This window comes from Manduca sexta, chromosome 5, assembly GCF_014839805.1.
Source record: "Manduca sexta isolate Smith_Timp_Sample1 chromosome 5, JHU_Msex_v1.0, whole genome shotgun sequence".
NCBI lineage: Eukaryota > Metazoa > Arthropoda > Insecta > Lepidoptera > Sphingidae > Manduca > Manduca sexta.
The window spans coordinates 4,590,413-4,662,501 of NC_051119.1; the positions used below are offsets into that span (position 1 = coordinate 4,590,413).

General features: G+C 37.4%; 1 protein-coding gene across 1 annotated transcript; it reads left to right on the forward strand.

Annotated features, from left to right (window-relative positions):
- Nucleotides 1–15,229: 15,229 nt before the first annotated feature.
- LOC115451200 (Down syndrome cell adhesion molecule-like protein Dscam2) lies at nt 15,230–48,349 on the forward strand. Its single transcript, XM_037443346.1, has 32 exons — nt 15,230–15,265; nt 17,709–17,761; nt 18,544–18,638; nt 19,137–19,228; nt 19,754–19,908; nt 20,490–20,580; nt 22,285–22,527; nt 22,907–23,075; nt 23,418–23,553; nt 24,133–24,252; nt 25,010–25,186; nt 25,422–25,566; nt 26,557–26,705; nt 27,317–27,482; nt 28,232–28,371; nt 29,035–29,187; nt 29,558–29,648; nt 29,882–29,964; nt 30,450–30,578; nt 31,120–31,272; nt 31,666–31,795; nt 37,025–37,194; nt 37,604–37,783; nt 38,071–38,262; nt 38,757–38,954; nt 39,453–39,613; nt 41,409–41,583; nt 44,928–45,045; nt 45,530–45,684; nt 46,317–46,442; nt 46,951–47,031; nt 47,371–48,349. Exons 3-32 carry the CDS (start codon nt 18,576–18,578, stop codon nt 47,397–47,399), a joined length of 4,170 nt encoding a protein of 1,389 aa, XP_037299243.1. The 5' UTR covers nt 15,230–15,265; nt 17,709–17,761; nt 18,544–18,575; the 3' UTR covers nt 47,400–48,349.
- Nucleotides 48,350–72,089: the final 23,740 nt, after the last annotated feature.

Below are 72,089 nucleotides of genomic sequence, written 5' to 3' on the forward strand. Positions count from 1 at the left end.
TCGGGCGCCCTTTTGAACATTTGCTCGATAAATACCTTTCTTGACCGTCTTAATCGATCCTCTCCAAGTGCCACAACCTCAGCATTCTTAGAATTTTAGTCACCATATTAACATACAATGGTTTCCGATCATAATATTTCTCCAATAAAATAATTAGGGTTACAAGTTTCAAGTGAATTTATTTGACGGTTATATTAAACAGCTAATGTATTGTAGATAGTACTCATTTATGACAATTTATTTGGGTGCAAGGATTAGAGTGATTTTTTTATTTGGTCGGCTTATACATTTGAATGAATCCCTCCTAGCCGAATTTCGACCACGGAGGCCAATCTCAACGAAGATCAGGTACGCAGGATATATTATAGTGCACAAGTGTGTGTACAATACACGGGTACACTCTGTTCCTACACTCTCATAGTCCGGTCAGATGGCGATCCGACATGACCGAAGAGAGATCAGGCGCAGGAACAACGGCTTTACGTGCTTTCTGAGGCATGGGGGTATCACACCGCCAACTTACTGACTTTGAGTTGCGGCTGAGTAATTTTTAAGATGGAAAAATCCAGTCACAATTGTTTTGGCCCGACCCGGAATTCAAACCCATGGCTTCAGCGCGGTAATCGTACAGGAGGCAGACTTGACGTGACGTGTTGTTATACCTACATTTATGTGATGAGTAGCACTTACTTAATTGTGAAACAGGCCCTAAGTCTCACAATGACTAGTAATTGATTAAATTACGTAATCCTAGGCATAGATTTAGCTATCTACCAGTCTTAGACAGATCCTAAATTATGTCAAGGTTCAACTACATTGAAGATTAAGCTCGAGGCAATTTACAACTCACGTCCAAACTTTATAGCATACTAAATTTATCTGACAAAGAAATTGTATTTGGAGTGTAATTAAAAATACATTAGCAAATACGTTGGTGAATTGTGGAACTGAGGAGTTAGTTTTGAGAAGTGCACTATGTATTAATTTTTGAGGGTAAGCAGAGACGTAACTGCAACTTTTATACGGCAGTTAATCCACTGCATGATGGTAAGTGGAATGACGTCCAAAAGGAGTGTTGACTGATGAGAGATGACTACACCTCGCCAGTCGACAGAATTATGCCGGCCCGTTAGAACGATATATACACAGGCTAATCTCGGAAACACGACACATTTACGTGAGACACTATGGCAGGTTTTACATCTTGTGTACGGAGGTTGCTATCCGGGTGGATACAATTCTACCACCAGCATACATCAACTAGCACCAATTGATCTTCTTTGAGCTTATTCATGCTATAATAAGGGTGAAATTATGGCCACATCACACATATTCGAATCCTTAGTAATTCGGTTTTAGAAATCTTTTACGCAATAGCACCTAACCTTGGAAGAATCGAAACATCCTACAAATTGCCCAATCAGGAAATTGATTTGAGAACATTTTTCAGAGCCCGAATACGCAGTTACTTATGTGGCTATTAAATTGTAAGCTCTAGGTGTATTGCGTCGTGGCGTTATTGGAAATACAATGGTAAAAGCGTTAGTGTTCGCAGAAATTCAGAATCCTACCGAATTGCCTCCTTTCACATTCAATTATATGCTTGCGGAATCCATTTCCAGGAAGCTAGGAACTAGAGAAGTGATGGCTTTGTCTGAACTACTATTTTTTACGATGTACTTATTCTTGAGTTCTGTTTTCTATTTTGTATCTAAAGCAATAGAGTTCTGTATGTAGTAGTGGCCATTCTGCTGTTAGATATATTGCTAAGAACCAAAGAGAAAGAGAGAGAGAGAAAGAGATTAAACAGTACAGTTAGTTATAGACCGAACATGAGAACCAAATTTATTCCCTAATAGTTATTACCAATTAGTAATATGTCGTCTTATTTGAAATGTCCGTGTGACAAGATGTCACAGCGTCATTAGATGTCAATATTAAAATGACATATTTGCTCATTAAAAAGTTGCAAATCACGATATGGATAAAATATAAAGTATTTCACACTAGTGTTTTGCTACTCCATGGTAGATTTAGTAACTATCGCATGAGCGTAAAATTATACCATAAAAATCTTCCCAACGTCTGCTATACATGTAGGGATGAGAGGCAAATAAAAGAGAGAATCCTACTCAAAATCTTTACTTTTGACCTATTAATTCTAATTACAAAGTTGCGCGCACGCCCGAGCTTCTGCCGTAGCCACCATTGCTCGCGAAAGAGAGAGAAAGCACTATCATCTTTCTCTCATGCACCGAAAATCAGATATGCGTACAAAAACATTTTATTATAATTCTCTTAAAATACGATCAGATATTATTCCCCACATACATATTATATTCTTAGTACCCTTAGTTAAGGGTACTAAGAATATATGTATTTTTTTTTTATCACCACACACCACTCTGTAGTGACACCACACATACACACTTTCAAGGAGTAAAAGCAGTTTCTTGGCATAAAAAATACGTAAGCAGGAAGCAAATTCGTAGCAAAATATGCCAAAAACAATTTCAATATCAGATCAGTTAAAACGAATTCAAAGCTTACACACCTGGCAAGCCGTCGGTACCCCAACAGATCTAAAGATGGTAATCGGCTTAATAACGCTCGGACAGTTAAATAAAAAAGCGCTTATCAGCTGTTCCTGCGATGGCTCCGTTTTATTAGCTTTTAAAGTTTTACGTCGCGAGTGTACCTGTTAAGTTGAGGATGCTATGAGATAAGGAAAACTGTAAAACCTTTTTATGTGGGTGTGAAAAGGTTTGGTTATAAAAGGCTTAAGATTTAAGTCTTGGATTTTGTTTGGTAGATAATATATAAGAAAGTCAAGTTATATCTGTTGTGTCACATCAGATCGGTCACTTTATCGTGGTAATAAAAATTAAAAAGATTTTCTGGTAGGTCTTATAACAAAAAAAAAATAATACCACCACATATCACGATCACCTTTATCTCCAAAGGTGTAGGCAAAGATACAATCAGGTTACAGCCTTTTGCCTGTATGCTCCTTCCCATGACATGGTAGGGGGCTAGCCTAAAGCCACAATAGGCCTCCACATATCACTATCACCTTTATCGCTGAAGTTATAAGCAGAGGCATAATCAGGCCAAAGCCTTTCGCCTGAGTGTTCCTTCATATGATATTATAGGGGGCAAGTCTAGCACCATATAGGGCACAAACCCCAGTTTCTGAGTTGTTCTTGACCAAAAAAACCCAATATCAATCAGCCAGACCCGGGAATCGAACCCGACACCATAAAGCGAAAACCGTACTGGCACAATACATATACCCACCGGTAACGATAGTTGAAATTTTTCAAAAGGTAACCCGAGGCAAAAAAAATTGCTTTAGTTAACATATCGTGAACACTCTAATAATAAAAAAAAAAGTAAGACAAATGTAAATAAATCAAAAAGAGAAGCCGACAGCCTAAGGCATTATTATACTTACTTGATCAAAAAATAATTTTATTTATTTATCTTTTAATGTATTTTCGCAGCCCATTGTGCCCTAGACCTAGCAAGTTTACGAGAGCCTCCTACAAAGTATCAACACAGTAAACCGTTGAAATGGAAGCGCATTAAAGCGCTGTAAAGTGCTGCGTTCGTTTACACGTCACCAATAACCCAGATGGGGACTTAGATTTAGCTTACATTGTGATTGCTTGGGAATTTGGGTTTGGATGTGAAGGTTAAGATCTAAATGCCCTTAGTTCCCCCCCTAGGCGGTTCTTGTGCGCTCGGTCTTCAACAGCGAATGCACGCTCATGCACGGGGAAACATTTGTCGCGGCTTTAGTCACACAGTTAAGTGTGTATACCTCGTGTTGATATAACACATTCAGGCATATAAGAACACACGAACATTTCCCCTCCTTTTCCTTTTTTAAACATCCCTCCAGATCTTAATAGTTTTTATACAGGATATTCTAAGATTTCTGAATTAATCTACATAATTTATTTTTTATTTATTAAAGAAAGTTACCGCAGTGGTCCCATCAAAAATCTATAATTTGGATTCATTATTTTAATTATTACATTACCGAAAGTAATTATTTAATGACGCATCTAATGAATCTCACTATTTATTTCTTTATAAAGATACACTAAACTGATTACATGATAGACAATCTAAATTACATTATAGTGGATCTAATGGCTAGTCAGAATCCAAATAGAAGTGTACACAACATATTCAAATTAGGTGTCACGTACATGTTATTTAGTTACAAAATAATTATAATAAATTTAATAGTTTAGCCTTGGCACATGAGGTTACCCACATGTGGCATGGGGACTCTAAAATTATTGTCCCGATTGTCTTTTCTGCGCATGGGTTGATACCAAAGAGCGTCGACCAACATCTTCGGACGCTTTCAATTGGCCGTTGGGTCGGAGGCCAGATGCAGAAGGCAGTATTGCTGGACACGGCGCGCATTGTGAGGAGATTCCTCACTTTAAATCCCTAACCGCCGGTGGCCTGGGTCTTGCGCTTCGCCATCGGAGGGTCATTATTTTTTTAATATTTTTATATGTATGTATTTCTTAATATATACGTAAAATGTAAAAAAGAAAACTTTAAAATAAAGAGAATTGACCATAAATATAAAATATATTGCCTAGGTTAAGGCAGACGATGCGGGAGTTGTATCTCACTTGGTTGCTGTGGATAATATGTATTTTACTATAGGATTTTTGTTTTAGTATAATTATTTAAATTTACATACAAAACATTACTATTTAGTTTGACTGATCTAATGAATCCGTATCTGTTTACAGGAGCAGGACGTTATCCCGCGGGACGGCTGTGCGGGACACCGGCGGTGAGTTATGTCCTATCCCGGGGGAACATGCTGGTGTAGTCCGAATTGCTACATTAGGCTGGAATTGGGTTTAGATTTACGTTGTATTTAAATTGACAATAGTCCTATACTTGTAACAGTCTGTTTGATTGAACAATAGATTTATTCTAAATGTATTTTGTTAGGTTTAAACTACATTGTATATATATATATATATATATATATATATATATATATATATATATATATATACATATCAGCCCTGTATACCAATACAGAATACCAAATACCAATGCCGAGCCAGCAACCCGTACGGAGCTGCTACCTTTAACGTCGAACTTACTATATTGGGTAAATATTTTATAATATAAAATCATATCAGCCCTGTATTACATACTGTCCCACTGTTGGGTACGGGCCTACTCTACTTCTGAGAAGGATTAGGCCATAGTCCACCACGCTGGCCTAGTGTGGATTGACAGCTTCACACACCCTCAAAATTTCTATTGAGTACTTCTTAGGTATGGAGATTTCCTCACGATGTTATCCTTCGCTGTTAAAGCAAGCAATAATTCATAAAGAATTACACACATCATTTTAGACAAGTCAGAGTAAAAAGATATATAAAGTGGTTTAATAATACAATGTGTAATTTAATTTTATTTTCAATACATCAAATAATTTTAAAAAAATGAACAAAATATTTAAAATGTTCATACGATATTTAAGTAAGGTCATTGAAGTTATTAATGGTTTGTAAAACAGCTAATAAATCGAATAAAAAAGTCCAAGTTTCATATAATGTTGTAGACGTTTTAAGTCTCAGAATTGTATTCTTGGACCAACAACCTATTTCTATCCCAATTACAATTTACGGCAAATGACAATGTCCATCAACGAGATATTCCTTCCACCATTGCCAGGATGATAATTTATTGCTTTGAATGACGAGACGAGCTTGCCGTTCACCTGATGGTAAGCAATACGACCGCCCTTAAACAGTAAAAACACACCAACACCTTGAATTACAAAGTATTGTTTGGTATTCCACAGCACTCGCCATCCTGAGACATGATATGTTAAGTATTATTATTTCCATTAGTTACACTTACTATAATGTCCTTCAAACCGGAACACAATAGTGAATACACACAGCTGATTGGTGGCAGAAATATACTTGCGGTGTTATCTACCCAGGCGGACCTCTCATATATGAAAGTCCTCCCAGTAAATCAACATTTCTTGTTATATACTTAAGTTGAACTTGGACTGCGATGAGCAAGAAGCGATACGTCGGACAACGCTCGGTTGCCATCCATTCTAATACAAAATATATTGGATACAACCCCAGTAACCAAACGTTTCGTTTGTGAGATATCTCCTACAATACTATGAAGCTACATATTCTAAATACATAATGTTTTTATTTATGTATTAAATATATCTGGATATTTCACGCTGGAGATACTGACCTCAATTCCAGTTAAAAAAGAAATCTACTTTTTACTGAATGTAGCGCAATAAGAATAAAATGGAAAGCGTGTTAAAATTGTAAATAAGTCCACTTGGACGCTTCGCTGGAGTTTTGTTAGTCCGTTTGTTTTGTGGCGAGAAACATTAGGATGTTACAGTATAGTACAAAAAGTGGGGAATTGTATTTATTTTGTACGAACGAGCACCTGGGTTATCTGATAATAGCACTACAGAACTGTCAGTTAAAAGTAGTGTAACTTTTTTTATAGAGTCTATTCCGCCTTCCAGTGCAATTTTTATAAGTTAGGATCGGCAACACGAATTATGAAATTGAGCTTCATGTCGGCGAGTCTCAGAGAGCACTAATCAGTCTTAACTCACCACGAAATCAATCAAAGCATAGGCAGGCGTTGGAAACATATTTTTCCTCTTCCCTCCACAGCATAATCTAGTGTTTGAAAACAAGCTGGCATGTTTGTAAGAGCCAATATCGTCTAACTAAAAAAATCGAACTTTACACTTCGTCGAATAGGAAATAAGACGCAGGCTGAATTTTACAGTGTTATAAGATCTTAAGGTCATTATCAGATTGCCAAATACATTTTTATTGCTTTGAATGACGCGACAAGCTTGCCATTCGCCTGATAGTAAGCGATACGACCGCCCATAATAAGAAGAAACACCATTCATTACCTTGAATTACAAAGTATTGTTTTGAATTCCACTGCACTCGCCATCCTGAGACATGTTAAGTCTTATTATATGCAGTAGTTAGTACACATGGCCAATTTGCTAGTTACTCCAAATATTAATCTTTATTTGGGGGTTTATTTGTACTCGTAATGATAGAGTTGAAGGGAACGATCCTAAATAAACATAGTTTTTGATGGAACGAGAATCTGGGGCCGGGTTTGGAGAATAAACATATTATATTACATGTAATATGTTTATTCTCCATTTTGATAATGGAATATAGAAAAACCGGCAGCATACGTAAAAATGCCAAATGGAAATGCTAATTAAATAAAAATCATACTTCAAAAATAAAAATAAAACTGCGCATAATATATTTGAATATTAACAGGTTCCACGAACTGAGATTATATTAATTACAGAAATTTCTTGGAACCGGCAATGCTATTTAGCTTACTATGACGCAAGTAAATAATGATTATAAGGTTCGCAAATCCTATCGAAATAAACCTATTTCGAATGCTTTCGATACATAGGTTAAATCATTAGAATTGCCAACAAATTTATTAATAAGGTGAGAAATAAATATTTTAAAGAAATCCTAGGGTCGCTCTTTTTCCAGCTTTGAATTTGGTTTCAAATTAGAATTTATTGTCACAGGTAAGACTGAAATAAAAAAAAACCGATACATACTTAGGTCTTTTATTCCCAAAGGGGAAAATAGGGACGCATTTAGTACACCCAAGTTTAGGCCATGTTTGATTCCTTCCATATGGCTCTAGCCTATTGCCAAAACAGGCACAAATTTAGACTTCCAGCTGCTGCTGCTGTTGAGATTGGAACCCGAGACCTCCGAGCAGTACTCATACCACACGCAACAAAACTACGCCACCGTCAATTTCATACACAAGAAAAACAACAAAGACAACTGAATTCTCAAAATTTTTTACTTTTGTTGGTCGGAATTATATTTCGCGTACAATAATGAACAGCGGGTAACTGCCGGGATAAAACCAAATATAAATATCCCCAAAAATTTGGCCACCGGTGTACAAAACTTTTTCGTCTCGGATTCCGTCGCATAATACCGAGTAGATTGTCCGGAAATTCATCCGGAAAAAGGCGGTTCGAAACGATTCCATAGCGATTATTTTTTACCGAACTAATTGGTCCAATTCAATCTAAACATTATGTATTACTAGCTGACCCGACAGATGTTGTCCTGTCTTAACTATGTATGCACGCGCGCATTCTGTCGATCGCTGACAGTTATTTCAAGCAATTGACAGTTATATAATATGAATATTGTCGTAAAGTTTTCTTAAATTTTCTAATTTTCCGCGTAATTTTTTGAATTTTACTTTCATAAGAATCTTCTCCTGACAATAACATACACACCAAAAAAAAATAGTGAAATCAGTCAGCCGTTCACACGTGATGGCGTGACCAAGGGAAATAGGGATTCATTTTGTATATATTATGTAGATGATTGATAACGGTTTCTTTGGATTAATTCTAATTACTGATTGAAATTGCTTATAAGTTGTAGATAGAACCATGTAGCAGACAGTTAGCATGAATTGGTGCTGCTGTCTCAAAGTCGATGTAAAATAACAGTGTCTTTAGAATGAAGCAATCAACTACCAAGCAGCAGTGTGTAGTTACTGTTGTGTTCCGGTTTGAAGGACATTGTAGCCAGTGTAACTACTGGATATAATGAGACTTAACATCTCAACTCTGGAAAATCAAACAATACTTTGTAATTAAATGTGTTGGATGGTTTTTCTACTGTTAATAGTCGGTCGTATCGCTTACCATCAGGCGAACGGAAAGCTCGCCTCGAAAGAATAAAAAAAAACTTTCTAATAAAAAACTGATTCAAATCTCTTTATTCATTTTGAAGCTGCAACACCACACACATACAGATACATTAATTAACAAAATAAAATTTTGAAACGCCTTTTTTCCGTCGAAGATTAAAAACACAACACAAGAGTCCGCATCACTCGGTAAAATGTTGTACCTTATTAAGATTTAGACTTTTATATTTATACTAACATATAAAGCTAAAGCGTTTGTTAGAATGCGCTAATCTCAAGAAGTAATAAACCGATTTTGAATTAGGAAGCTAAATTACTTCTGAGTGCTACAGCCTAATTTTTATTCCGAGAAAATATTATTTACCTTGGAGTTTTTTTTTTGCGGGTGGAGTCGCAGAAAAGCTAGTATTACACATCTAGTATATTAGGTTTCAAACAGGCTGGCATAATTGTGTCGACTGGCGAGGCAATAGGAATAATCAAGCTTCGATAGTCGACAGCCTACCGAAGTACCATTGCCGTTCTCAAAAAAAATCCGGAAAAAGGATCAAGGAACTCTAAGGTTGATGTTTAATAAAAATAGAGGAAACAGCGAAAGTCAATAGACTACCTAAATTATTAGCTTAAAACATAAACTATCAGCCACCATATTGTCTCTTGTGGTACGAGGCAGGAAGATAAGCGCATAATCTCTTATCTATCGTAATGGCTCGATCGCTTAATCCACGGCTTAACAATCGGACGTAATACAGTTGTGTTATGAATTTAGACTTGGTTTAGTTGAAGTGAATTTCTATTCTCTTGGTTAATATAACTATGTAGGAGAACTACAAAAATGCAAGGGCCTCGTTGAAAATAAATTAATTAAATAATATAATAACATCAGCCTTGTAATATATACTGTCCCACTGCTGGGCACGAGTCTCCTCTACTACTCAGAGGGATTAAGCATTACTCCACCACGCTGGCCTGGTGCGTATTGTTAGACTTCACACAACCTCGAAATTCCTATAGAGAACTTCTCAGCTATTCGGGTTCCTTTACGATGTTTTTCTTCACTGTTAAAGCAAGCGATAATTCACAAACCCATGAATTGGGGTTTACTTATCGCCATATTGGGTCCAAATTTTAGAGTCTGGGCTGATACTGAACAGAAATTCCAATATCACTGCCCGATCTGGGATTTGAACTCGGGACCTCTAATCGCGTCTAATCGCGGGCATTAGAAATATGCTAACGAGACAGTCAATATAATTTATCAAGCAGGTATATTGATTTAATGTTATATTAGAAGAGTTTATAAATCTCCCTTGCGTACCAAAAAAAAAAACTATGTATTAAGTATTGTATTGTAGGTGTAAATTGTGATATAGGTCCTTGGTTATCTGAAGTAAATAAATTAATAAATAAAATAAAAATTATAGTTTGGAATCTTTGTCATAAAATGGTTTAAAATACCCACGTTAATACTTCATTAGATTGTAATTATACTTGAAAATCCAGAAATAAGTAGAGTTCGCAAAATAAAAGATCTTTATAAATGATGCTTAAGAACCATCATGATCACACCAGCTAAAAAAAGTATCAAAATTGGCCAATTCGTTCCAAAAAACGTGCATTGTAGCTCTCAAACTATAATAGACATACATCTAGAAAAACATATACACATCTCAAACTTATAACAACCTTATGTTACTCCCGGGTTTTAAATATACCGATAAATTCAAATACTATATTTTTTTACGGTCAAGCGAACGTGCCAGTAATAACTTTTTAATCAGCAAAGAATTAAAAAAAATATATGCCTCTAAGCTGAATTTCAATAAAGAATATCAATTTGTATCTTTAAAATGAGCACACAAGAAAAAACCGCATCTCGGAAAAGAAAAAAGTTTTTTGCTGGCCATCAGCAAAAAGAACTTAGAAACAGGATTTCGAAACTGGAAAAAATAAAAATACCACCGCTATTAAAGAAGCGAACCATTCAGGCGTTATAAACTTTTTCAAATCTAGTTTGGGTACACGGAAAATCGAACTCTACATCCACCGCTAAGAGTCGAATATCGCTTAACCTCTACGGTGCATAAAGTTGAATGGACTCTGTGTTCTGTAGCATAAAGTTGAAATTGGCGGTGTGCGTTTAATAAAGTTCGATATGGATTAGTGGTTTGAAAACTTTGCGCGCGTACCCCGCAGTTGGAAAGTTTCTAGTGCAATGCCTAGAGTTAGTTTGTTGGAGAACACTCTTAAACTAAAACCAGTGGAAATTGCTCGATCTCGGTTTAAATAGTTGCTTAAGTGTTTTTTCTGCGAATATTTATTTCGTTTGCGATTGTTTGTAAGTTTGGTATGCTGAGTTCGAATGCAAAGAAAACATTATGATTTTTTATTCTCGTTCTTTTAGAACGATTTTTTTTTATTTTCTCAATGGTTAATGGTGTTGGTCTCTTTATTGTGAAATACTTTTCTTATATTTTATATTTTAATATAATATATCTTAAAAATATAAATGTATATAAAAATATTTTAAAAACACCCTCAAATGACGAGACTAAAGGCAAAATTGGTTACGTTATTATCTAGTTACTTATACTATTGCTAACAGTCAGCCTTACATAACTATTTGTTTCCCAAATAAAATAGAATTTATACTAATATATAAAGCTGAAGAGTTTGTCCGGACACGGTAATCTCAGGAACTACTAAACTGATTTTAATTTTTTTTTCATGAATAGGAAGCTACATTACTCCTCAGTGCTATAGGCTACTTTTTATCCCGTGAAAATACTTATCCCGGAACATCTTTTCCACACGTGCGAATAATAAAATATGAAATTTATGATTCTGCTCACGAGAAAAAGCCGTTGTTATTTGGAAAAAAAATAACTTATTAGCTGGACTGACATCCACAAAATCAGAAACTAGGATCTCTTTAAACTATTAGGTCGATTAACCAGTCGATGTTTAGTCATTGACATATAGTCCTACAAGGAACCTATTATTACAAAACGTTTCTCCTTCTCGCGTCGATTCTCCAATGCTGAACGTAGTAAAACATCAGGGATATAACATTTCGCGCAATGTACCATCTACACTGGCTTCGGCTATATAAATAGCTGCAGCGATATTTATGTTGTGTGTGTATTTTTTAGGCAGACATGGTAAAGTGGACCCCACTGCACCTGATGGTAAGTGGAGTACCAATAGAATATCGATTAATGAAAGATAACCCCTGGGTAATCCACACAATTATGCCGGCTTGTTGGAACTGGATACACACAGACTTACGTGTTTCTCTCTCTATTTATATTTCAAGATTATTGGAAGATTTTATTGAAAAGAGATAGGATCATGAGATATAAAATTAAATTTCAACAATTAGCGCTATTTAATAAATTAATATTACATTAAAAAACAAATATAAAAATAATTTTTGTTACAAATTCTATTGAATTAAATTATACTAAAACTAAAACCTATACCTCTTTTTTGCAACACCTTGTATAGTGGAACTATTCAATACTTTTGTCTAACATTGTGCGACTTTATCGTACAACGGATATTACCTTCTGACGGCACCACTAGCCAATGGAGTTACGGTAACTCCCGGAACTTATTAAAAGTTTGAAAGCTTTTGCGGCACATGACATTGGTAAGCACACATGTACTTATAGTTATTATTTACGCATCGGTGATTCCTTTGGTGTTATGAATGTGTGGATACTTACTTTCAGGTAAAACATTTTGCTCACTTACCTACGAAACTATAAAAAAAATTACAAATTATATGGTCTCGTTTCCAAATGGCAACCATTGGGCTAGTGTCATAGATGTGTGCGTTATAGTGACTACTACAATCAGGAGAACTTGTTAGTCTGCCTTCCAAATTAAAAAAAAAAAATGACAAAATGAATATAGCGACTTGTTACCAAATTTCCCATTACTGGGTCGACAAGTGTGCTGGTGTTATATATGTGCGGGCTATGGTGACTAAATACCATCTGGTGAACCTCCTGCTCATTTGCCTTCAAAACTATAAAAAAAAATGACAAAATAAATATAGCGACTTGTTACCAAATTTCCCATTTCTGTATCAATCTTTGTGCTGGTGTTATAGATATGTGGGTAATGGTGACTCCTTATCACCAAGTGAACCTGTTCTTTTGCCTTTGAAACTATTAAAAAAGGTCAAGGCGTCTCGTTTCCAAGTGTTACGTTTCTGAGTCAACCAGTGTGCTGGTGTTATAGATGTGTGGTCGATGGTAACTACTCACCATCAGGTGAACCTGTTCGTTTGCCTTCAAAACTATAAAAAAAAAATGACAAAATAAATATAGCGACTTGTTACCAAATTTCCCATTTCTGAGTCAATCTTTGTGCTGGTGTTATAGTTGTGTAGGCGATGGTGACTACTCACCATCAGGTGAACCTGTTCGTTTGCCTTCGAAAGTATTTAAAATATTACAAAAAAAAAATATGACGTCTCGTTTCCAAGTGTTACATTTCTGGGTCAAGCAGCTTCCAATTAAATAATGTAGACCGACATATGGAACGATGAGATATACAAGTTTAATGTTACTCTTTATATTTTGTCTATTTTCGTGTATCGTGTGCAATAAAATGCTTATTATTGTTAATATATTTATCTTGAAAATACATTTCTTTATACTCTGATACATAATATCTTAAAAATGACAATGGATACATTAACGTATATTCTATAGACACGAACATCCATATAAACTGCTTGTTCAAAATCTGAACTAAAATGGCAACCAAAACGTCACTGTTATAACCTATTTATCTACTTGAACAACAAATAATTTTACTTATTTGACTAATATTTTTTTATCACATCCAGGTTTTCTCTTAGTTTTAAGTTCTTATATCGTGAGCGCCACTCCGTACACAACCACAAGCTGACAATATTGACCATACTAAAGCCAGTTTCAATGGATTGCAGTTCAGTTCAGTTGAACACTGTGAATTTTCGGAACGCCAAATTTAGTACGTAGTACATATTATAATATATCGATGTTAATTGGTAATTCATATCTCTCATTAGGTAATTTAAATCTAGTCGACAGAAAAGCAATAATATTCAACTCTATCAACATACGGAGACGGAGCGCGTCTGTATGCGACACCGCAAATTGTATTCTATTCAGTAGTAAATTAGAGCGTCGGCTGACAGACGTTATCGGGTCGACTTTATTTATTCAAACTAGTCAATGTTTTGGTAATAGCTGCATCACTTCGTACATAATCACACGCTGTCAATGTTGAAATCATACTAAAGTTAGATGTACGGATTGCAGTACAGTTTAGTCGAACACAATGAGTGTATGACAAAAAAAAATAATCACTCCCCCATGGCGAAAATCAAGACCTAGGGATATAGTGAGGAATCTCCTCTCAATTTATTATTATTATTATTGCTACGTAATTTTAGCGCCTATTTCATTCGCAGATAATAATGACTCATCCATAAATGCCGCATTTCTAGTTGAAGCCGTGTGTTACCAATAATGTAGGCCAAATTAACTTTAGCGATCAGGGTGTGTCAAAGTCTTTCGTTAAGCGAAATTGGACTCTATAATTTGGTAATTATATGCCATTTTGGTTAACCAGCGTGCTACTACATCTGTTATTGGACTCTTACTCTTGGATTTCCAAACTACACATGAATTGAACCTGCAATCTATGTGCGCGCTGTACCCGCGACAATAAAGTTTACATATAAATAACAAACAGCTTTATAAAAGCTTTGAATTGCACCAAACAATTTCTAAATTGCTTCATTTTTGCAAAAAGCATTCAAACTATGGGACTAAAGCACTGAATGCGTAAATATATTAAAAACTGAAAATAAAACTAAATGAAAATCACACGGAACGAAATATGAAAATAGTAGGGGCGGGACACGTGTTTTCGGTCATTACGTGAGCCGAACATGATGCCGAAAATTGGTTGCATGAATAATTTTAGAAATAGGTTTTAATAATAACTTAAACCGTTTATTTCGCTACACATTTCGTATAAAAATAACATATTTACAAAAAAAATTGACAATATTATAGTTCTATTAAATCATTTGAAAATTATTTTCAGTAGAAACGAGATAAAATTTTAGGGAGAAATAAAATTATAAGCTTGTTTTATTTATGCTCATCTATTTACTACATAGGATACAGTCTAGTACTGTATCTAGTACTATGTACGAAGTATTTAAAAATAAACAATTAAGCCTAGCTAACATCACACGGGAAGTTTTATTTCCATCCACGTTTCGGTATTCGGCCAAACAGCCGAAAGCCGAACCCGACCCGCATACCTACAAATACGGCATTTCAAAAACGTTCTGTCGACGCTTTGAAATGTTGAATTCGCTGAACATATTTTACACGATTTTATATTTGATTCTTTTCATTTCAGATGCTGCACGGCTCGGCGGAAAAAGCAAAAGCGCATTCGGGTGAGAACTTTATAATCAACCGCAGTACACTAAGTAGTCGAAACCGGGTCATTTGTAAGTGTCGTATTGGGTTTGAATTTTGGTGTGTGTGGGTGGCATGTATGTTTTCCTGGCACTATAGTTAATGGTGTTTACCATGAATTTCTATGCGCTGGTCTTGGCACGTGATTTGGTTCATCAATATGGTTTGCTACGCGCTCGCGTAGTCGCGCTACGCTAAACGTAGCGCTACGTGCTATCCGCTACGAACGTTACTCAATTTGTGATGAATTTATATTGTTGAAACTTTAATACTTTTTTTATAGTGACGTATTTTTTTTACAGCACTTTAATACTTTTTCTATAGTCACATATCAATGAGCCTTATACGAAAATTAAACATATCAAAAATTTCAGTAAATAAAAAAAAAAAATTTTGGTTATTAATTTTCAATATATACTTGTATTGTATGGTGTTTTATATGTATTACATAGGCTCATAATATATCCCCATACCTATATATAAAGGATAGAAATACACCGAATATACTAATAATTTATATCAAAATTCTTTCATAACAAAATGAACATCGCAAACGCTCTACCAATTATCATCCACTATCATTTTATAAAAAATACAACTAAAACCTCCACGTGAAAGCTTAACATTTTTTACCGAACAACTAATAACTTCGTAAAGTTTCCTTTGTAAGCTCGCTGCGACGCGTTGACGGCTTTCATTTAACAGTATTTCATAACGAGTATGGAAGTTGCTCGATAAAAACTAACGGACAGTTTTATACATTTGCAGTGTAATCGCTTGCTTTCACGAGTGAGTTATTCTCATGTTGAGTAGTTTCGTGATTCAGTTATGGAAGTTTTAGAGCCATCACAATATGTAAGTGATATTGGGCTTTTCTGCACAGGCTTTTCTATCAGCCCAGTCTGAAATCTGCCTGATGTGGTGATAGGCTCGCCTCCTATCATATGGGACGGAATATACACGCGCGGAAAGTTGGTGCATCAATTGCCTCTCTGACTTTCTCTTCAGGGAAAAAAACGTGTCCGTGTGTGTGTACTTGTCAGTCTCTCTCAGGGTGTGAATGTGAGTTTCTCTTTCTCTCTCTCTCCCTCTCGCTGTCTCTCTATGTATGTAATAGCTAGGTAGCTTAGGTATACATATCATCACACTTTTTACTTCTTGATGGGTAGACTGAGATGTTATCATACCCATATTTCGCTTATATGTTAGGTCCCAAGTCTTAACAGTATGTTTACTGTCATTTAAAGGACACAGACTCAGCACTAATGCTGAAACCCATTATATGCTTTTCGATTTACTACCCAACACGCACGTCAAACATGGAACCTCAGTACAACTGCTGCGTACACTATGAACCGTAGCAATAGATGCAAACCAGATTCGCTCTGAAGTATGAAATTAGCTGAGTAGCTATCAAATTATGGTCAGCATCTCAAGATAGCCGGTATTTAATAAACCCATATTAACATCCCCTTGATGTATTAAGTCGCAAAATATGACAAATTTGACAGCTGAATTTCATTTATTTAACAGCGCCGACTTACAGCAGTTTTTAATAAAGATTCCCAATCTCAATCTTCAATCCGACTCCGAGAATGAACCAATCAAAATAACTTATTTGTAAACATGGCAAGAAAAACTGTGTTCTGATTGATCAATTATTAAAATAGATGGGAAAAAGCGATTTGGATTGTTTATTGAAAATGGCGGTTAGGCGAGAAGCGCTGAATTACATCTTAAGCTTGGATTAAATAGTCCAACATTGACTACTTGAGATTCTACTCAAAACTGAGATTAAGTATAAATACGGCCTTTTTACACCGAGACAATGTCGTTTTTGCGGTGGCAAATTCAAGACAGTATTTCGTTTAAAGTTAACAAACATTTTCGTACCGGGTACAAAAATAGACCAACAAGATTACGAACAGTAAACAGACTAAACAACGTTCAAGTTAACTATGCATAAATTTAACTTAGATTTATTAAATTAACGGCAGCAGCTCGCCGTGACGTCGCATAATGCGGCCCGTTTGGATTTATGATGCGCCTACAGATGTTTTGATATCGTGTAAGTTCTTGTTGATGTTGTGGCGTTTAGGTTTAACAACCGGGGTTATATAGTTGATAAATTATGTGATTTTTTTATTAGGTTGGGTTTGGAACTTGTATAAGACGATTTAAACTGAGAGATTTTGAAAATATGTCATTTGTGTATTAATAGCTAAGGACGCTGTGATATGTTGACATACGAACATATTAAGATAACGACTTATTACCAATGTTTGCAGCAAAATTTAGGTATTGATATCCGGTCTATATAATTACTTTACTGTTTAATGTCTTCGTGTAGATATTTTATAAATATAAAAAAATACTGCGGATCGGATTACTCGAAATATATTTAAATCTCCTTTGTTTCAGTTCGACAACGCATAGAAAAACGCAGCCGCGCTCCAATTCGGATTTCGCTTCAGGTATTTTATATTGATATATATATTTTAAAAGTAGGGTTTGTATACAAGTTGGATTGATTTTTAAATATTCTAGATTATTGTTAACTTTTTAAAAATAGTGACAAATTATTTATAAAATGCAATTAAATCGTATATTTTACAATAAATTTCAACTAATTATTAGCTGTATCATTCAAACGACTATTTTGCCACAAAATATTTATAAAAAACGAATTTGTATTTTTACAAATTATTTAAAAATACAAATTCCAAAAGTAATCGAATTTATAAAGAAGAGGTTTTGAATATTACAGGTTTTATTTTATTTATGTATTTACACAGATTACCTTGAGGTTTAATGGCCGATTTGCATGATACTTATGTTATACAGCAAGAAGCTCTCACGATGGTCCCTAATATTATTATAGAGTTTTTAATGATTACTAATGTAATATAATAATAATAATAACAGCCCTGTATTATATACTGTCCCACTGCTGGGCACAGGCCTCCTCTACTACTGAGAGGGATTAGGCGTTAGTCCACCACGCTGGCCTAGTGCGGATTGGTAGACTTCACACACCCTTAAAATTCCTATAGAGGACTTTTCAAGTATGCAGCTTTCCTCACAATCTTTTCCTTCACCGGTAAAGCAAGCATTCACAAAGAATACACACATAATTTTTAGAAGTCAGAGATACATGCCCTTGGGATTTGAACCTGCGGACATTCGTCCCGCCAGTTCGTCACCCAACTAGGCTATCGCCGCTCACTAAAACAAAGATTATATAATTCTCTTGCAGGTGTGCAGTTCATAAGGCATAAAAGAGACTTAATGTCTGGAAATATTTTAATAACCCACCATTTCAACGAGAAGATAGTCACTCCCGGAGAAGATGTACGTATAAACGACTTCCGTATAGATACAGTATTTTCCCGCGATTCCACGCACTTATAACACTATATTCCTGATATAGACTGTTGAATTTTTTTTTAACGATAGCAGACGAGGTAACAGTCCCCCCGATGGTAAGTGGTTACCGTACCCGTGGAAGCCGCTGTCTGCCGTAAAAATATTTTTAATCCTTATTTGAAGAAGGACAAGTCGTAATGTCGAAGAAACACCGTGGAAGAAAGTTCATTCAAAGGCTCACAAGTTTGTTGTAAAAGTGATCTCTAAAAACGTACAGTGCTACAGTGCTTGCAGCATTGATGGATTAAGCCATTTATTATATAGTAAGGTTTCGTTGCCTTAAAACAATTTAAAACTTGATGTTATATTTGCAGTTGACTAATTTCATTCCATGAATACAGATGAAGTGTGGAGTCAAAGCCAGTCTTTTAATTGATTGGAGTCTTACAAATGTATTTTTACTCGAATTTACTTCTGTTTCAGTTAAGTTTGCAGTGCACAGCGACTGCTGACAGGCCTCCAAGGTTCATCTGGGAGAGAGATGGTGTGGTTATATCTTCCAACACAGATCAAAGGTAGGAACACAACAAAAAAACATTCAATCAAACCGGTCGAGCCGTTTTCAAGTCTTACATGTATGAGGCAACTGATTTTTATTTATACATCATTCATTTTGACATTGCGTTACTAAATGAAACCACATACTCGCCTTCACCTTTGCTGACATTGTGCCAAAATCATCCATTAATAACGAATATTTTCACCAAAAATCCTGGTTTTACTTTTCTGATTTTTTGAACATTTAGTAGTTAAATGCGAATATGAAGTATATATATATAACGTATGCTGTTGCCGCTGCGACAAATTCTCTTAGAGTAGTAGTAGTGGCATTAGGGCGCGTAAATTTAAATTACTTTTTATTAATATTTATTTTGTTCGAAACTTATACTTTTTTATTTTACATCTAATACTCAAGTAACTTTATGTAAAGTGTTATTTCAAAGTAGATAAGTATGCGGTTACATTTAGTAACGCGATGTCAAAATGACCCATATAGATTTGGAAACCACAAATATTGTAAGTGTACTTCCCATTTCCAGGTACACGTTAGGTCAGATGATGTCCTCATCAGGAGTTGGCGTGGTGTCACAGCTGAACATAACCCGATCCAGGGTGGAGGATGGCGGGCTCTACTCTTGTATAGCTCTGGAGGGGGAGGCTAATACTGCACATTCGGCAAGGTTGGATGTTTATGGTAAGTGTTCATGAATTGTTAAGAAGTAATGGCTGGTGGTAGGATATTATATCCGTACAGCGAGTACCGTATTTTTATACCTGTTTTATATATAAGTGACTCCACTACAACTGATGGTAAGTGGAATGGGATCCAATATAATGTCGACTGACGAGAAATCATTACCTCTGTGCAGTCGACACAATTATGCCGGCCTGTTGGAACCGGATTTACGCAGGCTGATCCCGGAACGTGACATACTTACGGCGTATGGCGGGTTTTAACAGCGTAAAAATTTTAAATACAGTAGTCTGGAATTTGTGTTTGATATGGCGATAGGCCTACCTCCTATCATATTCAAGGGACGGAACCCGCTCGGCGAAATTGGGGTGCACTAGTTGCGCCTCTGCCTATACCTTCGCGTATTAAAGGCATGAGTATGTGCGAACTAAAAATTTAAGAGTGTAACTCAAATGTCCAGTGGATGACCTATATCTGATGTCAAAGCAAATTCATTACAATGACATCTAGCGGTAGATGATTGAACTATTTCTGTTGAACGTTGTCTGTAGAGTTGTGATTACAGCTGAAACTTGTTTTAGGTCCTCCTTACATTAGAACTCTACCACCAATCAAAGTGCAGAGCGGCGAATCTCTGAAGTTGAGGTGTCCTTACTACGGTTACCCTATAAGGTAAGCTGTTGTAAGCAGGTTTACATCGCTGAAGCGTAAAAAAAGCGCAAAAACAGCATGCAAATTTATAATTGTTATAATATATGAGATTTTTAAAGTCAGTTTAACGTGAAAATTGCTTATAAAATTTAATTATTCCTAATTAAAGTAAAATCATATTTTTTTATAAATACAAAGGATTGAATACATATTAAGGTCCAAAGTCTACCCACGAGGTGGACAAATGACCTAATATAAGTCGCAGGAGGTCGCTGGATGACGGCCGCTTTCAATAGGTCAATCTGGAAATCTTTGTGGAGGCCCATGTTTGGCAGTGAACATTCTGCAGCTGATGACGATGATGAGAAATTTATTATAAGTCATGGCAAAGAACTAGGGACTCGATTATCTGTGTATATGTATAAAAATATGTTAAACTCTTATTGAATAACAGAACAGCATTAAATAATACCAGGATTTTGGAATCACATACGAAGAATTGTGGAAGCAATTTCGTCCCACAAATATCTTCACTCGCAGCCAATAATATGGAAATTCACTATTACCATAGTTTTCATATGAGATTTTGTATCTTGTCATATTTTTCTTGGTTTTCGGACTGGAATCACTAGGATTTCGTTTCTATAGCATAGCAACAAACGGTGTCATACTGTATGGTTACTGCCGGAATACCGACACGTCTTATTTACTGAGAAAACCTGCAAATATAGAAAACATCGTTCTCCATAAGAATGTTTATAATCTATGTAGAATTATTACCTCCTATTAGAAAAAAATGTTGGACGAAAGACTATCTCAATGTCTATGCTTAGCTATGGGAGAGTATAATACAAAGTCGATGTTATAAATCATAACCATTAATTAAATAATTAATATAACCATAATAGAAAAACCTATCAGTAGACAGTATACAGGGTTATTTTAAGATCGCGTTACTTAATGAAACAATATACTTATCTACTAGGAAATAATACTACAATAAGTTACTGGAGTCGTAGATGTAAAAAAATAAATAAAGTTTGAACAAAATAAATATTAATAAAAAGTAATTATAATATTACGCGCCCTAAAGCCTAAGATAATTCGTCGCAGGAGAAACACCATACTTTCAGTTATAAATACACTCGAGTAAACGACATATTTGCATTACACAACAAAATGATAAAAAATTTGAAAAGTAAAACCAGGGTTTTTATTGAAAGTATTCGTTATAAATGAATTAATTTTGGCACAATGGCAGCAAAGGTGAAGACGAGTATGTGGTTTCTTTTAGTAAGGCAATGTCAAAAAGACCCTGCATGATTACAGACCCGTAAATATTTGGCGCTAATAATATTAATAATAAATCAGCCCTGTATTATATACTGTCCCACTGCTGAGCACGGGCCTCCTCTACTACTGAGAGGTATTAGGCCTTAGTCCACCACGCTGGCCTAGTATTGGTAGACTTCACACACCTTCAAAATTCCTATAGAGAACTTCTTAGATATGCAAGTTTCCTCACGGTGTTTTCCTTCACCGTTAAAGCGAACGATAAATTCACAAAGAATACACACATGATTTTTTAGAAAAGTCAGAGATGTGTGCCCTTGGGATTTGAAGATGAGATGTGTGTCCCGGCAGTCCGTTCCACAGCCAACTAGGCTATCGCCGCTTACGCTCGCTTATCGCTTTGGCGCTAAAGAACTTATATAAACATTCCAGTAAACTAGAATGGGAACATAAAGGGAAGAAGGTCCTCACATCAACTCTACCACAGCACGCTCGGTATAAACGATACACCACATCATCAGACAACAGTGAAACGACCCGACGAAGGCGGAAGAAACGGCAACTCTACGAGCCGGGAGAGGATGCTGTCCTGAACATCCCGAGGGTTCTGAAGGAGGATAACGATGATGCTTACACTTGTATCGTGTACAGTCCATCGGGAGAGATGGCTCGAAGGTATTCAGATTTCATAGCCTTAAGTTGAAATGTTTCTATGTATGTAAATAAATAAAATTATTTATCACGTAGGCGAACAAAGTTACACTTTTGATACGTCAAAAACAATTTAGAAGAATAATTATTATTATTTCTGAAGATCACTAGTATAACTACGGACATTTTAAATTAGAGATAAAAAATATGTATGTATGTTTGTATGCCAGTATGTATGTTCGAGCCTTGAGACGAATTTTGCAAATGAATTTTGAAACGGGTATCATCAAGCTATTAAGATGAAGTTTTGCATAAACGTTTAGTTTGTGCATGATACAAATGTTTCTTATATATGTAGATAAAAGTAGCTTGGCCTTAACTCTTATACATTATCTTTTCCCAGGTCTTTTGAAATCCAAGTGGTGGAAGCTCCAGAGCTTGATGAGCTGCGAGTTGGTTCAGGGCTGAAAGAAGGTCAAATAGTCCAAATTACCTGTAATATCATCAGCGGTGACCCACCCATATACTTCTCGTGGTTGAAAGATGGGAAGAAGATACCGCCTAGTCTGAAGGTAATTAGGAGTCATTAGGAATAATGAAGATATAATAAAATTCCGTGGAGTTTAAAATTCTGGTGGTATTTTATTGATGAATGTAAACCGATGAAATTTGAGTCCCCATTTGTAGGACGTCGTAGTCAATTGGATTCTTGGGTATCAAGACTTAACAACCAATATCTCGAAGGGACGAGTGCAAGTGGACGTTGTAGACAATTAAATTACTGGGTACTTTTATATCAATGATACCTCAGAGGGATGATATGGTTTCTTTAACTTATTTTTAGTTATCATTTTTAGTACTGAATTTAAACTTTGGCAGCTGGATTAGGCTCATTGTTGTTAAACCTTATTCAGATAACAGAACGAAGTTCAGAGCTATTCAGCGTGCTGATAATAAAGCGAGTGGCGCTGGAACACTGCGGCAAGTATACTTGCATAGCCACTAACCACGTGGGGAAAGTCAACCAGACTGCCGACCTTTATATAAATGGTGAGTGAAATTTGTATACTATTAGGAATTCGAAAGGTTGTGTAGATGATTTAAAAGAAATAAAAAAATATAATTAAGCAAACAAAGTGGCACTTATACGTCAAAGCAAGTTATAAGAATGGTTATTATTACTAACATTATATTTGAATGTTTGTGATTTTTTTTTTAATAATGGCCGGCAGAATTACCCCCCTGAACCTGATGGTAAGTGGAGTGGGGTCTATATATGTCGACTAACAACAGGTGATATGGTCGCCAGTCGACACAATTATGCCGGCCTGTTTGAACCAGATATATACAAGGTGATCCCGAAGCTTGATTCGCGTGGGCTATTATGGTGGGTTTAATACCTCGTGTACGGTAGCTATATGGGCGGATACAAAATATATCCTACTACCAACATAAACGAAGACACTTCTGAATATTTTTTTATGAAATCCAGAATATAAAGAAGGTATTTTGGATTAATAAATATATTGGGTTTAAGGTAACTGCCCCGAAAACGAATGCAAGTGTCAGTGCTCGCGATTATTAACCAAAATATTTCACTATGAATATATATTTCTTTTTTTGTTATAGTGGCCCCGAAATGGATAGAAGAGCCAACCAACTCATCTCTTCTTCTTGGCCAGCGTGGTGTTGTGTACTGTAATGCGAACGGATACCCTACACCCCAAATACACTGGATGAAAAGAGATGGTACGTAGCATAATCGATCTTAAATTTATTTGTATAAGAATTATTATAGAACTAGCGACCCGCCCCGGCTTCACACGGGTGCAATGCTGATACTAAATACACTACAGAAAAACTGTGAACGTTGTATATAAAAACATAGCGGCCCGCTCTGGCTTCGCACAGGTATAACATAACAAAATAACAGTATTTCTCCACTATTTAATGGATGTTATTATATATATAAACCTTCCTCTTGAATCACTATATCTATTAAAAAAAACCGCATCAAAATCCGTTGCGTAGTTTTAAAGATTTAAGCATATAAAGGGACATAGGGACAGAGAAAGCGACTTTGTTTTATACTATGTAGTGACGACACAAAAGATTTTACGTAAAAAAAGTTTAGTATATAATACATTATATTAATATGTGAAGAGAAAACGTTGTATCTCTTTTTGAAAACATTTTGCGCACGGAGTAGTGTAAGATTTGGCTTGATTAAAGTTCATATAGAGGAGTAGAGAAAATATGTGTTACAAATATATCAAAGTTAGTATATTCTACTCCGACCATACTACACTAAACGGTAGATCTCTAGTAGACGAGAATCAATATGTCTTTGTCTATTTTTGCAGCCAAGCAGCAGTGCATTACCAGTGTTCTAATTAGAGTTTACTTTCTAGGCATTATAAAGACCTAATATACAACACCGCAGTGGCGTTTTAAAATTCGAAAGTATTCATTCAAAAAATATTTCACTTCTTTATTTTCCTTCCAGCTACCCTCGGAATTTGGAGGCCAGTTCTGGACTTAGCCGGTGGTGGGGTAGTGAGCTATCCCAACGGTACCTTGATCATCGAGGTAGTCTCCCTATCTGACGAGGGACAGTATGCTTGCAACGTGGAGAATGGAGTTGGAGATGCTTTACATAATAACCTTTGGATAAGTGTTAATAGTAGGTGTATTATTTTTATTCTTTGTAATTAAGAGTTTTAAAGCTGTGGAGTTTAATTTACGTGTGAAAATAACATGCAGTGCATGTTATTTTCAAGTAAAATCAGTGTTGCCTTATTATTTATCTGAAACCCTAGCACGTAATAATAGATTAAATACTTGGAGTTCCGAATTCAAATTATGTTTCAAACATCTATTATAACTGAATAATTGATCTTCTTCTTTATTACTTCCAGAGCCTGTCCACTTTGACTCAATTAGCTCTAATCTGACTACGAAAGTTGGTCTGCCTGTCACCCTATCCTGTCACCCACTAGGTGACAGTCCAATTCGAGTGAAGTGGACTCTGGGGGGTAAGCCAGTGGAGTTTACATCGTCTAGGTAAGAAAAAAAGGGTAGTGTTTATGATACATTGTTTGTATACCGCAATGACATCTAGTAGTACAATTTGGTACTAATACATTCACAAACTAACGTTGTCGCATAAATAGTCCTTACTGTGTAATACAGATGGCGTTGTTAAAATCACCTCAGCAGAATCAAGTAATCGTTATAATTTTAGTACTTTCGAGACCTAACATTGCTTAACACGTTGACTTCGGCTCACGTAGCAGTTGTATGGGACGCAACGGGCGTGTGTTAAATTGAAGTGTTAGCTCTCTCACTCTCTCGCGTCCCTCTACCAAACGTAAGTGCGGGACGAAATCTACGTACGAGGCGGCAGCACTAGCAGCTGCATGCAATGTGTAAACACAACATTGTTTTTGCTTACATCATGTAAAATATAGCACGCTGTGCTATCCCCGTGGGCAGACCTTTTTCAGTATAAAAACCGGATATACTTTATAATATAATAATATCAGCCCTGTATTGTATACTTGCCCACTGCTGAGCACGAGCCTCCTCTACTACTGAGAGGGATTAGGCCTTAGTCCACCACGCTGGCCTAGTGCGGATTGGTAGACTTCACACACCTTCGAAATTCCTATAGAGAACTTCTCAGATGTGCAGGTTTCCTCACGATGTTTTCCTTCACCCTTAAAGCGAACGATAAATTTACAAAGAATACACACATGATTTTAGAAAAGTCAGAGGTGTGTGCCCTTGGGATTTGAACCTGCGGACATTCGTCTCGGCAGTCCGTTCCATACCCAACTAGGCTATCGCCGCTTTACTTATATATCCGCCGATATACGTTGTCGGGATGGAAAACTCTTTAAGTAACAAAAAGTAAAATGGATTTCAAAAGCCGCTATAATCAGAGCATTGCCTGTCTATGTATCTGATCCAAATTCGATAAGCTATTCCTACGATTACTTCAAAAAGTCTTTATCTTAGTAAAATGGTTGTCGATGTTTTTTATGATTACAGGGTTACAATATCAGAGACTCCGTCCCACAACGGGTTGACTAGTGTGATCAATATTCACTATGTGGAGAGCAGAGACGGAGGGACGTACGAGTGTAGGGCAAGCAATCCGTACGGGGTGGCGGTGTATAGCATACGACTCAATATACTTGGTGAGTACCTCTTTAGTCTTATCCAGTGTTTCTCAAAGTGGGGGATAACGCCCCCTTGTAGGCGCGGGGGGCATTTATAAGGATCATGGATTAAGCATTATTAAGGATGCTAGTTTTAGCACATAAATGGATCAGCTTGTGTATACCCGGTTACAAGAGGCCGGCATAATTGTGTCGACTGTCGAGGGGTAATCATCTCTCGTCAGTCGACACTCTATTGGAGCCCACTCCACTTACTATCAGTTACATTGGGATCACGTTGCCGTACCAAAATAAAAAAAAATATGATATACTAGTTATATATAAAGTAGATGTTGCTTGCGGCTCCGCTTGTGTTAAAAGACTTTCCCGCTATTAAAGGCCCTAAATAACTTGTAATTATTAGTGCCACCTGTACGCCAGCGCCATATATTTAGGAGATCAGTTTATAAAATTCCATTATTAGCCGTGGAACCAAATCACTAGGATGCAAAGTAGACTATGTGTCAATCCAGGATATGGTCCAACATCCATTTTTTCAAACGTTGACATTTCGAATGCTGTTGTGATTATTTATTTTACTCTATAAGGTGAAGTATTATCTTGAGTGAAAAATACGATGACTATTCCAGAACCACCAACCCCACCACTGGACTTGCAAGTGGATTCAGTGACGAGCACGTCAGCGAAGCTCTCCTGGCGAGATACCATCAGCGCCCACGTTCAATATTACACCGTGCAGTATACTACAAACGACTTTATGCTGTGGGATACTGCGAAGAACATTAATGTTACCAGGTATGTCTTCAGTAGTGCATTAGAAGATCCTAGGTTCGATTTTCAAGTTTTTCTAAATATTTACCTCACGTTGACTTTTCGGGTGCCTAAAACCTTAGTCTGCCCTATGGCCATGAAGGCTGCAAAGTCTTCTAAACGTCAGAAGAAAATTGTAATATAGAAAAACCGCGAAAAAATCCAGTATAGTTTTAATTCAATGTTTAACGTGCCGAAGGTAACGATAAGAAATAATTATTCTGGATTTTTTACTTAAACTAAACATAACACTTTGTATGGATCTTTTTGATACCACTTGATTTGATTCCATGGAAAATCGCCCGGGTAAAAGATCGGCCGTCCATTCAATAATATTGGATGCTGAATCTCAATGTCTAGTAGAAAAAATGAAGAAAATCACAGAAAACAATACTGTTCACTAGTGGTAGGTCTCTCTATGTAAGAGTCCGCTTAGGTAGCTACCACCATAATATCTATTTTTGCTGCTAAGCTGCAGTTGGTAGCCACGATTGTGTTCCGGTTTGAAGGACATTGTAGCCTGTGCAACTACTGGACATAATATGACTTAACATCTCATGTCTCAGGATGGCGAGCGCAGTGGAATACCAAACAATGCTTTGTAATTCAAGGTGTTGGATAGTGTCTCTACTGTTTATGGGGGGTCGTATTGCTTACCATGAGGCGAAATGCAAGATTTGTCATTCAAAGCAATAAAAAAGAGTAAAATTAAGAGTGATTTCATTTATTTCCAGACAAGACAGCGAAATCCGACAGAGCGTAGAGCTGAGGGAGCTGTTACCGGCTGTGGAGTACAAAGTTCGAGTCTCGTCTGGTAACCAAGTCGACCTAAGTCCTTACACCCAGCCTGTCCACTTCACTACGCAACAAGAAGGTAAACAGAGCATTGCTGATCCATCATTATCTTTGTCACCATAATAATCAAAAAAAATAATGCTCAATATAGTCCTCTTTTAAAGATTTACCACTTTATTCATAGACGTTATTTATCTAAGCTCTATCTTTGTTGTGATAACAAGTCTGTTTCTCAGTACTAGCATGGCAGCCTTCGCAGTGCGTAGACATAGGGCCGTTGTGATTGGTTAATATTGAGCTACAATTTGAATCTAGTTCGCTGTCAGATAAACAAAGCTGAACAAACAGTAAGCTGTCAGATAAACAAAGCTAAGAAACATACTTGTTATCACAGCCATGCTCCGTCTTTAGATAAATAACGTCTATAAATAAGAGGGTTACACTCCAACCAGTTCACAGCGGTTGCTGATTATTTATTTCTATTAAAAATAATTCAAACCCTCGCCGCGGTAGTTAGCTCCCAATGGGAAATAATGGGATTTTATCAGATTCTCTATATAAATGGGGCTGGTATAGATGATGTTTTCGGGACTTTGGTAGCGGGAAAGGCTTTTCACACAGGCGAAGTGAAAGACTTGATGGTTTAATGATGAAAGCCTGTGAAAAATTTCTTCAGCGAATATAAAACTGCTCCAAGTTTTCTGAGTATAATTTATTCTTCTACCATAAACGATCATTCTAGCTCCATCAGCCACACCACTCGGAGTACAAGTACAGCAGACTGATAACCCTGGGGAGCTCCTGGTGTCCTGGCTCCCACCACCAAGAGAGAACCACAATGGTCACTTGCAAGGATACCACGTTAAAGCCGTGCCTGGTGCAACCGGGGAGTTTAGTTAGTATATATTTACCGTGATTTTCCAGTATTCTGATTCTTCAAGTTTGAGACGGAAAACTTTGACAGTAAAACCTGTAAATCTGTCATATGCGGGGGTCTGTCTGGGTAGGTTATTTTTTTATACAAGCATGAAAAATTAACCCTGCACCTGATGGTAAGTGGAGTAGGGTTCAATAGAATGTCGATTGACGAGAGACGATTACCCCTCGGCATTCGACACAATTATGTCGGCCTGTTGGAACCAGATATACACAAGCTGATCCCCAAAGAATCCGAAGAAGTCGCGTCTTTCCGGGATTATTTGGGGCTCGATTTGGTGATAGTTACAATAGGTAAAAAGATTTTATAGGTTACATTTTTTTTTCAGTATCTGATGACACGCACACAAAGATGATAAAAGTAGTATCAAGGAAAGGGAAACACGAAACGACTCTATCTGGACTCCTTAAAAATATGAGGTAATTTACAAAGTGTTTTATCTGTAATATAATATATTTCTTTTTATGTATAAGTATGTTCAATTATACATTGCAATTCGAATTGAAAAATGGTTAAAAGGATTCCAATATCCTTCGAAAGTTCTAAGATTTTTATTACATAGTATTTATAGAGAAATCTTGTCTCCTTTGTTATATCCAAGTAGATTATTCTAGAGCAAGTACATTCGTGCCAATTGCAATATTTTTTTTAGGTACGCAGTATCAGTGAGTGCGTTTAACGCAGCTGGAAACGGGCCTTTTTCTGTTCCTGTATACCAAGCTACTAGAGAAGGAGGTAAGAGAATTATAAATTATTCAAAAAACGACCGTATTACCACCAAAAAGGCAATGCATCCTGGTATTGCAAATTTTTATGGACGGCGGTGGTCACTTATCTCTAGGTGTACTGTATGCTCGCTTGCTCCTTATATTATAAATAAAAATTAAAGTGATAATTTATTCTACTATTACAAGTTGTTAAGTAAAGTAAAGAAAAAAGTGTTTATAGACATTCTAAAACGGCTATTGTAAACACCTCTGTATGAAAGTCCATACAAATAAAAATACTTTCATATAAAATTAATGCGACCCCGATATTGCAATCCCGAGCATTTATTTTAAGAAAACTCCTCATAAAGTGTTGTTAAAGCAGCGAACCGAGCACCTTCCGACCCACAGGCTATATTGTATGCTGCCATAAATTTTGGATATTTTGTTATTAAAATATCATAAGAGAATTTTCTGTAAAATAGTAAAAATTATGCCTGATTTACATTTCAGCACCAGAGCAGTCGCCATCAGACGTGGAGTGCAGAGGAGTGTCCTCCACTTCCTTGAGATTAGCGTGGCAACCGATTACCGAAGGAGGGACATCATTGCTCGGATACTCTGTTTATTATAGCACTGAAGGTACGTAAACGGTAAAATTATTTCATATAAGAATCATAAGACGAGTAAGTTCCTCGAGACGAAGTTATAGAGAGCACGGGATGAGCCTGTAAAATGATTTTAAGTCGTTTCATATAAGAATTATAACACGAGTAAGTTTGTCGAGACGAATATGTAAAGAGCACACGACGAGCTAGTCAACGCCAATAAAGAAATTGTAATATTCAAAATAAAAATTAATAGTGCTTGCTCTGTAGCCGTTTGCTAGAACTCAGACTGACTCTCGCATATGAGATTTTTATTCTTCTAGTACCAATTTTAGTACAATTATAGCCTGACCTGGAAAATAAAAAACCTCGCCATAATAGGTAATTTATGGAACAAATTTCTTGTAAACGTAACTAATAACGTTAACTTTAAAACGAAAAATCAAACGTGGGGCTCATAAAGCATGTTATCCGTCTTCCTGGTCTTTCAGGCCATAATATTTACTTTATAATGATGTTATGCTACGAACAACAGCTTTTAAGATCAGTAATGATTATGATGATGTGATTTTTAGATGGTCCCTGGCAGAACATCAGTTCTCCGCATACCGAACTCTACCTGCAAGGCCTTTTGAAGTACACGAACTACACGGTGAAGATAGCTGGCTACTCAAATTATGGTCTCGGACCATTTTCATATCCAGTCTTATGCACAACGTTACAGGATGGTAAGGTTTTATTATTACACAGCAAAGATTATACTGAACCTTAATGTTAGTAGACTAAAGTCCAAGATTAAAGACCGATGTTACGTCCCTTAATGGCGTTGGATGATAACACGTTGAGTATGGAATGTGATTTGTCAGAAATGTGCAAATGAGGGCAAAATATGACTAAGACAGTAAGGACAATTTTATTTTCATTTTAAAAATTATAATGAACCTTAGTGACAGTTTTCAAATGAATCAAATTTAGTTTCATTTTATATTAAATTTGGTTTCACTTTAAATTAAACTAAATCATTTTAGAACCAATTTTGGGATAAATGAAGCTTAATTGGGATTTTAAACCAAATATTAGAAATATGTGCTCTATGTTAATTAAATTGTCTTTTCCATCAGTTCCTGGACCACCATCAGCCATCAAAGTACTAGTGTCATCAGCGACGTCTATACTCGTCAGTTGGAAAGCGCCTGACGAGCCTAACGGAGAGATAACGCATTATACCGTCTATGTCAAGCCGGTATCGGGGTGAGTAGATTTCAGTAGTTCAGTAGCTTTAGTCTGAGTGAAAGCCCGAATGGGAGCAAATACGGTCCGTGAGTTAAGTGGTGATAAAAAAAAATCCCAACTTCAGCGAGGTCCTTAGTGTAAGCGCGAGTCCTTCCGAATAGTGTGATTACCTGGTTCCCCTCTCCCCGCTAAGCCACGGTTATTAATAATCGTCTTCTTAGTTTTGGGTCAGTTAGGCTCTGGGCTGACAGATTCTTAGTTCGAATCTTAAGTCGGGCTATTATTTTTTATGTTTATGTTATGTTTAATTTTTTTAATCTCTGCAAAAATTAAATAGATTTTTTATAAAAATAATATTGAAAGATTTTTCATTTTTCATAATAAAAATAGAGAGTTTTTCCTAAAATAAAAACTTACCTATTATTTCTTCATCAATATCCGGAATCCATCTTGAGTCAAGCACCTGTCTTTCCTGCCTTCTGTCAGCGTATTTCCGGTTCCCTCTCCGTTTTAGCCCCCACTATACCCCCACTTTGTCATTGAGCGCTTGTCAGGTGAAGGTCCGATTTTGGATCATTATAGAGCTCATGATGCACCAGGTAGACCTTACCTGGATTCCGGATATTGATGAAGAAATAATAGGTAAGTTTTTATTTTAGGAAAAACTCTCTATTATTCGCTTTGTATCAATATCCGGAATCCATCTTGAGTGATGTGTTTGTTATCACCTGGTGCGCTCAATATAAAGACGCTATAATGTGTAAAATTATGGGTATCGTAATTTAATGAAAAACTTATTTGTTATAAATTACTTATGAATTGTACAAAGTAGCTAAATAATAACATGAATAACAATATGAACCTTAATTAATGAACGGGCTCAAAATATTTGGACAATGATTGTGAATTATTTTGTGTATTTGATTCATAATTTATCAGCTCTCTCTGATAATAATTTCTAAATGTATGAATGGTTTTCCAATTTCCCGTTTCGAGAATTTGGTCTATGGAGAAATTTTCTACAAAATTCAGGGAGGACACTGCGGATCTAACAGATCCTGGAGTGGCAGTTATACCTGCCGAACTTAAAACAGTTTTAATCCATCCACCAATGACGGTTCTAGATGCAGGCTTGACATCACCCAACGTTGTGATAAATAAGTGATTTATGTTTTGTCTACGGTTTGATGTTAAATGTAATAATTGTGTAATCCAAAATACTGTGTTTAATTTTTTTATCAGGGTGAACTCTAAGCCTCCACCCAGATTGTCTATGCTTTTCGTTACCAGTTTTGGATCCAAAAGCCGGCCACAATACCATATTCCCGTTCTCATAAATTAAACTTTTGCTGTCGGTGCGTAACAATGTAAGATCGTGAACTCGTCGGCCTGAAGCTAGTAGTAATAAAATGGCTGTATGTCTCGATACTTGAAATAGGTTGTTTTCATCGAAAAAATACGAACTAAGGTATTGTAGTAACTGTTTAGGATTCCAAATTGGTGGTTTTGCTGGTTTTTCTCGTGCTACTGAAATAGCCTTTAGAACATGTTTTACAAAGAAATTAGACGATAAATCTATGTTAGAAGTTAAATGTGTGAATGTAGAAATTACAGATTTATGCACCAAGATAGTTCTATATGCCAAACCAATGTCACAGTGTAAATGTGCTAGATAGCGAGCGACTTGGTCAGCATTGGGATATTTATGGTTAACTGAATGGGACTCGCACCAGTTCCTCCATCTGTTCCATGCCGGCCTGTAGGTGTTTATTGTAGAGCTCCTCCAGCTTGACATTAGTAGCCCTCGTTCTTGATCGGTCCAGTCGGTTAACAAATCTTGCCACCCGAAATCAGCCATGCCTCCAAAACTAGGTTCTGAACTTGAGGCGGATGCGTACCTGTCTTCGTATCTATGAGTACGTGAGACAAGTCTGGAATTAGATAAGGAGGCTCTCGCGCTCGAAGTTGAACATCCGCTTGCCAAAACACCTTGTTCCATCTGGGGGCTATTAAAATGTATTTCCCGCTGGCTTGATTCAAATGTCTGAGTACTCTGGGTATGAGATTTGGTGGAGGGAACAACCATGCTAGGTTGTAATGCCACTGGTAACTGTTTTGGACGCAAACAGATCTATCTCCGGTGTACCCCACATTTGAAAAATGTAATTCGTTGCCGTATTTGTCAATAACCATTCTGGACAAGATTTTTGGCGAGATAGAGCGTCTACTTCTGCATTGAATCTTCCTGGCAAGTAATGCGCTGTCAGATTTATATCCCGTCTGTCTAAAACTTCGAGAAGTTGTCGAGTTTGTCTGAGCAGCTTTTGTGACTTCGTGCCGCCCTCTTTGTTTATATACGAAACTACAGTGCGATTGTCCGTTTGAAGTAGTATCTGAGCAGATTGAAGTTGATTCTCTTCGTCTCGTATTGCTGCAAAAACTGCAAACATTTCTTTTTTGTTTGCATGCCAGGACTTCTGTTGTTTTGTCCAAGTCCCCGTTATGCATTTGTCGCCAAGTTGTGCTCCCCAGCCGATGTCGGATGCATCTGTAGTCAGCAGATGAGTTATTGGGCTCTCGTGAATCGGCATAGTCTTTCCTACGGCTTGAAACCACCATTCCATCTCCGAACAGACCGGTTGTGGCATGCTGATCTGACGGTATGGATGTTCGGTTGGCAACTGTCGACTGTAGTGTTGCAGTGTACGACAGTGTAACCGACCTCTCGGAGTTACAAATGTTGCGAAATTGAGTCTCCCCATTAGAGATTGGTACTGTTTGAGGGACCACTTGCTCTTTGTGAGCTGTAACTGAAGTGCCTTGCGTAGCGTTTGGCACTTTGACTGCGACAGGGATTTCGCGTTGCGTTTTGTATCCCAAGTTATGCCGAGATATTCGAGGCATTTTGTCGGAGCCAGTACAGACTTGTTGAAGTTGATTGTCCAACCCAATACTTGTAACATTTTTGTTGTGAATGCGATATCTTCTTCGAGTTGTAGTTTCGACTGGTTTGCCAGAAGAAAATCGTCGAGATAGACGACACATCGGATATTGTGACTCCTTAGGAATTCGGCCACCCAGTTGGTTATTGAGGCGAATGTCCTTGGTGCTGACGACAGGCCGAACGGCAAGCATGTCATCTGGAGTAGTCGGTCCTGGTTTGGATCTGGATGATAATTTAGCCTCAGAAATCTGCGATGTTGATGAGCAATCGGCACATGAAAATAAGCTTGGCTCAGGTCTATTTTTGCCATCCAATCCTGATTTTGCAGAAATGAAGGAACTCGAAAATGGCTGAATAATTGGAACGGTTTGGTTACGACAAATTGATTCAGCTGTCGCAAGTTGAAGATGGGGCGAAGAGATTTGTCCGCCTTGGGTACTAAAAAGAACGTGGACAGGTAACTGGGACTCTGTTCCGCGTGTTCTATTATTCCCGACTCCAACATAGTTTGGATCTGTATTGTCATATCGAGAGAATTTTTTGTTCTGTAGCATTTCATAACTGTTGATGTCGGAAATATCAAAGGCGGTTTGAGAAGGAATGGAATACGTGTCCCGTCCAAAAGTTTGCAAATTTTGTTTGGTGCGCCTAAATTTCTCCAGACACAATGAAATTGTTTTAGACAACCGCCTTGAAATAACCGATAGTCAATCGCGACGTTTTTTCTTAGATGAAAATTGCGTTTGTGCCTTCTTACCTTTTGGTTTGTCACGGTAGGTAGTTTTACCTTTTTGATTCGATCGTCGATGCGATTGCTGCTTATCATTTTTTGTATTGGTGTCGCGGCGAAAAAACCTATCCTCCGGTAGTTTACTAGTTGACGGCTTCGGATTATGATAAAAATTATAGCCTTTCGACTGAGAGTGGTTCAAAACTTTTGAAGATGAAGATAGCTTATCCACCCCTCCAATTTTTTGAATGTAACTTTGTAATGCTTCATCATTAAATAGATATTCTGGACTCGGGGGTATTTTACTCAAAACATCTCGATGAAAACCTTCTGGAATTTGACGTAGTAAAACCTCTCGGCGGCAATTTATAAAGTCTGCTCGTCTTCCACATACTATTTGCAATAGATCGTCCGACACTTTGCTATACGTTGAGTCTTTAGAGAATAATTCTTCTATCTTCTCAAATAGGGAGTTTGGGCTCAAAGACTCTTTACTTTCATTTGCCCAATCAACTAGTGTTTGTAGTGTTCTATGCAATTCATCCTTTTGAGAAAGTAATGCTTTAGTCAATCCCGCACAGGTACGTTCTAATAAATGTGAACGTGAGTCTTCTTTTATCATAGAAGCTTCAAAACGCTTTAATTCGTCGTTTACTCCTAGCTCTATAAAACCGGGGGTTGTTAAATATTTTTTCTGAGCATCCGAAAATCTAATAGAATACCAATCGTTACATTTAAAACGTTGCAACTGCGATAGTTTATCTACGTATCTATCTTCAGATTTTGGATAAATAGGGTCTTTAACCGTTGTGCTTACTTCGGATAAAATATTTAGCCGATTACAATTACTGCCTTCATTGTTAACAGGCCGTCGTAAATTCAAATCGTTAGAAACGACTTGTGTACTAATTAAATTTTCATGACTTTTTTCATGTTGTTTTTCAATGAGATTCGTTAGAAAAGCAACTTGTTGTGCTAGAAATTGAAAATGTGCATAGCTTACGGTTTCGTTAGTTTCCTGATGGTCGATATCCTTGTCCGATGATGAATCGTTGTCACTATCAGAACTCGACGATGAAGAATGTCCACGTTTTCGTGGGTTCGAATCATCGGCAACAACAGTTTTTAAATTTTCTTCTTCCATATTCACTGGAGAGGGAATCTAATCCAATTTTTTTTTTAATAACTCCAAAATTAACGAATATTTTGATAATATTGCGAAGTTTTACTTGTGCTGACAACTGATCGGCGCGAAAAACGACGCTATAATGATCCAAAATCGGACCTTCACCTGACAAGCGCTCAATGACAAAGTGGGGGTATAGTGGGGGCTAAAACGGAGAGGGAACCGGAAATACGCTGACAGAAGGCAGGAAAGACAGGTGCTTGACTCAAGATGGATTCCGGATATTGATACGAAGCGAATAATAATATTTTTTATTTTTGCCTTAAGTTTCTTCTTTTTCTCTATTACGAATTACCATAGCTTATCTTAAACAATTCCCATTTTACCGTTACTTAAAAAACAGTAAATACACTACTTAAAAAAATCTTTAAAATTTCCAAATTTCAGAACAAGCGCAACCCAAAGTCACATTGTAGCGTCACGAGGTTCCAAGGAATTATCATTGGCGGTGGGGTCTCTGACAGCACGAGCACGATATGAAGTATGGGCAAGAGCTCACGCCACTCCAGGAGCAGGGGCACCTTCGCGGACGCAGCACATCTTGTTGTCTGATAGAGGTGAGATTGCCATTATTATCCATGCGTACATCGTATCCTGCTTTTACCTTTTCAGAATTAGGCGAAACCATTATCACAATCTAAAGATTTCCAGACGGATTCGTCAAAGAAGACCTGTGTCCAGCATTTTCCTGCGATGTTGATAAAGCAGTCTTTCGGGGAGCCTTTTATTCAGTAGTGGACTTCATATTGTTGATAATGTTAACGATGATATTATCATATACACATTTCCCTAGCCATTTTTGTTTCCATGTAATAAGGGGGCCTATTGGCAACGTGACCATAATTCTAAACTCTAGGCTATAATAATAAACAATACTGAGCAAAAACGCAATAGCATTAATCGACTCGAGAATCTTACCTTACTTGAAAGTTTCACAATAACCTAAATAACTATATTTGCCTCCAGTGGTTGCCGGAGTAGCGTCTTTGGGAGGCCCGGTGTCAGTAGGCGTGGGTCGGTCGGTGCTGCTGGTGTGCCAGTGCGTGGGTGCACCGCCGCCGCGCACCGTGTGGTACCACCAGCACAACATCATCACGCACCACCCGCGCTTCACCAGGAACCATGACGATAGTCTGCTGATTAACAGTGAGAATTTTAATTTTCTTTAAAACATATTAATTTTCCTTTCCAATTATTTTTATCCTGCGAAGTACCTTCACCGCAGCTGTTGTTAAATGAATATGAATCTAACATTGATAGGAATATTTTGCGGTTAAGTTATACCCTGAAAATTTCCATGTTTCTTTTAGAGTGGGTACAATTTATATTTTTTTTACTTGTCTCATGTTTTGTGGATATTTTTTTTTTCTTAGTCGAGTTTTAGGTTTTTCTCTTATTTTTAAGTATAATTTTCAATATATTCTAATTTTCAGATATCGACCAGTCGTTAAGTGGTAACTACACGTGCCTAGCAAAGAATCTGTATGGTTCAGATTCCGTTTCCTATGAGGTTACAGTTCTGCCTACCCCAGAACCGCCAAGCTTGAGGGTGACACCGCACAAAAATGCCTTGCAGTTACAATGGGATCCACCTAGAAAGATAGGAGGGAAGATACAGAAAATTAGTAAGTAGATAAAGTTTTAACTGCTCATTTAAATTGTTGACTACCCCGGTAGCGTAGATGCACTTCATGCGCTGTCCGGCAGCTCTCAGAGTGCTACAGTAACGCCTTCTTGGGTTCGAATCCCGGGTTGGGCAAAGGGATATTTAGGTTTCTCAGCTCAGTATCAGCCCAGATTCTGGGAAATGTATCCGATATGACGATAGGCTCGTCCTCATCACCTCATAGGACGGAACACATTTGATGAAGAGTGGTTACCCTGGTTGCATCTCTGAATACTTCTCCGGGGATAAATGCGTGATGTGTGTTTGTTTAAAATTGTTGATAGCAAATACGACAGTCAAGCGAAGAAAAAAATACTTCATACATTGATCAGGCAACGATACCTTAGCATTTAGGCCGTTCCATTCCCAACTAGGCTAAGCTGTGCTTAAACCGCTTGGCGGACGTTATTGTTATTAAACATCTAAGTTTTAAAAAAGTCATTCCTACTTCAGGTTACAACTTAACCTGGAAAGAATCCAACGGTTCCTGGCAAGACGCATGGGCGAGTAAAGGAACTTCATTACAGCAGGCTCATGAGTACACCCTCCAAGGTCTGAAGTGCGGCACCAAGTACTCCATCCGGATGACCGCTGCAAACTCAGTTGGTGCGTCACAGCCAGCGTATGTTGATGCTGCTACGTTGGGGGGAGGTAAGATGAGACAAAGCTAAAAATAGGCATGGTAAAGTGACCCCACTACACCTGATGGCAAGTGAAGCGGGGAATGCAACCAATACAAACACAAAGGAAAAAATATGGGTAAAAACTGTCAAAAAACAGTTTACAATCACACTACCCAAGCAGTCAGGGTCTGGTTCCTTGAAAGCTAGCCACCACGATATTAGTCATTAGTAAGTATATAAAATAATGAATTCGCCAAGATAACAGCGGTTAAGATTTTCTATAGGAACTGCCTTGGTGGCGAAGTCTTTTGTGGAACGACTGTTGTGCTCTAATCTCAGGTTCGATCATCAGGTCGGGTAACGTCATATTGGGTTTTTTATCATTACCGACCCAAAAATAGAAATTGTTACCAGCATATTATGTTAATAGGCTCTATCTATGACATGGCCATAGTAGCTGGCGAAACGTACGTTACACATCTGCCCACCCTTAAGGGAAAGGTGTGATACTATGTCTCCCTTACAGTTCCAGTAGCACCAACGAGCACAGAATGGTTCTGGAGCAACGCGTCCCATGTTTACGTACAACTTAGCGGTTGGCATGACAACGGCTGTGAGATCACAACTGTTGGAGTCGACTACCGTGAATACGGAGCTAAGGTGTGGAAGAAGGCGGATAATCGACTCGTAAGTAATCCTAATATATTATCGTTCCTTTGAGGCTGTTCAAATATTACGTAGGCAGTATAGGGGGTGGGGGGTTTTTGCTTTGCTTATTTTTTATGACATGGTAGCCGTGGTGTTTAAAAAAGAAAGCGGCGATAGCCTAGTTGGGTGTGGAACGGACTGCCAAGACGAATTTCCGCAGGTTCAAATCCCAAGGGCACACACCTCCGACTTTTTTAATATCATGTGGGTATTCTTTGTGAATTTATCGTTCGCTTTAACGGTGAAGGAAAACATCGTGAGGAAACCTGCACATCTGAGAAGTTCTCTATAGGAATTTCGAAGGTGTGTGAAGTCTACCAATCCGCACTTGGCCAGCGTGGTGGACTAAGGCCTAAACCCTCTAAGTAGTAGAGGAGGCCCGTGCTCAGCAGTGGGCAAGTATATAATACAGGGCTGATATTATTATTATTAGCCGGGGTGTCTAAATGGCGGTTATGTCAGTAGTAATTATTTTCATTTTTACACATAATATGTAGACATTTAGGTACTCGCTTAGAACCGAATAGGTATTCTATGTTGTATACCGTGTCAATAAAGTTTGTTTATATGATTATTGTGTGTGGTAACGGCCTCTACTCTAAATATATATTCTTATTTTAGAAGTATAACTGCTGCCCATGAATCAATAAAAAAATAGAATACATTAAAATAATAATACATATAACAAAGTTTACGTAAGCTTGGGAGGGGGGGAGGAGGGGTTAATAAAAGCTTTGCTTACTTTGCTGACAAGACGAACGGGAGGCGGGTAAATAATAGTTATAAATCTGCTTATGTAATACTGGAACGGCCCCTTTGGCTTTTTGAATACATACTTATTGGAGAATAGAACGGACTGCTGATAAAAGGTCTGTTGCTCCCTTAGAATGTCCAAAAACGCGACTCTTAAGTCGTTTAATTTTAATGTTTGTGATGGACCGAGACACCAATGCATTAGTCACGTGTTAGTCTTAACCAATCACAATAAACCGATACGGAGACGTGTCGTATTTTTTGCTACATTCTAAGCACACAGGTTCAGATTTCAAGGCACGTATCTGACTTTTCGACGTTACCTGCATATTCGCCTTCAATTAGTCGCTTTAACAGTGAAAGGAGAAATAGTGACAAGACTGACATACCTAAAAATTCTCTCTACAAAGCTTCAATACAGTCTAAGCCGCATTTGGCTAGTGAAGTAGATTATTAAACCCTATCAATGTTACAGGAGATCCATGCCCAGGACAGTACTAAACAGTGTCAAAGCGTCCATACAACCCCGTTCCTACTGTCTTTCCTTTTAGGTTTATTTATGTTTGTCTTAGTTTATGTCTGTTAAATTGGCCGATATGTTACCTTAGGCAATATTTTCTTTACCTTGGGTTACCTCTTGAAAAATTTCACCCTTCGCTACTGTTATATAAGGGTCTTTTTTTTTTGGTTTCGCGAAGAAAGTGCCTTATTACTACCACCCAGCCTTCATGGGGGGCGACTGAGCAGTTATGCTGGGGTAACCGTGCCTTACAGCCCGGCGTTGAGCCGCCCGGATTTGATGGTGACCTTCGGGCGACCGCCGGGCCGAGTCCCTAACCCTATATACAACTTAGCCTATGCACGGCCTACCAGCTAAAACTCCGCGGTGGCCCTCTTCGGCGCATTAGGGACGGCTGCGGGCTTCCTCTGACGTTGAAGTGTCTAGCCTGCGACCGCAGCCGCCCCTGCGCGGTGCAGCCTTGCGGCCCGTCTCGTTATATAAGGGTCTAATTAATTACAGACTCAGCAAGCCCACCAATGGGGCCACTATCCGTCTGCGATAATCAGCCAGCCGAATTCCTTCGTCATCGCTGACTTAGCACCGGCCCAGTGGTATCAAATACGAGTCACTGCTGAGAATTCAGCTGGAGTGTCAACTTCACTGTATAATTATGCTACAACCACGATAATGGGAGGTCAGTATAAAATATAATATAGTGTATATTCGGTTTAGGACCGGCCGGCATAATTATGTCGATTAGCGAGAAGCAATCTTTGTCTAACGATATTCTATGACCCTACTCCACTTACAATCAGGTGCAATGGTCAATGAAATAATACTGATAAAATTTTGGAATATTAAAGAATATAATTTTTGGCGTTGTACTAGAAATTGAAACATTTACTTTAAAATTTTTAACTGATAGGACGGACCAAGAAGACGTAATAATGCTTATACAAATTAATATGTACACATGTGTATGTATATACATCTGCATCTATGTATGATAAACTGTATATAGTTAGGGTTGCCATAATGTGAATAAACATTTGGTTGAACACTATTGTAAGGTTCTAAGTTATATTTTTGCACAAATTTAATTATATATATCGCATGCTTTTATGTCCCTATCAATAACAATTTCCAATAATTCCGAAAGACAAATATAAGAGAAATCATGTATCCAATTTCTTTAGTTTATATGCATAATTTAAAATCGCAATTTTCAACATAAATAAAAATTAACATAGGACATTCTTATAGTTAACTAGCTTTTGCCCGCGGCTCCGCCCGAGTTATAAAGTTTTTCAGGCTAAAGTTTTCCGTTATAAAAGTAGTAGTTTCCCGGGAGCCTATGTTCTTCCCAGGGTCTCAAATTGTCTCTATACCAAATTTCATCTTAATACGTTGGGTAGTTTTTGAGTTTAACACGTTTAGGCAGACAGATGCAGCGGAGGACTTTGTTTTATACTATATTTTTTAGAACTTTTTAAGAGGAACAATCCCGTCATACATTATTGTTGCATAACTTTAACCGTTTGCGTAGAGCACGCAACGGAAGCTCTCAAAACTAATAATTTTTCCCCGTTTTTGCAACATGTTTCATTACTGCTCCGCTCCTATTGGTCATAGCGTGATGGTATATAGCCTATAGCACTCCAGGAACAAAGGGCTATCCAACACAAAAATATTGTTTCAGTTGAAACCGGTAGTTCCTGAGATTAGCCATTACTGCTCCGCTCCTATTGGTCATAGCGTGATGATATATAACTTTGAGCACTCCACAAACAAAGGACTATTCAACACAAAAATATTTTTTCAGGTCGAATCGGTAGTTCCCGAGATTAGCCATTACTGCTTCACTCCTATTGGGTATAGCGTGATGATATATAGCCTATAGCACTCCACGAACAAAAGGCTATCCAAACGCAAAAAGAATTTTTCAGTTTGGACTGGTAGTTCCTGAGATTAGCCATTACTGCTCTGCTCCTATTGGGTATAGCGTGATGATATATAGCCCATAGAACTCCACGAACAAAGGGCTATCCAATGCAAAAAAAAATTTCAGTTTGGAGCGGTAGTTCCTGAGATTAGCCATTACTGCTCCGCTCCTATTGGGTATAGCGTGATGATATATAACTTTGAGCACTCCACAAACAAAGGACTATTCAACACAAAAATATTTTTTCAGGTCGAATCGGTAGTTCCCGAGATTAGCCATTACTGCTCCACTCCTATTGGGTACAGCGTGATGATATATAGCCTATAGCACTCCACGAACAAAGGGCTATCCAAACGCAAAAAGAATTTTTCAGTTTGGACCGGTAGTTCCTGAGATTAGCCATTACTGCTCCGCTCCTATTGGGTATAGCGTGATGATATATAGCCTATAGCACTCCACGAACAAAGGGCTATCCAATGCAAAAAGAATTTTTCAGTTTGGACCGGTAGTTCCTGAGATTAGCCATTACTGCTCTGCTCCTATTGGGTATAGCGTGATGATATATAACTTTGAGCACTCCACAAATAAAGGACTATTCAACACAAAATTATTTTTTTAGTTCGAATCTGTAGTTCCCGAGATTAGCCATTACTGCTCCACTCCTATTGGGTATAGCGTGATGATATATAGCCTATAGCACTCCACGAACAAAGGGCTATCCAAACGCAAAAAGATTTTTTCAGTTTGGACCGGTAGTTCCTGAGATTAGCCATTACTGCTCCGCTCCTATTGGGTATAGCGTGATGATATATAGCCTATAGCACTCCACGAACAAATGGCTATCCAATGCAAAAAGAATTTTTCAGTTTGGACCGGTAGTTCCTGAGATTAGCCATTACTGCTCCGCTCCTATTGGGTATAGCGTGATGATATATAGCCTATAGCACTCCACGAACAAATGGCTATCCAATGCAAAAAGATTTTTTCAGTTTGGACCGGTAGTTCCTGAGATTAGCCATTACTGCTCTGCTCCTATTGGGTATAGCGTGATGATATATAACTTTGAGCACTCCACAAACAAAGGACTATTCAACACAAAAATATTTTTTCAGTTCGAATCTGTAGTTCCCGAGATTAGCCATTACTGCTCCACTCCTATTGGGTATAGCGTGATGATATATAGCCTATAGCACTCCACGAACAAAGGGCTATCCAAACGCAAAAAGATTTTTTCAGTTTGGACCGGTAGTTCCTGAGATTAGCCATTACTGCTCCGCTCCTATTGGGTATAGCGTGATGATATATAGCCTATAGCACTCCACGAACAAATGGCTATCCAATGCAAAAAGAATTTTTCAGTTTGGACCGGTAGTTCCTGAGATTAGCCATTACTGCTCCGCTCCTATTGGGTATAGCGTGATGATATATAGCCTATAGCACTCCACGAACAAAGGGCTATCCAATGCAAAAAGAATTTTTCAGTTTGGACCGGTAGTTCCTGAGATTAGCCATTACTGCTCCACTCCTATTGGGTATAGCGTGATGATATATAGCCTATAGCACTCCACGAACAAAGGGCTATCCAAACGCAAAAAGAATTTTTCAGTTTGGACCGGTAGTTCCTGAGATTAGCCATTACTGCTCCGCTCCTATTGGGTATAGCGTAATGATATATAGCCTATAGCACTCCATGAACAAAGGGCTATCCAATGCAAAAATATTTTTTCAGTTTGGACCGGTAGTTCCTGAGATTAGCCATTACTGCTCCGCTCCTATTGGGTATAGCGTGATGATATATAGCCTATAGCACTCCACGAACAAAGGGCTATCCAATGCAAAAATATTTTTTCAGTTTGGACCGGTAGTTCCTGAGATTAGCCATTACTGCTCCGCTCCTATTGGGTATAGCGTGATGATATATAGCCTATAGCACTCCACGAATAAAGGGCTATCCAACGCAAAAAGAATTTTTCAGTTTGGACCGGTAGTTCCTGAGATTAGCGCGTTCAAACAAACAAACAAACCAACAAACAAATAAACCAACAAACTCTTCAGCTTTATATAATAGTATAGATTAGTGATTTGTCTAATTTCAGAGGCAATAGGTCCCCCGTCAGATTTCCTAGACTTGAATATGCTGGTCATCATCTGCAGCTCTATACTCCTCATGGTGTGTTCCATAACCTGCGTTTACATTCTAGTCAAGAGGCACAGGTAAGTAACTTAGACTTTTTACAATAATATAGTATTATCTAGACTTGGTTAAAGTACTATGACATTATTTGATTGATATAGAGGGCAAACTTTTCTAGCCAGATAAAATTTATCTGTCGAATATAACTCGACTCAATATAAAAGTGAGACAAATTGAAAACTTCATTCATCATTTTTAAATCTTTTGTGTTGTACAATTGCCCTACGAATTAATTTTATCAGAAGGAAATAACAGCTCTGAATGCCATACTTTATCGGGAGCTAAATCGATATAGCACCCTGTATTTTAGTTTATGAGAAATACACTATTCGTTTCCATTATCCTAATGGTTATCTTTGGATTGATCACGAAAAATTAACCAAATGAGATTATTTTACTCCTTACTGTTAATGTTATTATCAATTTATTCGAAATTAAGCTGATGATGGGCATAAGGATCTTTGGTTAATCCATCAATTATGATGCTTAATCTTCCCTTTTCAGTCACCAGCATCTAACAGAATATAGAAATTCCCTGACTGGCGAGTGCAAGTCTGAACGCAGCAACGTGACGGCAAACACGCCGCAAAGTGCTCCTGGAGACACCAACAATCGTGTCTACAGCACGCCAGTACATCTCACTGCTGACAACAAACATGGTAAACAACCTTTCATACTTGGAAGTACTAGCAACCATTTTCAATAAATGATCCCAATTTTAATCTTCGGACCGATCCTGAGAATGAACCAATCGAAAAAATTCAATTGTGATCATGTCAAAAAAGTTTCTGATTAGTCCATAATGGATCAAGAGGGATTCGGGTCGTTTATTGAAAATGGAGGTATGCTAAACTCAGAAGGAGCCAAAGATCTAAAGAAATAAAGATCAGTACACAAATTAACTTGGTAATTTGTTGTAAGTATGCCAAAATGGATCAGTGTGTTTCGAAAGTGGCAAAAAAAACGCGACACGACTCTGTATCGGTTTATTGGGATTGGTTGAGACTAACACGGTACTGATGCATCAGTCATCATAAACATCAAAATTAAAAGACCTTCACTTACGAGTCGCTTTTTTGGGACATGTTTTGAAACATTTTACGTTGGAATCACACAATTCTGTGAAGGCAGCCTTGACCAAACTCCGTACTTTAGCTAAAGTCCATCAAACTAAAGGAGCTATGGTTCCTTTTTTTTTTTTTGATGAAGCATAAATAATTGGTATTAACCCTATTTTATCTTTGTTCTAACAATATAATATTTCTTTCTAATTATGTATGTTACCTCACAGAATTATACGAGATAAGTCCATACGCGCAGTTCGCGATAGGATTCAGGACGTTCGGCCACGTGGACAACCAGGAGGTGCCGAACAGAGTCCATCAACCTGGGAACAGTAAAACTAGATATGATAGCGGTAAGTTACATCATCTTGTCGTACCAATTAGTAACTGTCTGCGAGAGAATCTGATTCCAACTCCCTTTAAATCAAAGGAAATTAGTAGATCAAGAACGATAGACTTGTTGGCCGATCCCAACAAGCTATCTGAAAACAAAGATCCGCAAAATCGAAACCTAAAGCACACACTTCTGACGTTTCGAAGTTACGTGTGTATTGTTTATCAATTGTAGTTCGCTTTAACTGTGAAGAAGAATACTATGAGGAAATCAACATACCTGAAATTCTCGATAATGATTTCGAAGGTGAAGTCTGCCAACCCACTTTAGGTCAGCGTGTTGGACTAAGGCCTAAACCTTTTGGTAGTAGGGGAGTCCTGTGCTCAGCAGTGGGCAGTATATATTACAGGATTATAGAGCTGATATTATTATATATTAGAAGCAACCAGCGTGGTACCACCATCATCATCATCTTATAAAAAAACAAATGTTATAATTTATAAGATAAGTGGTATATTTGTTTCCAGAAACAAGTTTCCAAATGAGATCGGAGTCCGAAGAGAGTGACTGCGTCTCGCGAACAACTACTTTGAAAAGTGCCCCTAGAAGTGAGTGCGATAGAACTAAGAAATATTTTGTATAGACTGTTCTTTTACGTTACAATGGGCGATAAATAGTCGGATTAATTAGAGCATTGAATTGCAAATGTCTTCGAATCATTGAACTGGTTACTGAGAAATATAGAAAATTTTATAATGTACAGTAACTTGGTAGTGGCAATGGTTTTTTTTTATCCGCCCGGATAGAGACCTCCCTTACTCAACATTATCTGAGGCGCATTCAGTGGCTACATTTTCAGAATTAAGAGTTAGAAATTAGGCACTTTACGATAAAGAAATTACAAAATATGACGTGATGAATAATTTTCATTATTTTTTCTTTTACAGAAACTTGCAGAATCCCACATCATCGGTAGCTGATGGAAAACTTTTAAATGGTTGTGTTCAATGTTTTTCTTTAATAATAAACTTAGTGCATTTATCAGCTATTTACAAAAATATGATGTAATTGTGTAATATTGTAACTACGTTTAATATCGTAGTTGGGTAAGTTCGGATCGGGTGAAGAGCGCTAAGCCGAAATTACTGCTAAACTCTAAATCCTAACTAATACTACTTTAGTAGCCCTTGAATTGTGGTTCATCTCCAAACAGCATTTAGCTGTGTCGACCGAGGTAGTAAATGTCGCGTTTATTAGTAAATTTCATTAACGGTCTTATTCCTTATCCGAACTTACCCCAATATACGTATTAAGGCTTTCAGCTAGAAATTATGATGGTACAGGTCTTGACAGTAAATGACTTGAAAAGAGGGTAACCATTTGTTCACATTATTGAAAATAGCTGATAAATCAACTATATTTGAGTATTTTTCGGAATATAAGATAATTTGATCTCAATAATTATTTACTCACCCATTCCATTTTAATGACCTATGATTATTTGTGAACAAAGGAATTTAATGATTTCGAAGTTATTATAAATTTTATGTTTGTTTAGTCCAGTTTACTTTCTAAGGAACTGTATTTTCATCGATTTTCGTAATATTTTTAATTTTTCAACTTAACATTTGAAGTCATCTTTGGTTTTAAACTCAAAGATGTCGATGCTCGCCTGATCACATTTGTTGCAAATAAATTTGCAGATATAAAGTGTCTTAAAATGGCGGTAAATTAATTAGACAACAGTAGACATAAAGACGAAAAAAAGTAAGAGTGTCAGAAAAATGATTTGAAAAATCATCGTCTTCAATTGACTTTTGAAAATATGTGCCGAAATAGAAATATTACAAGTGAAAAACAATACGACAAAGTCAGTGTTAGAACAGTTTTTTTTTTGGTGATCTGCCCTGGTTATCACCGGGGGTACCCTGCGAACAGTGTACGAGCGATCCCCCGGCTTAGCAACCACGGCAGTCCCTGTGAGCAGTTGGTAGGCCTTACCGTTATCACCGAGTGTGCCAGCGGACGGTACGCTGGCGACCCACGGCTATTCGGTCTCAGGGCCTGGGAGGCCTCAATGTATATTTAGCAACCATGAGGTCATCATCATCACCATCATCAGCCTACAGCTGTCCACTGCTGAACATAGGCCTCCCCTAAAGCGCGCCACGCTGTTCGGTCCTCCGCTCTCCTCATCCAGCGTCCACCGGCGATCCTACGAATATAACCATGAGGTATACACACTGAACTGTGTACCTACTACCTAGGGTCACGGCGAATGTGCTCCCATGTATGGACGTGCATTTGCTGTGGGGACCAAGCGCACAATAATTGCCTCGGGAGGATGTTAGAGCAGTGTTTTTTTTTTTATTCATATGAATACATACAATTCAGTGTTCTGGCAAACACCATGTTTGTCTGATCAATAAGCAAGCATTGGTTGTATTGTTAAAATAATTTCGAAATATAACTTACTATTTTTTTCGGTACGATTTCTTTAATATCTACTCCTTATGTTACAAAGATATGGTAACCGCCGTGAAAAAAAAAACTAAAGTAGTATCATTTTCAATGTCGAGTATTCGCGAAAATATACGAATCATTAAAGTTTTTTGACTGCCTGTGTGATTTAAAAGAGAAGGGACTATTTACTGTTGCTTGGATGTAGGGATAAGTGGTGGCACCTCGGACTACCGCATACCAAATATCACCTAGTCAATACTAGTCATTATCAAAATACTTTTTTATAGGGGCACGCAAAATTATCTCCACTGCACCTTATGGTAAGTGGAGTGGGGTCCAATAGAATGTCGACTGACGACTTATGACCCCTCGACAGTCGAGACAATTATGCCGGCATTGGACCTGGATATACACAGACTGATCCTGGAACACTTACATTTGCGTGCCGCGTTGTTTTTTAACCTACTTCAAAAACAAGTTCTCAATTCTTCTTTTTATGTATGTACATTGTGTGTACATTGAGTATTTATAAATTCATAGTGAACATTATTGAAATGTATGATTGTATCATTTTGTTCGGATCGAAATCATGTATCATAAATTATCTTCAAAAAGACTGATTATTTAGTATTATTTAAAACTAAATGTAATTCCTTAATTGTGTAAAATAACTTTTTGAAATTAAATAAATGTTAGACATATTAACTGTGGTTTTATTTCGTCTTAATGTAAAATGCATCTTTATGGATTCCCTTTACTTAGGATGGCTCATCGTTCTCTATTCTCTGGTTTACTAAACAATGAAAGAAACCCTTTTATCCAAATTTCGGCCAGGGCGGTCAATCTCGATGGAAATCAGCCTCAGGAGGCTGCAAAAGACTTTACAGCACAAGTCTGTGCGTAATACACAGGCGCACTCTCTGTTCCTACACTCTCATAGTCCGGTGAGACGGCATGACATGACCGAAAAGGATCAGGCCCAGGACAAACGGCTTTACGTGCTTTCCGAGGCACAGGGCTAGCACATCACCAACTTCCTGACTTCGAGCAGTGATTAAATAAATTTTTAAAATGAAGAAATCCAGTCGCAAGTATTTTTGTCCTGATCCAGGATTTGAATCCAGGATCTCAGCGCGGTAGTCGTACTCGTACTGTGTACGCATTACAACTACGCCACCCAGTTAGTCCCATAGTTCCAACACAAGGAATATTTCGACAGCAGCAATGAACAATACGCTAAGCATTGACTATGCGGTGTGTCGTGAGAGGGCAGAGCAGTTACTAACTTTTACTTACCCTTGAAATGGTAAATAGTGGAGTAAGAAAGAAACGAAACGTGCACCCTATTTGCCATTGACGTATATTCTATAGATACGAACGTCTAATTGACGTAACGTAACTAATTGTTCAAAATCTGATCGAAAATGGCAACCAAAACGTCACTGTTATAACCTATTTATTCACTTGAACAACAAATAATTTAACTTATTTGACTAATATTTTTTATTCAAATTAAGGTTTACACTTAGACTCGAGTTCTTATATCATGAGCGCCACTTCGTATATAACCACAAGCTGTCAATATTGACTATACTAAAGTCAATTTGAATTGATTGTAGTTCAACTCAGTTGAACACAGTGAATGTTCGGAACGCCAAATCTGGTACGTAATTTCCGTTAGAAAGCAAAATTATTCTTTCCTTATCTTTTATAAACTTACAATATCCTTTTTTTTTTGCTATAAAATGAAGAATTCTTGAATTACACAAAACGCTCATTAAGAAAGGTCTAGTATTATAAAATTTATCTTCGTTTTCACTTTAAGCGTCTCTCCTATAAAGTTGACATTTTCAAGTTAGCTTAGTGTTAATTGCAGCTCTCGATTTTTCTGTACACGAAAGTCGTTCTTATTAATTGAGGTAGTTAATTGCCATACAATTCTGAGCCTTATATTAAAGTCAGGTTTATATTATTAGAGAAAATTCGCAGTTTTCGATAACCGAAATGTATTGCTTGAAATCGATTGCAAAGCAAAGAACTCATAAACCGAAAAAGGTACTAAATTCTACAGCAAACTTATCTTTCTTTGGCAGTATCTTTGCAGTGACGTCATAACTCTTATATTATAGATAATTTCGTCGACTCACTGAAAGTTTATATCAGTGGTAGTCACGCTTTAGCGGAGGTCCCGAGTTCGAATCCCGGCAGCCTCATCGCCTTCTCGAATCTAATCAATATTATTTTATACGAATTCTAAAGATATAAACATGGAGAGACCATGTCTTAGATTAATGATAAAACAATTTATCAGAGTAAAAGTTTACGAAAAAAATATACAGGGTTTTTATGAATTTATCAAGCCGAGAAATGAAATTTATTAAAGAACCCGGATATATACTTTTATAGCAACCAGAGAACTGCTGGTGGTAGGATATATTTTATATCCGCGCGGATGGTGACCACCGTACACAAGGTGTTAAAACCCGACATAGTAGCCCACGTAAATGTGCCGCATTCTGGGAACTGTGTATATCCGGTTCCAACTGGCCGGCATAATTGTGTCGACTGCTGAAGGGTAATCATCTCTCGTCAGTCGATATTTTATTGGATCCCACTCAACTTATCAGGTGTAACGGTATCATTTTGCCGTGATTGTTAAAGACACCATTTTAGGGTTCAGTACAGTATATAGCGATTTATAACGAGATCTGAACGACGCCTGCTGTATCTATTTAAAAATTGATTAAAAATATCCAACTATGCATTAATGTGATGGAGATAAAAGTAGCCTATGTATTAACCAGGGTATCGTCTACCCGTGTGTCAAATTTCATCAAAACCGTTTCGCTGTTTTTCTTGTCACTTCTAACATCCAAACATTTTGAGAATCGCATTTATAGTATTACCAAGCTTTGGCTCGCGGCTTCGCTCGCGTGAAGGAGTATCTCGGGATAAAACAATCCGGGATAGAAAGTAGCTTGTAAACTATCTCCATACCAAATTTCATAAAAATCCGTCCAGTAGATTTTGAGAAAATCTATAACATACAGACAGACAGAAAAGGGGACTTCGTTTTTTAACATGTATAGATAGATTAAATTAAAAGTAAGATAATATCAGGTGATTGTCGCGGCTTCGCTTGCTTGATCGACCATTCCAGGATAAAAAGTATAGTAGTAGATCCAATAGAAGTATTGTAGTAGACTGCCTCGGTGGCGTAGTTGTACTGCAGCGCTCTGAGGTCCTGGGTTCAAATCCCAGGTCGGGCAAAGTGATATTTGGGTTTTCCTACTCAGTATCAGCTCGGAGTCTTGAATTAGTGCCCGATATGGTCATAGGCTCGCCCCCTCCATCATCATGAGACGGAACACACTTGGCGAAAAGTGGGTGCCCTGGTTGTGCCTATGCATACCCCTTCGGGGATAAATGCTTGATTAGTGTTTGTTTGTTTAATAGATCCATCATAATACATTAAAGAATATCTTCAAACATCCAAAAGTATTGACAAAAATACAGAACATCAGTGAAAATTAATTTCGTATACAAAACAAGAATCTTACTGAATAGTAAACGTATTACAAAATTGCCGACATGTCGAGGCAAAGTTAGAGTGCGATGCCTCGATGTCCTTTTGTGAAAGTTTGCCAATTTCTCGGCTGAACGCTCTCTTAAATCGACACTGGAGTGTTTTATAACTTCGCATACAGTTCCCATTATAGTGTGGAATTGAGCGGGTACGGTATTTGTTAAGTATGCGAAGGATTCGTTTGTACAGGGCGATTTTAACTTTGTTTTATTAATTAAGCTACGCATTTATCTTCTTGATAATAACACTGCAATAAATTACTCGATCCGTAGATGTAAAATAATTCGTTTCGATCAAAATACATGTAAATAAAGTAACTTTAATTTAACACGCTCTAAAGCCATTCCTACTTTAAGAAAATTTGTCGTAACCTCACGCTATCAGTCAAAGACACTCGTGTGTACGCCATATTCTCATAAAACTATAAAATTATAAAAAATGTAGAAAAATAATTGTTAGCAGAGGTACAGACGAGCAAATGGACCCTGTATTTGTTTGTTTGTAACTTTCTACATGATATTAAATGTCACACACACTCGTGCCTTTTATTCCCAACTTTCGAGACTTAACATCTCATGTCTCAAGGTGACGTGCGCAGTGGAGTGCGACGCAGTGCTCTGTAGTTCAGTTCTGTATGGTGTTGCTACTGTTTTTGTATTTATGTCATCTATCACAGAGGTTCCCAAACTTTTTTCTCATAGTCCCCTTTCAAAATTTTGCTGGTTCCGATAGACCTTTTTTGGTTTCTTTTTTTTGGTTGGTTGAAAGTGCATAACAACTGCTGCCCAGCCATCGCAAAGGGCGTCTGGATAATCATGTTGTGATCATAGTGCCTCTTACGGGCCCTATTCATATTATCATACCAGACAGAACATCAAACCAGATACATTTTCGAGGGCTTCGCTTAAAAATTATGGACCCCCAGTTTTGGTCCCGCCAACGTAGACTCTCGTCAAGTCTTCCGTGAACCTCTGGGATTCCACCTGCGCCACTTTGGGAATCAATGGTCTACGTCAAGCGAGGTGTTCTCATCTTTTCATTCAATTCCAATGCTTATAACCTGGACAAGCCCAAAATTCACAAAGTAAATTTTACTCGGATGAATGGTATGCCAGCTAATAAAATACAAACAAACATTGATTTGTATTTGTTATGCCGGCACAATTGTGCCGACTGGCAAGGGATTATCTCTGGTCAGTCGACATTCTATCTGTACCCTACTCCACTTACCATTAGGAGTGGGGTCACCCTGCTACATTCGTACAAAGAATAGTAACATAAAAGAGATCGATATATCTGTACTACGTACTAGATGTCATCCATTCAAACTGACTTTAGTGTGGTGTCAAAATTGACAGCTATTTAAAGTGCTTTAGCGATACATATTTTAATAGTTTGGTTAGACGACATGATGTTTTAGCGCTGCAGCGAACTTTAGTTCTAACTCTAGATTTTGAACAAATAGTTTATATGGACGTTCATGTCTATAGAATATACGTCAATGATATAAGATATTAAATTTCGCTAACAGACTGAATAACACGATAAAAACACGGGCCGATGAATTGGGTCATCGATTCAAACTAGGCATCCAATTTAACGCTTGAGCGCTTTCAGTCCCGCGCGATTTTAATGCTTTGTAACTTCACGTAATGGCAAAGTTTTGGCGTGTACATGAAACGTCATCTGAGAGGGAATAGGGAGGTGCATTATTTTTGCTTTCATTTGAAAGAAGAAAGAAAAGAAATTTATTTTGCAAAACAAACACAAGTTTCACATAAGAAACAACAAGCGAAACACACAAAAAAATACTTAAAACTATGTCACAAAAAGGCAGTGAAATCTATATCTATATATATAAAAATGAATTGCTGTTCGTTAGTCTCGCTAAAACTCGAGAACGGCTGAACGGATTTATCTTATCTTGGTCTTGAATTATTCGTGGAGGTCTAGGGAAGGTTTAAAAGGTGAGAAATATTCGAATAATTGCCGGGAAAATCCTCAAAAAGCATTTTTCTATTTCCCATACAAACGTTTTCTAACTAATACGTAGAGTCAATTTGAGCTTTATTGCTATTGTATAAAGTTCACTGTTGTCTAAGCAATGTAGGTGTGTTCCTAACATCAAAGCAGTGTGCGTTGGAGCACAGAATATAATAATGTAATGTCGCGTTCTGAAACTCAACAAAAGTGATATCGCGGACCCGACTAAATTGAACAGTCACAAAATTTAATATATCACTAGTTATTTGGTTGGCTTCACGATATTATTTCTTTTGTTTTACTTTAAAATGCATGTTTTCGTTATGGACAATTTTTGAGCTACTTTTGCATATCTATACTTATAATAAATCTGTAGAGAGGTCAATTCTGTACATGAAATATATTTCCAAAAATAACTGGGGGTGATTAGGGATCGATACTGATGCCAAAAATGCAATTAGTAAAATTTTTGTCTGTCTGTATAACCGTTATAGAAACAAAAACTACTCGACGGATTTTAACTTAACTTGGTACAATTATTTTTCATACTCCTGAGCTGGTTATAGTATACTTTTCATCACGCTACAATTAATAGGAGCATAGCAGTGATAGAAAATGTTGGGAAAACGGGAGAAGTTACTCCATTTTTAAGCTTCCGTCATTTCGTGTGCAACCTTAATGGTTAAAAGTTCCTTCGATTTCACCAGGATCCCATCATCAGACCCTGACCGGACAATCGGACCACCTGCATACCACCATAAATTAAAAAAACATCCCGACAAATTGAGCACCTTCTCCATTTTTGAAACCCGAAATCCACGCGGGCGAAGCTGCGGGCGGAAGCTAGTTATTATATATAAAAATGAATCCCTATTTCCCTTGGTCACGCCATCACGCGTGAACGGCTGGACCGATTTCACATTTTTTTTTGTGTTTGTTATAGTGAGGAGAAGGTTCTTATGAAAGAAAAAATTCAAAAAAATGCGCAGAAAATAAGAAAATTTAAGAAAACTTAACGAAAATATTATTTTTATATAGCTGTCAATTGTTTGAAATAACTGTCAGTGATTGACAGAATGCGCGCCGCAAATTCATAGTTAAGACGGGACAACGTCTGTCGGGTCAGCTAGTATTTATTTTTTTATTTACTCGTGGTACGTCTCTCATACTGGGGAGTTCACCTTGGCAGGTATACACACTTAACTGTGTGCTTGAGGCCGCGAAAAATGTCCCTCAGTGCGTGCATTCGGTGTGAAGACTGAGCGCACAAGAATTGCATTTTTCTTTTTTTATTGCTTTGGATCACGAGACGAGCTTACCGTTCGCCTGATGGTAAGCGATATGACCGCCTATAAACAGTAGAAACACCATCCAACACCTTCAATTACAAAGTATTGTTTAGTATTCTACTGCGCTCGCCATTCTGAGACATGAGATGTTAAGTCTTATTATGTCCAGTTACACTGCCTACAATGTCCTTCAAACCAGAACAGTGACTTCACACTGTTGCTTGGCAGCAGAAGTAGACATTGCGGTGGTACCGGGGCGGACTCTCACATATAAAAAACCTACCACCAGTAAATCTCTGCCTCAGAGAGGGAACGTAAGGTTAACCAATTAAAACCCCAACAAGCGACAACGGAACGTGTTCGATGTGAACTATGACACAATACAATAACTCGGTGGCCATGGCAAGTTGCGAACAACAATAATAAAGTTAGTCTGCAGCTACCACAGGACGCTACCATGGAATTTTATCGCTTCGCACGCTTATATAATCACATAACGAACTTGTATCAGGCCGATGTCTGTACTTTATCGATAACTTCTTATAATTACATGCATTATAGACATTGAAATAAAAATATAGGCGGTACATTTTGACAAAAAGATAAAATATTTTGCTTTTTAGTATTAGTTAAAATCAGTATAGGTTGACGACATCACTTAAGAGTTTTCTGATGTATCTTCGAAGTCAAGGGTCCAATAATAATTAAATTTATATGAAACTATAAGAGAAGCACCAGCTTTCAAATAAATAAACAAATATCATAATCGGTTCACCCAGTGAAATGTTCTGAGACGACATAAAAAAAATACGGTCGAATTGAGAAACTCGTCTTCTTTTAAGTTTATTAAAAAATGGATAATATCGAGTTTTTATAATTTATTGGGGTATTTGACCTTTATTTTCGTACATATATCGGTCTAATCGTCCCATCACTAATATCTTTGAATGAAATTAAATCAAAACTATCTATCTTATCATGTACTTAACCCTTGAAAATTAAATTGATTTCGCACAGAAGTTAATTGAATTTGTACTCTAATACATTCAATATTAAGTCGACATTCCGTATCTAAAGCTTTAAGTGTTGCAATTTAAAAAGTACTTTTTCCAAGATCCACAAATCGTGGTTAAGTGATTCTAAACAAGAATTAAATGTCCACTACTCTTTGTAATGAGGTAGTAACTCTTTTCAATTAAAGAGACCTTAAAATGTATTTTAATAATATCAGCCCTGTATTATAATACTTGCCCACTGCTGAGCACGGTCCTTCTCTACTACTGAGAGGGATTAGGCCTTAGTCCACCACGCTGGCCTAGTGCGGATTGGTAGACTTCACACACCTTCGAATTCTTATAGAGAAAGATTCCTATAGAGAACGTCTCAGATGTGCAGGTTTCCTCACGATGTTTTCCATCACCGTTAAAGCAAACGATAAATTCACAAAGAATACACACATGATTTATTAGAAAAGTTAGAGGTGTGTGCCCTTGGGATTTGAACCTGCGGACATTCGTCTCGGCAGTCCGTACCACACCCAACTAGGTTACCGCCGCTTCAAAAAAACTTTAATACCGAAATGTAAAAAACGTTTAGTTAAAACACTTAATCCGATTCCAACAGGCCTACATAATTATGTCGACTGTAGTGTAATCATCTCTCGTCAGTCGACATTCTATTGGTCCCACTCCACTTACCATCAGGTGCAGAGTGGGTTCTCTTTGCCTTTGCTTCATGGGATAATCAACTCTCTTCAGTTGACAATCTATCTGACTCTGCTACGATTACCATCAACTGCTAGCGTAGTTGTATTGCTCGTGTGCTTACTACTTCACCGCCCTGAGGTCCCGGATTTGAATTCCGAGTCAGTGATATTAGGTTTATCTACTCACGGACTGAAGTCGTAAACTTGTGCAGGATATGGCAATATACTCATCTTCTATCTCATCATGCAATAGAAACACAAAACTAAAAGTGGGTGCCTTGGTGCCCCTCTGCGTACCCTTTCGGATATAAAGGCGTGATATTATGTGTTGGTTTATTTTTTATTTCGAGCTATCATCGACATCCAGTCGAAATTCCGCGCCATTCGACCCAGCGGTAAGGGTCGAAGCAATCGTGTTCAGTTTGTTTGGCAAACAAATAATTAATCTACGAGGCTATAGTTTAATTGCTTGTTTCAGTTTATCTTGTTGCCGTTCCAGAACGTTCCAGAAAGTTCCTGTGTTCAGGTGGGTATTCCCCCTTTCATTCGTAAAACAATAGGAGGTGAATTTAGGGGGAAATACGTTCAATATTTTTTTCAGGGACACGCACGTATAACTACATTAAAATGCTATGTTGAATGAATTCCTTCTAGCCGAATTTCAGCCACGGCGGCTAATTTCGACGGAGATCAGCCTGGTACGAGGGAAATATTATAGTGCCTAAGTGTATGCAATACACAGAGGCACTCTGTGTTCCTTCACTCTCATAGCCCGGTGAGACGGCAATCCGACATGACCGGAGAGAGGTCAGGCACAAGACTAACCGTTTTACGTACTTTCCGAGGCACGGGGATATCACACCGCCTACTTCCTGACTTCAGGCCGCGACTGAGTAATTTTTAAGATGAAAAACCCAGTCACAATTATTTTTTCTCGACCCGGGATTCAACCTAGGACCTAAGCGCAATAGTTGTAGTCTTACTGAATACACATTACAACTACGCCATCGAGGCAATCAAACTTCATTATAATATTAGTGCAGATCTATCAGGAAAGGCAGTTTATGCGGACGGCGCCGTAAGCAACCCCTAGTTGACCCAAAACAATTTTTCATCCATAAACACTCGTGCCGAAATAATTTCACGATCCAAATCCACCTTTAAGGATAGATATAATCCACAAACGGACTCGAAATTGTTTCTCGAATCATCTAAAAAAATTAAAAATAACCCAAAGATTCAGAAATAATTAGAAATGATCAAAAGGATGAAGATTTGAATAATTACCTGGTAATAGAAAATAGAATTTCAAAGAAATATGAAATACTTTTTTTTATAGCAGATATTGAAAATTTACAAACAAATAGCCAATGTCTGCACTGGAATTTGAAGATTATCTTATTTATTAATGACAAGACGAGTAAGACGCTCGAAATTAGAATCAGAAAGCATTGCGAGGCATCGCACAGTCAAATCAGTTAAGAACAATTTCGTCATACATAAGTGTTGCGTAACTTTAACTGTTTACGAAGCGCACGCAACGGAAGCTCTCAAAAAGAATAATTGTTTCCAGTTTTTACATACATAGTATCACGCCACTATCCTATAGGGTAGGCAGAAACTATGAATTGCCACTTTGTACGATTTGGTATACTTCTTTCTCTTCCTCCACCTTCATCAATATTTTCATGCATTCCTGTCGGTTCATGGTATCTTTGATCTGACCTTTACTAAGAATGTCAGATATCTGCCATTCGAAGGTTCGGTGCGATCGACCCCTACCTCGATTTTGCAATATTTTAAATTGATCCTCCGCTCCTCTTGGTCATACATAGCATGTTATATAACCTTCCTCGATAAATGAGCTATCCAACACTAAAGATTTTTTCATTATGAACCAGTAGTTCAAACTCTTTAGCTTTATAATATAAGTTATAGTGTAGATAGATTGAAAAATACTGAACCCTTTAAAGATAAATTCTATAGTTATAAGAAATTAATATTCAAGTAGGCTATGATTTTGACGTGCATTGACACAGAGTTAATAAATGCAGTGTTTACTATGCTTCCTTCTCCATTAAACTATGGGTGAGTACTATACGGGTATTTAATGTATATCTTGCAATAGAAGAAAGAAAGTGAAGAAAAATAGTCACAATTCGTTAGCGGTTAAGAGCTATACAAAGAGCTATTAAATGAAGTATAAAAGTGACAGTCTCATCAAGAAATATACGAAAACCTTTATTATTTTCCTCTCATGTATTTCCCTAAATCTTAGCTCCCTTCTTTCTTGTTCTTGCTTTCTTATCTTAATTCTTACTAATCCTACTAATATTAGAAATGCGAAATTTTGTGATAATGGATGTATGGATGTATGTATGTATGTTCCTCTTTCACTAAAAAACTACTGAACGGATTTGGATGAAACTTTACTATAATTTGTTCATAATATAACGTTACATATAAAGTAAGTCGGAAAAAATATTCCGAAAAACTCCTTCATGCGGGCGAAGCCGAGAGAAAAAGCTATTTTTATAAATGCAAGACTGAGTGAAATGTTTAAATGTTGTTAGGAGTAAACGAAGAAACAGCCAAACGGTTGTAAATGAAATTTTGCGCATAGGTAGATCATGCCCTGGATTAACACATAGGCTAGGTACTTTCAAATAGATGGCGTTAATGTCGTATAAGTGGAACTATAAATTGCTATAATATTTTAGAGACTTTTGTCGTTGGAGAGGATTTCACACGAGCGAAGCCGCTAGCAGAGATATATTCAAAACAGAAATCTCTAACTCTTGATGTTTTTATGTCAATAAACTTTATCAAAATTACTTTCACTCTTTTCCAAATAAAGAAAAATAAATTTAAGCAATTAAATGTCTTATATGTAAAACTGTAAAAAGCGCCATCTGTTCAAAATCTGGTAAACTAGCGCTTACTAGTTAGATTTGTTGCCATTTTTTATGCAAATGTATGTTATAACGCAATTAAATATACAAGATATTATAAAATAAGTCCTAATAAACACAACACAGTCTAAAATGCCATTTAATGTACCACATTGTCCACTGAATTTGTTGTTAGGGTTTAGTACTAATTTTAAATAAGTGATTTACAACAATATAATGTAAACTAAATGTATAAGCGCAAAATTCAGCGCGACTACAACGTTTTACCCCTACCACACACAAATCCGCTGCCAAAACTGTTGGCGCATCTTTCGGGCTAGAATCGGTCTGATAAGTCACCAGCGTAGGTGTATCGTACCTCGCATCTTCATCACTACTTAATCATCTCTCGTAGATGTTAATGATGATGAATTTAAAACTAATAATATTATGTTTTAAATTATTTTAGGGTCAACGTGCTCATGCGAAGATGGTTGTAAAAAGGATTCGTGGTCTCAAATCAGATCGAAGTTGAAAGAGTCAGCAGAGCAAAGAAGGAGGAGCAGAAACTGTCGTTGCAGAAGACCGAGATGCCTCAGGATAAGGAGGGCTTTACATAGAAATGTAAGTACACATGCAAACACACAAACACGCACACGCACACGCAGGCATCTCCGAAGGTGTGGGCAGATACACAACTAATGTACCCACGGTTTTCTATCAGTATTTCGTCTCATGATAATAGAAAATCTTATATATTTTTTATTTTTATCAAATTTATGTGACGGCATAATGGTCCGTTGGTTTTTGCTCGTCACATCAATAAAAATCTTTTAAGTGAAAAAAGTTACATATTATGTATAATGTTTTTATTATTGAAAGTCCATTAAAAATCGGTTTGGTTATTTTAGAGATTAGATCAAACAATAACAAAATAATAAAATCGTGATCTTATTTTTTTGGAAGATCGAATATTATGAGCGGCAAGACCCAACCACATCTATTAGTAAAGATTTATTAAAACCTCTCTTTTTTCCAGAAATGCACGTGCACGCGAAAATGTCATTTAGAAAACCCGGAAAACCCAAGAGAGGAAAGTCCCTTACCGGAAACTAGAGCTAAAAACATTTGTAGATTTACTATTGACGCTTACTTCACATAATAAAATGTAGATTGTTTGTTTATTGCGTTTTATATCATGGCCTTGTATTGTATATATTTTTTATAATAAATTACTGGTGGTAAGATATATTTTATATCCGCCCAGATAGCGATCCTAGGTGTGTCGCGTTCCGGGATCAGCCTGTGTATATCTGGTTCCAACTAGCCGACATAATTATGTCGCCTGACGAAGGGTAATCGTCTCTCGTCAGTCGACATTCTATTGGACCTAATTCCACTTATCATCAGGTGCAGAGGGTTCAATTTGCAGAGCTGTATGAAAAAAAATCAAAAACCGCTGAATTAATTTAGATGACATTTGCTTCATTAAGCAATTTTTTCAGTCTGCGCCTCGCCTTAATTGTATAAAATATTACGTCATAAAGTATAGATATAGCCTTTGTCGATAAATGGGCGATAAAATACTAAAATATTTTTTCAATTCAATTCACTGGTTCCTGAGATTAGCGTGTTCAAAAAAAACAAACTCCCTACGTTTATAAAGTATAGATTCAAAGTACGGCTTGTAATACGGCCTCAGAATTACAATATCAAATATTATAAAGATCACATGTTTCTTTTCAACCAGCGAAATAAAAAAAAAATAAAAAAAAATTTAAGATTATTTTCCCAAAAAAAAAATTACTTTCGGGAGGCGATATGGCTTGGGTGCCGGGATTCGAACCCGGATCCCCGCTTTAAGCGGACTCTACCCTTGAGTTACACCCCCGAAAGAGCTGACGAAGTTATCCATCAGTTTGAGGGTTGTGACGTCACGACGGTAACTGCCATGCGCAGTAGACTAGATAAAACTGTGATGTGTTCATATGTATAGTTTTTTTTGTTTACTTTTTATATGATCGCCTTACATTTAATCTCATTTTTAACCGACTTCAAAAAAGAGGAGGTTCTCAATTCGTCTGTATGTTTTCGTGTGTTTGTTACGCGATTACTTCGTCAATTGTGGATCGATTTTCAAATTTTATTAGGCACGACTTTGATAAACAAAATTTGTAACCAGTATATTCACCGTTATATTATTTTTTAATTTTTAGTGGTTTTTGTAGGCGGTTTCGTTATTCGTATTAAATATTTAAATGCCGATTGCCTTTACCCCCGAAGGCGCAGGCAGGAAACTTACTCTTCGCTATGTATGTTCCGTCCCATGATGTGATAGAGGGCGAGCTTCTTGCCATTTTCATATTTGGGTTTTACTGAAAAGAAAATCCCGATAACACTGACGTGGTTCGTACCTGGAACTTCAGAGAGGTTGTCGAACAGTGCAAGCAATACTATTAAGCAACTAAAGCGGTCGACTTGATACTGAGAAGTTTATATTGTAAATTGTTACTAGCTATGAGAGCCCAAGACTTAACCTCAATTCTATTCCAGCAAATTTCAAACTCAATTTTTTTTCGCAACTCCATTTGCTTCCTTATTTTCCGAAACATTTATTACAAAATTATGGTTTGGATATAAATTTAGTATCTACCTGTACGGTTTAATTAAATTTAATTAAAATCTCTAATATTACATTTATTATAATTAAAACTGAGAGGGTAACGCGGCCCGAATTGCTTTCGGGATCGATATGGCGGGTAAAGGGTGTGTCTGTTGGGTAATGGAGCGTTTAAAAAAACGCTGGTTTGAGTTTGGTATATATAATATAATAATAATATCAGCCCTGTATTATATGCTGTCTTACTGCTGGGCACGGGTCTCCTCTAATACTGAGAGGTATTAGGCCACAGTCAACCACGTTGGCCTAGTGCAGATTGGAGACTCCACACACCTTCAAAATTCCTATAGAGAACTTCTCAGTTACGCAGATTTCTACACGATGTTTTCCTCCACCGTTAAAGCAAGCGATACACACATAACTTTAGTAAAGTCAGATGTGTGTGCCATTCGTCTCAGTAGTCCATTCCAAACCTAATCGCCGCTTCTTTATTATGTATTTATGGTAATGTTCGGATTATATTTCCAACTGAATCTTATAATGTGGAGTGAAAAAATTGTGAATAATAAGACGATGATAATATTGCTGGTTGAAGGATATTCGTACGTAGATAGCGAGAAACACAAAGTTTAATACCCATGATAAAGCCCACGTAAGTGTGTCTCTTTCTGGGATCATTCTGTATTGGTCGAGGTGGCTGGCACAATTATGTCGAATGGTAAGGATAATCATCTCTCGATAGTCAATATTACATCTGAACGCCACTGATGTTACCAACTCCTTCCTATCTTTCTATTTGATTAATTTATTTGCTGTATAATGACAAATTAGTGTTCCCTGAGACTCGCCGAGCTTCACCGTTCGGTGTCATATAATGCGTGCCACTGCTGATCCTGGCTTACAGGAGTTGTATTCGTGGGTGTGAGGGCGGGAAAGTCTCTCTATCTTAACACCAGCCCACTTACCATTCCGTTCAATGTATTTACTTTATTGGGTACAAAAAAACGTTTTCGGCGTATATAGACCGCCATCCTTAACCTAGTGTTAACGCTGCCGGGGCAAATTGGCATCGTTTTGCGTATCCATTATTTTACAAAGGAATTCTTCCCTGTTGTTACTTAAGGTGTAGATTCAATGTCTTATTTTTGAGAAAACGAGGAAAAAATACTGACTACCGTTAATGATCGAATAGATTAACTGCTATTTTCAATCAATCCCTATCCCTTTTTTCGAATCTTTCATAAAAATGGATCAATCAGGACAATGGTTCTTATGACATATTTACTGACTTATTTGATTGGTTTATAATAGGAATGGGATTGAAAATATATTGGGGTCGTTTATTGAAAACTACTGTTAATAAGACGATAGATAACTCGAGATACGCAAATCTTGCTGCAGATCAGAAATACACACATACACACATAACGTATTAATCGTTGAAGGGGTATGCAAAGGCGCATCCAAGGCATCCACTTTTCACCAAGTGTGTTTCATCTCATGATGTGATAGGCGAGTCTATCGCTATATTGAGCACAAATTCCAGACTCCGGGCTGATACTGAGCAGAAAAACCCATATACCACTTTGCCCGACACGGGATTCGAATCCAGGAGCGCTGCCGTACCGCGCATGCAGTGCAACTACGCCACCAAGGCACACATCAGAAACAAAATACAAAATTCTGCAGCATTGCACAAGTCAACAAAAACACGAAAGATAAAGTTCTTGATTCGTACATCAATAGTTTTCTCGTTTGCCGCGATGATTAACGGACGAGTTATCAAAACTCTGGGAGTGCGACAGAGATGCGAAAGGGAACGAATAAAGCGTGATTCACACTGGCCTTTGAATATGCCATGCGTTGTTTGGAGAGTAGTAAGCACGTAGTCTGCAAAATCAAAAGTGGCGATAGACTAGTTGGGTGTGAAACGGACTGCCGAGACGAATGTCCGCAGGTTCAAATATCAAAGGCACATCTCTGACTTTTCTAAACTTTTGTGTTTATTATTTGAAAATTATCGCTTGCTTTAACGGTGAAAGAAAATATCGTGAGGAAACCTGCACACCTGAGAAGTTTTCTATAGGAATTTAGTGGGTGTGTAAAGTCTACTAATCCGTACTAGGCCAGCGTGGTGGACTAAGGCCTAATCCCTCTCAGTAGTAGAGAAGGCCCGTGCCCAGCTGTGGAACAGTATATTGTACAGAGCTGATATTACGGAACGCACCTCATGGCGTTTATGACAGTGGAAATCGGCATAGAGTTACAGAGAATAAGATTCCTGGTGTACTATGTATATGGCATGCGAGAGTCCCTGGGTTATTGTAGCCAGATCACCTATATCCAATATTTTTTCTAGTCTCGTCTTGGTTTTTCTAGTTCACCTTAACATCGTCATAAACTTTCATATAAATATTATATTATTTTCCACCAAAATATTGCCTTGGAAACGCTGTTGTATTGCACGCACTGTTCATGATCGCTCTGAGGTCTTCAGTTAGAATCCCAAGCCGGATATTGATATTGTAATATTTCTGCATCAGCCCGAAATCTGGAATTTGTGTCTAATGTGGCGAAAATCTCGCCCCCTACATTATGAGAGGGAAAACACACGATGAAAAGTGGGTCTTCTAATGACAACTCTCTACCCCTTCGGGTAGATAGGCATCATGTCAATTTTGTTTGTTTTCATCAAAACATTTGTACATGTGACCGCGGCTTTACCGCGGTTTGCGAGCGATCCAACTTAGATTAGTTGCCGTGTTTGTTTCTGTCTGGTAATTACTGACGTGAGTTTTCCTCGGAGTTAACATGTGTTACCCGACTGTCCAGAAGGAGGGTTTTGATTTATTTCGGAGTTTTTACCCGAGCGTAATTTTTAGAAAAGTTTTCAGTCGTGGAGTTTCGTTTTGTGAAATTTGTTAAAATTATGGAGTCAGTGCTGGTGGTAGGATATATCGGAGAGATCTGTCTGGAGAGCGACCATAATAGACAATGTATTAATTCCTGGTGGGAGGGTATTTCGTATCCGTTTGGATAGCTACCACCACACACAAGATGTAAAAATCGCTATAGTGGCCCACGTAAGTATTGCTTTCCGGGATTAGCCTGTGTATATTCAGTTTCAAATACGCCGGCATAATTGTGTCGACTGGCGAGTGGTAATCATCTACTGTCAGCAAAACTATTTCAACCCCGCTTATCATCAACTAAAAGTTGGATGGCCTTGTTGGTTGTGGAACGGAATGCCGAGATGAGTGTCTGCAGGTTCAAAATCCAAAGGCACACACCGCTGACTTTCAACAATCATATGTCTTTTCTTTGTGAATTATAGCTTGCTTTAATGTGAAATTGTTGAAGGAAAACATTGTGAGGAAACATGCATAACTTAGAAGTTCTCTATGAGAACTGAGGGTACATGAGGTCTACCAATCCGCACTAGGCCAGCGTAATGGACTAAGGCCTAATCCCTCTCAGTAGTAGACGAGGCTCGTGCCCAGCAGTGGTACAGTATATAATACAGGGCTAATATCTAAACTGACTTTTTCTTTTACATCTACGGCTTAAGTAACTTATTGTAAAGTGTTGTTTGCAGGTAGATAAGTATGTGGTATCATTTAGTAACGTAATGTTAAAATGACCCTATATATCATCAAATAGAGTTACAACGCTCGTGATAAATAAAGTAAATATAATGGAGATATACTGTGTAAAAAGGTTTACAAATTCTGTTGTAACACATTATTTCAGTTGTGACACCTTCTGTTGTGATCTCCTGTATGCGATAGCGCTAAAAATATGAGCCTTACCCATATATCAACGGGAATATCTACCATGACCCCTTTAATAAATAGCTCCAAGCTAATATAATACGCGCATGTCAACAGATCCTTTACGAACAATACAATAGAGTCGTGTGCATTCATTTTATGTTGTGAATTGCATTGTTCGATGCAGTTGTTTTATCCCGTAGAGAATTGTTCTAGATCAGGGTTGGCGAACCAGCGGCATGCCTGCCTGTGGTGGCTCGTGACGAAATAATTCGGGCAGGTGAGTAATCTGTCTAACATTATATGTATGTATATATATCTTTCTTTGGGCTTCACATAGCTTAACATGTGCAGTGAAGTCATTTTGGGAGCCTCGACAAAAAATGTAAAAAGTGTGTGTACTTATTTACGCACGTAAGAAGTTATACTTCTTTGGCGTAAAAGATAAAAATCTTTCTTAAAATTTTATACTTCGCGTTATCCTATGTCTATGGATATTTTTTTATTGCTTTGAATGTCGAAACGAGCTTGCCGTTCGCCTGATGGTAAGCGATACGACCGCCCAATAATAGTAAAAATACCATCCAACACGTTGAATTACCAAGTATTATTTGGTATTCCACTGCGCTCGCCATCCTGAGACATGAGATGTTAAGTCTTATTATGTCCAGTAGTTACACTGGCTACAATGTCCTTCAAACCGGAACACAACGGTAACTAACGGTGATTGCAGTAGTACCAACCCAGGCGAACTCTCACATAATATGAGAGACCTACGACCAGTAAATGACACTAATAGATAACTAAAATGACTAGCTAATATCATGGTGTAGTTTTTCGTGACGGTGCGCATCGTAATTATTTACTTTCATAAATTTTCCCCAACGCGCCAAAACAAATATAACTTAAAAAAAAAAAAACAAAAAAAGTTGGGTCATAAAAAAGTCGCTAAAAGGGCCACTTGGTTAGATCAAACCGGTCCTAGATGACCCGTTACACCATTTTTTTTTCAAATAATGGTACTTTAACCATTAAAGGTTTGCCATCCCTGTTCTAGATCATTAAATTGAGGCCTAAATAGGCAGTTTTCATTTTGATTAAAAATAATTCATATACTAGTGGTAGATCTCTTATATGTAGAGACTTATAGACTCCGCCGGGGTAGATACCACCGTAATGTCTATTTCTGCCGCCTAGTAACAGAGTGTAGTGTTCCCGATTGAAGGAAATTGTAGCCAATGTAACTGGACATAATAAGACTTAACATCTTATGTCTCAGGATGTCGAGCGCAGTGGAATACCAAACAATACTTTGTAATTGAAGGTGTTGGATGGTGTTTCTACTGTTTATGGGCGGTCGTATCGCTTACCATCAGGCGAACGGCAATCTCGTCTCGTCATTCAAAGCAGTAAAAATATATGTGGTAAGTATGCAAAAAACAAACACCATAACTTTGACTGCTCTCGAAATTCCATTAAACATTCTCGCGCGAACTTTTGTAATGCGGTCGTTCGGCGAATCACCGGTGCGAAGGGACCCTAATTAAATTTAATAATGCCGTACGAACTTTCGTGTGATGTTTCTTATCTCCCATTAGTATTAATATAACGTCATATAGGCGTTTAGATGTGACTTTAATCAAATTAATTTTACGAAACAAAGATGGCGCATGTTGGAAGCGATGTCCCCAGTAAAACTAAGCTAAGCATATTTTTAGAAGTTATCTATTCGAAATTTATAATACTTAGTCTGGCCATAAATACTGTTACACTTAATTATAAAAAAATATTACATTTGAATTTCGAATCTGTCATTTTTATACGATTGTTCATTGTGTTTTCTCATTTTGGCGCCAATACATTGTAAAATATTTTGCGATATTAAAATGGTGTGGGGTGATAAAGAGAACCGAATCGCTGTGATAGCATTACACAAAGTAGGTATGGAGCCAAATGCAATTTTTAAAACTCTCCATACACTTGGTATTAGTAAAATGTTTGTGTACCGGGCTATTAATAGGTACAATGAGACCTCCTCTGTTTGTGACAGAAAAGATCTGGCCGTCCACGTAGTGTTCGTACGAAAAAGGTGGTCAAAGCAGTAAGGGAAAGAATTCGAAGAAATCCTGTCCGAAAGCAAAAGATTTTATCTCGGGAAATGAAGATAGCACCTAGAACCATGTCGCGTATTTTAAAAGATGACTTAGGACTTGCAGCCTATAAGAGACGCACTGGCCATTTCTTAACTGATAATTTAAAGAAGAATAGGGTGGTAAAATCGAAACAACTACTGAAGCGGTACGCAAAGGGAGGTCACAGAAAAATTTTGTTTACGGATGAGAAAATTTTTACAATTGAGCAACATTTTAACAAACAAAATGACCGTATTTATGCTCAAAGCTCTAAGGAAGCTTCCCAATTAGTCGACAGAGTGCAACGTGGACATTATCCGACTTCAGTGATGGTTTGGTGGGGTGTTAGCTATGAAGGAGTGACTGAGCCATATTTTTGTGAAAAAGGTATCAAAACATCGGCACAAGTGTATCAAGATACCATTCTTGAGAAGGTAGTTAAGCCCCTTAACATCACCATGTTCAATAACCAAGTATGGTCCTTCCAGCAAGACTCGGCGCCGGGTCATAAAGCTCGGTCCACGCAGTCTTGGTTGGAATCGAACGTTTCGGACTTCATCAGAGCTGAAGACTGGCCGTCGTCTAGTCCCGATCTTAATCCGCTGGATTATGATTTGTGGTCAGTTTTAGAGAGTACAGCTTGCTCTAAACGCCATGATAATTTGGAGTCCCTAAAACAATCTATACGATTGGCAGTGAAGAATTTTCCCATGGAAAGAGTGCGTGCTTCTATTGATAACTGGCCTCATCGTTTAAAGGACTGTATTGCAGCCAATGGAGACCACTTCGAATAAGCTTTTTATATTTTTAATTGTTTTATATTTATGTATTAAACTGACACACTGTAAAAGTAATAAATGTTATTTGCAGTTAACAATTTTCTTTTTTCTTTATTACAATATTTATGGCAAGACTAGGTATATATAGAATCAAATTCAACATTTTATTTCTACAATATGTTTTGTTTACTTTGGTTGTTTAATTTTTTTTATTACTTGGATATTTTCGATTAATTTCGTAATGAAATTGCCTCTAAAAATTGTTGATTTATGGCATCTGCAACTAAAACACATATTATTTAAAACACATCTGCAACCAATACTATTAAATAGACAATTTAATAAGAAACATAAGTAGTTGAGAATATTGAAAAAATCTAAAATAATTATTTAACGAAACTAATCATAAATTGCATTTTTCTGCCGTTCAAATCCGTTTGCTCTGGGAAGGGCCTAGTATGAATATAAAGGCCTGAGTTGTTATCAACTAATCATATTATATAAGAATTTCGAAGGTATGTAAAGTCTGCCAAATCGCACTAGGCCGGTGTGGTGGACTAAGGCCTAATCCCTCTCAGTAGTAGAGGAGGGTCGTATCAGCAATGAGGAATTATCCAATATAGAACTGGTACTAGATTCTATCTAATTTGACTCCCCGAACAATTTTGCAAATGTATCCCAAAACGAAAATAAAAAAGTAAATACACATTTAAATTACCAACATACAGTTAAAAATATCACTCTAGAGTTCCAAGTAATTACACAGCATTTTAAAACCGCCAGAATCAAGAGTGAACAAATAGAAATGCTCCAAGAGGAATCACAAACTGAGCGGAAAATGCAAATTTATGTTTGCTATTCGCTAAAACACTTGATTACGAAACTCCAACGGATGTTGGTGTTGCAGAACAGCAAACGTAACTTGGTGTATTATCTTAAAACACTAAGAATGCAAATAAGTTGCAATTTCAGAAGCATTGAACGAATGAAACAGCTTTTGTAATACGGAACTGTCAAGTGGAAACAGAAATGTGTTGGTATTCCTTTTGTTATAGAACATTTTGTTATAGTAAATATTAGAACTTTATTAAAACTGCAATGAAATGAAATAAGTTTGTAACAAGTAATTCTCTTTTTTTGTTACTTAAGTACATAGTTAAGGTTTTTAGATTCTTTCCTTTACATGTACTGTAAGATATTTTCATGCCAATTTTATGATTATGGTCAACATGAAATGCACTATAGGATTTGATTCCCTTGTGAATAGACACATTCTTTCTAATCATGTCGGTGTGTAATGTTTTTAATGATCGAATGTTTCTAATTATTCGAATTTCAAAATTTTATTAGACCGTGTTTTATTTTTGGTTACTTTGGTGTCAGATTTCTTGTTGGGATTGTATTGTGATCATGAGAAGTTTTTTTTTATTCGGTCACCGTAACCTTTGCACCTGATGGTAAGTGGAATGGTATCCAATAGAAAATCGACTGACAAGAAATTATCCCTCGACAATCGACACAATTATGCCGGCCTGGCCTGCACTAGATGAGCCTGTCTACACCTGTCATGAAAGGCGTGAACGTATGTGTTCGTCAAATTAAATCCAACATTCAAAATGAAGCCCAAGTAATTGAAATTTTATTAGAATTCCTCACTACAGCTACGCAAATGAAATTCCTAAACATTAATTTACTTGATAGTTGCGTTCGATTCGGCACATGGGTGACGGTATCGCAGGCCATTACGGGCGCCATTCCCGGCACCTGCTCACCGCCTGCTTTAAATACGGTGGTGAATGTAGAATTTGCTAGAAGTCGTAAGGAAAAAAGTTTTTATCTTTGAATGAGGAAACGAGTAACTACATGACATAATAAGACTTAACATCTCATTATCAGGATGGCGAGTGCAGTGGAATACCAAACAATACTTTGTAATTGAAGGTATTGTGGTGTTTATACTGTTTATAGGCGGTCGTATCGCGTACCATAAGACGAACGACAAGCTCGTCTCTTCATTCAAAGCAATAAAAAAAAATTAAAGTGCACACTGAGACATTTATATGAAGAAATTTCTTGGTCGTAGCCATGATCAATGTTAAAAACAGCCCAAGCCACATCCAGTATGTTACCTCACTGTACCAATGTCAGCAACATGAGTAGATTGCTTCCCATCTTTATACGACTGCGCGGCGCTGTCTGTTCTACTCATCTCAATAATGTTACTATCTGTTCCTTTTAATTATCAAATACTCAACGTTGTAATGAAATTTTTGAGAATTTGAAACAATTATGATAAGGCGAGGTTATTTGATAGTAACCTTTAAACAAAAGGGAAGAGACGGTAGAGATCGACCGCATCGAACCTTCGAATGTTGGTGATGAATGCGGAAGGAGCCGCCAGCAAAAACGAATTATCATAATAATAAGTGTTTTGATGTACCTTCACTG

What these genes read in the sequence shown, in the direction of transcription:
- LOC115451200 (XM_037443346.1), top strand. Translation starts at nt 18,576, where the DNA reads ATGTCTGGAAATATTTTAATAACCCACCATTTCAACGAGAAGATAGTC. An exon ending in TACAACCACGATAATGGGAG is followed by an intron (nt 41,584 to 44,927) that starts GTCAGTATAAAA and finishes GTCTAATTTCAG; the next exon opens with AGGCAATAGGTCCCCCGTCA. An exon ending in CACTGCTGACAACAAACATG is followed by an intron (nt 45,685 to 46,316) that starts GTAAACAACCTT and finishes GTTACCTCACAG; the next exon opens with AATTATACGAGATAAGTCCA.